The sequence below is a fragment of the Dendrobates tinctorius genome, unplaced genomic scaffold, assembly GCF_039654945.1.
Source record: "Dendrobates tinctorius isolate UK_male_01 unplaced genomic scaffold, ASM3965494v1 ptg000158l, whole genome shotgun sequence".
In the NCBI taxonomy this organism is placed as follows: Eukaryota; Metazoa; Chordata; class Amphibia; order Anura; family Dendrobatidae; genus Dendrobates; species Dendrobates tinctorius.
Genome location: NW_027361825.1, coordinates 37,048,575 through 37,120,663, shown reverse-complemented (window position 1 = coordinate 37,120,663; position 72,089 = coordinate 37,048,575). Strand labels below are relative to the sequence as shown.

The 72,089-nt window shown below is 45.0% G+C and overlaps 1 protein-coding gene across 1 annotated transcript; it reads left to right on the top strand.

Annotated features, from left to right (window-relative positions):
* Positions 1 to 22,445: 22,445 nt before the first annotated feature.
* On the top strand, positions 22,446 to 67,978 carry LOC141052111 (cdc42 effector protein 2-like). Its single transcript, XM_073549333.1, has 2 exons — positions 22,446 to 22,540; positions 63,931 to 67,978. Exon 2 carries the CDS (start codon positions 64,090 to 64,092, stop codon positions 64,786 to 64,788), a length of 699 nt encoding a protein of 232 aa, XP_073405434.1. The 5' UTR covers positions 22,446 to 22,540; positions 63,931 to 64,089; the 3' UTR covers positions 64,789 to 67,978.
* The last annotated feature ends 4,111 nt before the right edge of the window (positions 67,979 to 72,089 follow it).

The window sequence follows — 72,089 nt, the reverse complement described above, 5'->3', positions numbered from 1 at the left end:
ACCTTAGTTACCAGCACTCTGGTGCAGGGAGCTGGTAACCAAGGTACACATCGGGTTTCTAAGCGGCGAGCGGCACTTAGAAACCCTATGTGTACCTTGGATACCAGCTCCCTGCACCAGCGCGCTAGTAACTAAGGTACACATCGGGTTTCTACACTGTGTGCAGAATTATTAGGCAAATGAGTATTTTGATCACATCATCCTTTTTATATACAGTATGTTGTCCTACTGCAAGCTGTATAGGCTTGATAGCCAACTGCCAATTATGTAAATCAGGTTATTTGCATCTCTGTAATGAGGAGGGGTGTGGTCTAATGACATCAACTCCCTATATAAGGTGTGCTTAATTATTAGGCAACTTCCTTTGCTTTGGCAAAATGGGTCAGAAGAGAGATTTGACGGACTCTGAAAAGTCAAAAATTGTGAGATGTCTTGCAGAGGGATGCAGCAGTCTTGAAATTGCCAAACTTTTGAAGCGTGATCACCGAACAATCAAGCGTTTCATGGCAAATAGCCAACAGGGTTGCAAGAAGCGTGTTGATAAAAAAAGGCGCAAAATAACTGCCCATGAATTGAGGAAAATCAAGCATGAAGCTGCCAAGATGCCATTTGCCACCAGTTTTGCCATATGTCAGAGCTGCAACGTTACTGGAGTATCAAAAAGCACAAGGTGTGCCATACTCAGGGACATAGCCAAGGTAAAGAAGGCTGAAAAACGACCACCTTTGAATAAGAAACAAAAGATAAAACATCAAGACTGGGCCAAGAAATATCTTAAGACTGATTTTTCTAAGTTTTTATGGACTGATGAAGTAACTCTTGATGGGCCAGATGGATGGGCCCGAGGCTGGATCAGTAAAGGCCAGAGAGCTCCACTCCGACTCAGATGCCAGCAAGGTGGAGGTGGGGTACTGGTATGGGCTGGTATCATCAAAGATGAACTTGTGGGACCTTTTCGGGTTGAGGATGGAGTGAAGCTCAACTCCCAGACCTACTGGCAGTTTCTGGAAGACACCTTCTTCAAGCAGTGGTACAGGAAGAAGTTGGTATCGTTCAAGAAAAACATGATTTTCATGCAAGACAATGCTCCATCACATGCATCCAAATACTCCTCAGCGTGGCTGGCCAGTAAAGGTCTAAAAGAAGAAAAAATAATGACATGTCCCCCTTGTCCACCTGATCTGAACGCCATAGAGAACCTGTGGTCCCTCATAAAATGTGAGATCTACAGGGAGTGAAAAAAGTACACCTCTCCGAACCGTGTCTGGGAGGCTGTGGTGGCTGCTGCACACAATGTTGATCGTAAACAGATCAAGCAGCTGACAGAATCTATGGATGGAAGGCTTTTGAGTGTCATTGTAAAGAAAGGTGGCTATATTGTCACTGATTTTTTCTTTTTTGTTTTTCAATGTCAGAAATGTTTATTTCTAAATTTTGTGTTGCTCTATTGGTTTACCTGGTGAAAATAAACAAGTGAGATGGGTATATATTTGGTTTTTATTAAGTTGCCTAATAAATCTGCACAGTAATAGTTACCTGCCTAATAATTCTGCACACAGTGTAAGCGCCACGCGGCGCTTAGAAACCCGATGTTTACCTTGGTTACCAGCTCCAGCTCGCTGATCGCTGATCTCCCGCCTGCCACACGCAGCAATGCGTGCTGGCCAGCGGGAGACCAGCAATCAAAAAAATGCCCTGGCCATTCCTGGACGATCAGCGATACCTGGCAGAGGGGCCGGTCGCTGGTAAGTGTCACACACAGCGATCTCGCTGGTGAGATCACTGTTGCGTCACAAAACTTGTGACTCAGCAGCAATCTCGCTAGCGAGATCGCTGTGTGTGACGGGGGGCTTTAGAGTTGGAAGGGACCTTCAGGGTCATCGTGTCCAACCCCCTGCTCAATGCAGGATTCACTAAGCCATCTCAGACAGATGTCTGTCCAGCCTCTGTTTGAACACTTCCATTGAAAGAGAACTCATCACATCTTGTGGCAGCCTGTTCCAATGTCCACCCCTTGAATGTCTAAGCATGGAAACCTATTAATTTTCAATAGCAAATTGCACATTGGTTTGATGACCTTTGAACGTTTCTTCTGAAACGGTTTGGCTTCCAACCATAGGTCAACCCCTATTGTTCAAGGAATCGGTGAGGTTCCTAGGTAAAAGAAACACGCTAATCTTCTGAGATGATTAATTATTTAAAAGACGGAAAGCCCCTTTAAATCATGTATTTATACTGTGATCCTTTAAAAATTGGGAAACTTTAGAGCATGTGCTGGATTACATGAGGTGGATTATGTTCCGACGTTGGCACACTATGTCTTTTTTTTTTAATATGATTAGGAGGTCTGAGTACGGTATGTTCTTCATAGTGCCTCATTACCCAGCATAACATAATATCATCATTCTCCTGTATTTATTACTATGTGTAGTATAATTGAGCCAGGCTTTCTCCATGCGGAGTACTCATAAAAATCCATGGTCTTTCTGGAGTAAAAACAATAACATCACTGTGCTATCTCTTACTGGGAGTGTTGGGAATTTGCTGGGAGAAATATTGCTGTCCAGTGCAGCTGGGATCACCAAAAAAGGAGGCAGAGATAGGGGCAGCTGATAAGTAAATGATAGATAGAGTGCAGAGGGGAGCACTGGGGGTGGGATAATGAGGGGTGAACATTGGCAGAGAAAGAGATGACGGCAGAAGCGAAAGAGAGAAAAAAAATCACCTTGACTTTCTATTTTACTGAAATAATGGGATTTTTTTTACAGTACAAAATGTTCCTCTCATGGAAAAGAGTTTAATTTTGGCTTCCGACCTCTGACCCTGGGGATTATCCGGCTCTGCTTCTTAGATTAACTTCTTGTTTTCAAGACTGGATAGCTGAAGAATTTTTTTTATATAAAGACAGTTCTCATTTTCAGTATTATGTAAGTACCTATAGTTGCACTGAATAAAATGACACATGCCCTAAATTTGGGTCACTTAGGTTTTAATTCAGATTAACCTTTTTAATAAGATTCAAAATATCTAAAAAGGGAATGTCACGACTGTTGTCGGGTGTCCCAGAACCAGGGGCTCCTTCCCTGTGCCTAACGCTATGGGTACCCTAGCTTGCCCTGCTCCCCAGATTACTTTTGATAGTGAAGATGCAGGGGCCACGTACCTTGCTTTAGCTTCTGAATCCGCCCTCAGTCTGTACCCTTCCCCCACCCAGGTAAGAGGGGAGTAGTAGTGTACTGTAATACACCAACCAGACTAACAAGGTAATACGAACAGGGGTAACGAAAAATACGAAACATACAAATATTCACACACATATAAAAGAGGAATGCACAGAGGAGTGGAGAATGGGGTTAAACTAAAGTAGGAGAAGAAAAGGAATTATCACACACTCAAAACCTAGCAAGTAAAAGATAAATCCACCAAACACCTTCTCTAATAATAACCAACAACCTCCAGCCATGCAGCAAAAGCTATCTCTGACAATGAGTGCTAGCCAGGATCTAGCTTATATAGTAGATGGGAGTGGCTAACAGTGCACAGCTGAGAGCCCTAGCTCCAGGAGCTCTCAACAGAGCAAATTAGTTCCTGTACTGCCAAAAGAAATTTACATTGTTTAATATGAAGGTGAAGTGCATCTAATTTTGCAGGACTAGGAGAAATCAGACTCTGCAGTGTTCTGGCTCCTCTCTGTTATGGTAAACCAGTGACAGGCAAACTTTCATGTCGAAAATTGTATCTGCTCTGCATGCATTAAATTATAGAGCAGCAGGACAGCAGTAGCTAATCAGATTGATAAACATTTTTGATGAAAAGGTTTCAGTAAAACTTTTATTTTGTTAATTGAAGTTCCTGGTGTTTGTATGGTCATATATCCAGTGGGCGGTCCTAGTTAGTGATTCACAGGCTTCCCTGTATATCTATGCATGCAGAAACCGCCCACTGGACTCATCTACAAGCAACACCAGGCATTTCAATGAATAAGATACAAGTTAAACTCAATCTTTTCCAACAATCCTATATACTCGTATCATTCTTCTCAGGTTCTCCTCTGTACCAAGCTGTCCACTGAGCGGATTACAGGTACAATGTGACATGTTCCCTTTAACCTTCATGTCATAACCATGGTTCATTCACCCTGACCTGATACAGCCATGTTTCTGTTAGCCTGACCTTCTGCATCACACTGTAATTACCAAATATGTCACCAATAGTCTGACCTTCTATATTTGAGAGACCACATGACCACTGGGAAAAATAATCTTAGGATAGGTCATCAATACCCAATTGGTGGGGGGTGAGACACCTGGCATGGCTGCTGATCCTGGTGTTAGTTGAAGCCGAATGTACTTAGTAAAGTACAGCTCCTTCAACTTTATAGTAGTCGCAGCAGGGTGTTACAGATCCAGCCCTATTAATTTGAGTAGGGGCAGAAGTGCAGTACCAGCCACGACCACTATGCGGTTGATAGAGCTGTGCTGTGCAGTGCCACAATTGATCACGTCAGGCTGACACTGGGAACATCTGATCGGTGAGGGTGCCGAGTGTCGCACCAACACCGATCTTAGTATTGATGACCTATTCTAAGGATATGCCATAAATATTAAAGAACTGGACAACTCCTTTCATGAATATATGAATTCCACTATTGCTAGATTCATGCAAATAGAGGTACTCGGTTGACTTTTTTTTTTTGTCCAGTTAACTAAGTGCATCGGGCTTTTACATGTGTAGCAAAAGTGGAATTCATCTACGCATTTGCATAGTGTTGGGATATTTCCTTGTATATTGGCCATTATTAAATTATTGTGCACTTGCACATTAATTTAATATAACAAGAGTGCCAGTCCTTGTCCGATATTCCTCTAATAACTCAGAGTTCTTAATAATGTCTATGAAAACTGTTTCTCTAATTTGGAAAACCTCCTTAAGAGTCGCCTGGGAAATGGTCTCATTAATGCGATTGCCGTCTTGGATATTAATCTCACACAAGTCACTTATCCTCTTAGTCTTTAAATAGGCGTGTAAGTCTCGGGATTACTATGACAGGGAACGCATGCCCCTTTCTCTGATGTGTTGCCATTATCTCCTAGCCATGCTTTCATTAGATGTCAAATGCTCTCGAAGCCTAAGTGCAAGGCAACATCAACCTCAAAAGAGAGATGACCTCCAGTCCAACCTGCAGAGATGCATCTCCTAAATGTCATGCCACTGAATATTGTACCAATCAAAAAGGGGGTCGCTTATGGATGGGCATCCCTTTTCTTTGGAAGCTGAGGGACAAGTTGAGGGACTGACTGGCCACTAACGATGTAGGGGCCAATATACAGCTTGGGGAATAATGTATGGTCCATTATACAGCTTGTGGACTAATGCAGTGGCCATTATACAGCTTGGAGAATAATACCGGGGCCATTATACATTTACGTACTAATGTATGGGCCATTATACAGCTTGGGGACTAATGCACTGGCCAACAAACAGCTTGTGGACTAATGCGCTGACCATTTTACAGCTTGGGGACTAATGTAGGGGCCATTACACACCTTGGTGACTAATGCGCTGGCCATTATACACCTTGGGGACTAATGCACTGGCCATTATACACCTTGGGGACTAATGCACTGGCCATTATACACCTTGGGGACTAATGTGCTGGCCATTATACACCTTGCGGACTAATGTGCTGGCCATTATACACCTTGGGGACTAATGCACTGGCCATTATACACCTTGGGGACTAATGTGCTGGCCATTATACACCTTGCGGACTAATGTGCTGGCCATTATACACCTTGGGAACTAATGCGCTGGCCGTTATACAGTTTGAGAGCTAATGAGGGGGCCATTATGCAGTCTGAGACTTACTGTGAGGGTCATTATACTATGTTGTGAGGGAGCTGTGGGCCCATCATGCTGCATATATCGGAGCTGAGGGCCCATTACACCGTATATCGGAGATGTGGGCCCATCATAATGTGTATAGAGAAGCGGTACTTGGGGGGACTCAGAAGACATTATTATATGTTAAGTGGGCACTTAAGAAGCATAATTGTTATAGGGGCATTCAGATTACTGTGACCGACAATAATATACAAGGGGCATTATTAATTTCTAGAGGCAAAATATGGGCACTGTTTTCTAGGGCACTTGCACAGGGCATTAATATTTTCTAGGAGGCAATTTTACGATCTAGAGGGCACACAGGTGGCATTATTACAATGTAAGAGACACGGTGGAGGCATTATTATGTGGGGCATGTAATATCCACACGTTATGAAGAATTCAAGGTATTAAACTTTAGATATATTTTATTCTTCGTCCTCCAGCACACAGCATAACAGTTGCATTCCCATGCTACACAGAAGTGAAACTGAAACTTCCCTTCTCATCCCTCTTGTCTCCACCCCCCAAGTCCCATAAGTCTGGCTTGCTTAAAGAGACAGATCTAATTATTATACATTACAGGGCAGTAAGAGAAGCTCTGTTCTTGTGCCACAGAGCAGTTGCAGCAATAGGGACACAAGCAGCAGCAGCGGCTCAGTATTGGGGTATCATTAGGATAAGGAGTTTGTGCAGATTGGGAATAGATGGGGCTGGAAATGTGAGAAGTCAGATGTGTCTTTGTTGTAATCTCTGTAGACGAGTCCTGGCTGGAGAAGTTGTCATGTCCGTCTGGGCCAGATGGAAAAGACGGGAAAGTGAATGACTATAAAAAGAACGTCATTGGTAAGTCACCATCTATAACTGTGCTGTGATCTCTTAGATGTTCTGCAGGACTGGTATCTACCAATACTGTATATGGTCACTATATTGTGGTAATATCGATCTTGGTCTTTGTATAGAGATTTATTTCCACTAACAGCGCGGTCATCTGTTGAGGTTCCCCTATACCCACAGTTAGGGTATGCCACCATACTTGTAATCAGGGTTACTTGATTAGGGGCCCACTCAGATATTTCGCCCCCCCCGAACTGAACCCCTAGCTACGCCTCTGCTGTAATGTACGGTCAGTGTGGTTTCTCCTAGTGCAAGAGACTCTAGTTGTTCTTCACTCTGTCTAAAAGATACGGGGTTCAAATGTGGAACCCTCTTCTTTAAATCACAGTTTTGAATACGATAAAGGAACAATTCCTTAAACATAGATTAAATAAAGTCTTTATATGGCTCAAATCGTGGTTCTTGGTGAAGAACATGGAGTTTTGTTACTAATGAATGTACTTTCCATCAAAGCCATTGTCCCACTGAGTCTTGTAAAAATGATGAGTATGCACTAATGACTTCTCCAAGGTGGTCATAATTTGGCATATATAGTTGTTACATCTGTGAGGATCCCCAGTATTATAAGGGCGCAGATTTTACTGGAAACATAAAGTATGAGAGATGAATAATTTATAAACGAGTGTGGTATGATAACAGCCGTTATGGATTGATGACTATTTTCCATCAGCTATCCATGATGGGAATCGCTCAGAATATTTTTGCTTCCCACCCAAGCTTTTTGTAAAGTGTCAGAATTCCAGCAGTGTTTATAAGTCTGGCCACACACTGATCCAAAATCACAGTGTGTGGCCCTTTAAGAAGCTGCTCAATCCCAAAGTGATCAAATAAGACACGTTTCAAAAACTAAAAGGATGAAAACTAATAGGATAGCCCACAGTATAATACATCTTATAGATACATAAAAGACAATAAAGGCTGTGTGCACACAGTGGTAGAGCTCTCCATGGGAAGGTATAAGCTACAGGGAAAATAGTATGTGAACCCTCCACATGACACCTACAGTAACTTTTATGACCACTCATTCTACATCCATAGACATTAATATGGAGTCAGTCCCTGCTTTGAAGCTATAACGGCTCCCGCTCTTCTAGGACGTTGTTATACAAGATTTTGGAGGTGTCTGGGGGTAATTTTGCCCCTTCATCCAGAAGAGCATTTGTGAGGTCAGACCCTGATGTTGGGGAGAGGCCGGGCTCACAATCTCCATCAGGGCCGTTTTTAGGGGGGACGGGGGTGCGATCGCCCGGGGCGCCACCTAAGCCAGGGGGCGTCTGCGGCCCATGGCCGCCATCAGGGCATGACAGCCCTTACTGCTGTATGGGGCCCGATAAACAACAGTACAGAAGGGGACCCCGCTCCTGTGCTGCCAGTCATCGGGCCCCAAGTGCTGCATGTCATGGGGCGCCAGGCGGGCCCCAAGTGTGCGCTGCAGCCGGGCCTGCAGCGCACACATCAGCAGAGCCGCCACAGCGGCCGACATCCAAAGTTACAGAAGAGCTGAAAGACCTGTGGTGACGTCATCATTACCACAGTCCTTCACCATTGATCAGCCCGCCCCCTGATCACATGACGATGGCGTCACCACAGGTCCTTTCAGCTCAGCCTCACACAGCTGCAGCTCCAACATCAGCGCAGGAGCGAGGCCAGGTAAGAAAAAAGTTTTTATTTTATTTTATTATTGAAAGGGGCAATATGTTTCCCTGGCAGAATGGAGACTCGGGGGCAGGACTGGAGACACACAGGGGCAAATATGGAGAAATGGGGGCAGAATGCAAGACATGGGGGCAGAATGTAAGACATGATGGGGCAGAATGCAGACATGGGGGCAGAATGCAGACATGGGGGCAGAATGCAAGACATGGGGGCAGAATGCAGATATGATGGGGGCAGAATGTAAGACATGGGGCAGAATGCAAGACATGATGGGGCAGAATGCAGACATGATAGGGGCAGAATGCAGACATGATGGGGCAGAATGCAGACATGATGGGGGCAGAATGCAGACATGATGGGGGCAGAATGGAGACATGATGGGGCAGAATGCAGACATGGGGGCAGAATGCAGACATGGGGGCAGAATGCAAGACATGGGGGCAGAATGCAGATATGATGGGGGCAGAATGTAAGACATGATGTGGCAGAATGCAAGACATGATGGGGCAGAATGCAGACATGATGGGGGCAGAATGCAGACATGATGGGGCAGAATGCAGACATGATGGGGCAGAATGCAGACATGATGGGGGCAGAATGCAGACATGATGGGGGCAGAATGCAAGACATGATGGGGCAGAATGCAGACATGATGGGGGCAGAATGCAGACATGATGGGGGCAGAATGGAGACATGATGGGGCAGAATGCAGACATGATGGGGGCAGAATGCAGACATGATGGGGCAGAATGGAGACATGAGGGGGGCAGAATGCAAGACATGATGGGGGCAGAATGCAGACCTGATGGGGCAGAATGCAGATATGATGGGGGTAGAATGCAAGACATGATGGGTGCAGAATGCAGACATGATGGGGCAGAATGCAGACATGATAGGGGCAGAATGCAGACATGATGGGGCAGAATGCAGACATGATGGGGGCAGAATGGAGACATGATGGGGGCAGAATGGAGACATGATGGGGCAGAATGCAAGACATGGGGCAGAATGCAAGACATGATGGGGGCAGAATGCAGACCTGATGCGGCAGAATGCAGATATGATGGGGGCAGAATGCAAGACATGATAGGGGCAGAATGCAGATATGATGGGGGCAGAATGCAAGACATGATGGGGCAGAATGCAGACATGATGGGGCAGAATGCAAGACATGGGGGCAGAATGCAAGACATGATGGGGCAGAATGCAAGACATGGGGGCAGAATGCAAGACATGATGGGGGCAGAATGCAAGACATGGAGGCAGAATGCAGACATGATGGGGGCAGAATGCAAGACATGATGGGGGCAGAATGCAGACATGATGGGGGCAGAATGCAGACATGATGGGGGCAGAATGCAAGACATGATGGGGGCAGAATGCAAGACATGATGGGGGCATAATGCAGACATGGGGGCAGAATGCAAGACATGACGTCAAGGTTAGATTTCAGAAAGGCAGATTTTAAGGGATTCAGAAAGAGAATTGGAGGGATCCAATGGCTGGATATCCTTAAAGACAAAAATGTCCAGGAAGGATGGGAAATCTTGAAAAATGAAATTCTCAAAGCACAGTTGTTAACAATTCCGAAAAGAGGGAAGAATAGGAAGCATTTAAGGAAACCAGGATGGATGAACACAGAACTTAAGCACATGCTAAAAAGGAAGAAAAAAATGTTTATAAAATGGAAAGAAGGAGGCATATCTAAAGAAGAATATAATGCTGTCTGCAGAACCTGCAGGGCACAAATCAGATTATCTAAAGCTGAAAATGAATTGAGGCTTGCAAGAGATGTCAAAAGCAATAATAAAGGATTTTGGGGATATGTCAAAAGTAAAAGAAAAGTCAAAGATGCTATAGGATTTTTACAGGCCCTGTATTGTTCAACATCTTTATCAACGATTTAGATGAAGGAATTGAGGATAAACTGATTAAATTTGCTGATGACACAAAGCTAGGAGGGATAGCTAATACTAGAGAAGAGAGAGAGAGGATTCAAAAAGATTTAAATAAACTGGAGAAGTGGGCAGCAACTAACAGAATGGCTTTTAACAGGGAGAAATGCAAAGTACTACATCTGGGCAATAAAAATGAAAAAAGCATATATAGAATGGGAGGAATAGGGCTAAGTGACAGCACATGTGAAAAAGACTTGGGTATACTAATAGATCACAGACTGAATATGAGTCAACAGTGTGATGCAGCAGCAAAAAAGGCAAATGCAATTCTAGGATGTATTAACAGAAGCATACAGTCTAGATCACGTGAAGTAATTATTTCCCTCTATTCCTCTTTGGTCAGACCTCATCTGGAATATTGTATCCAATTTTGGGCACCACATTTTAAAAAAGACATCAACAAACTGGAGCAAGTTCAGAAAAGAGCGACCAGAATGGTGACCGGTCTGCAAACCCTGTCTTATGAGGAAAGGTTGCAGGATTTGGGAATGTTTAGTTTGCAAAAGAGAAGACTGAGAGGAGACTTAATAGCTGTCTACAAATATCTAAAGGGCTGTCACATTGTAGAAGGATCAACTTTATTCTCATTTGTACAAGGAAAGACTAGAAGCAATGGGATGAAGCTGAATGGGAGGAGACACAGATTAGATATTAGAAAAAACTTTTTGACAGTTAGAGTGATCAATGAGTGGAACAGGCTGCCACGAGAAGTGGTGAGTTCTCCTTCAATGGAAGTCTTCAAACAGAGGCTGGACAGACATCTAACTGGGATGATTTAGCGAATCCTGCTTTGAGCAGGGGGTTGGACCAGATGGCCCAGGAGGTCCCTTCCAACTCTACGATTCTATGATTCTATGATTCTATGATGGGGGCAGAATGCAAGACATGATGGGGCAGAATGCAAGACATGATGGGGGCAGAATGCAGACATGAAGGGGGCAGAATGCAGATATGATGGGGGCAGAATGCAAGACATAATGGGGGCAGAATGCAAGACATGATGGGGCAGAATGCTGGACATGATGGGGGCAGAATGCTGGACATGGTGGGGGGCAGATTGCAAGACATGATGGGGCAGAATGCTGACATGATGGGGCAGAATGCAAGACATGGGGGCAGAATGCAGACATGGGGGCAGAATGCAAGACATGGGGCAGAATGTAAGACATGATGGGGCAGAATGCAAGACATGATGGGGGCAGAATGCAGACATGATGGGGGCAGAATGCAGACATGATGGGGCAGAATGCAGACATGATGGGGGCAGAAAGCAGACATGATGGGGGCAGAATGCAAGACATGATGGGGCAGAATGCAGACCTGATGGGGCAGAATGCAGATATGATGGGGGCAGAATGCAAGACATGATGAGGGCAGAATGCAGACATGATGGGGGCAGAATGCAAGACATGATGGGGGCAGAATGCAGACCTGATGGAGCAGAATGCAGATATGATGGGGGCAGAATGCAAGACATGATGGGGGCACAATGCAGACATGATGGGGCAGAATGCAAGACATGGGGCAGAATGCAAGACATGATGGGGCAGAATGCAGACCTGATGCGGCAGAATGCAGATATGATGGGGGCAGAATGCAAGACGTGATGGGGGCAGAATCCAGATATGATGGGGGAAGAATGCAAGACATGATGGGGGCAGAATGCAAGACATGATGGGGCAGAATGCAAGACATAATGGGGGCAGAATGCAAGACATGATGGGGCAGAATGCAAGACATGATGGGGCAGATTGCTGGACATGATGGGGGCAGAATGCAAGACATGATGGGGCAGAATGCAAGACATGATGGGGGCAGAATGCAGACATGATGGGGCAGAATGCAGATATGATGGGGGCAGAATGCAAGACATAATGGGGGCAGAATGAAAGACATGATGTGGGCAGAATGCAAGACATGATGGGGCAGAATGCAGACATGGGGCAGAATGCAAGACATGATGGGGGCAGAATGCAAGACATGATGGGGCAGAATGCAAGACATAATGGGGGCAGAATGCAAGACATGATGGGGCAGAATGCAAGACATGATGGGGCAGATTGCTGGACATGATGGGGGCAGAATGCAAGACATGATGGGGCAGATTGCTGGGCATGATGCGGGCAGAATGCTGGACATGATGGGGGCAGAATGCTGGACATGATGGGGGCAGAATGCAGGACATGATGGGGCAGAATGCTGGACATGATGGGGCAGAATGCTGGACATGATGGGGGCAGAATGCTGGACATGGTGGGGGCAGATTGCAAGACATGATGGGGCAGAATGCAGACATGATGGGGCAGAATGCAAGACATGGGGGCAGAATGCAGACATGATGGGGGCAGAATGCAAGACATGGGGGCAGAATGCAGATATGATGGGGCAGAATGGAGACATGGGGGCAGAATGTGCCAGTAAGACAGGATGGGGCATAATGTGACAGTGAGACACAGTAGGGGGCAGAATGTGACAGTAATGACACAGGAGGGGGCAGAATGTGACAGTAAGACACAGGAGGGGGAAGAATGTGACAGTGAGACACAGGATTGGGCAGAATGTGACAGTAAGACACAGGAGGGGGCAGAATGTGACAGTGAGACGCAGGAGGGAAAAGAATGTGAGGCACGGGGGCAGAATGTGACAGTAAGACACAGGAAGGGGCAGAATGTGACAGTGAAACGCAGGAGGGGGCAGAATGTGAGGCACGGGGCAGAATGTGACAGTAAGACACAGGAAGGGGCAGAATGTTAAAGTAGGACACAGGAGAAGGCAGAATGTGACAGTGAGACACAGGAGGGGGCAGAATGCGAGACACGGGGGCAGAACGACCATGAGGGCAGAATGGACATGGGGGCATAATGTGAGTGAGACACAGGAGGGGGAAGAATGTGACAGTGATACACAGGAGGGGCAGAATGTGAGGCATGGGGGCAGAATGTGACAGTAAGACACAGGAGGGGGCAGAATGTGAAAGTGAGACACAGGACAGGGCAGAATGTGAGACACAGGGGGCAGGATGGGAGACACATGGTGCAGGATCATGGGGCAGGATGGATACGATGTAGACGGGGCAGGATCGGGAGATCATATGGGGGCAGAATGGATACTCATGAGGGCAGGATGAGAGAAAATATGGCTGAAGTCAGGAATGAGACACACATGGGTCAGGATGGGGGATATTATTACCATAGGGGCTAATTAAGGGATATTATTACTGCAGTGATGTATTTATTTTATTTTTTTGAGGACACTGTAGTGCTTAGCCTGCTGTCTTTGTGTGTAATATCGGGGGGTAATGCCTTCGAGGATTGGATTGATGCAAAGGTAAGACACGTTTATCTAAGTTTATCTAACGTATTCAGCATGTTAATGTTCGGGGGCGGGGGGGCGCTTTTTCGATGTTCGCCCTGTTGGCAAAATTCCCTAGAATCTGCCCTGATCTCCATTCTACTTCATTCCAAAGGTGTTGGACGGGGCTGAGGTCCAGGCTCTGTGGGGGGTCATGTTCTACCAACAAACTCCCCCAACGAAGTCATTAATGGCTTTGTGCACTGGGCACAGTCATGGGGAACAGAAAAGGGTCTTCCCCCAAACTGTTCACACAACTGGAAGCTACAATTGTCCTCGATGTCTTTTGCAGAAGCATTAACATTTTCCTTCCTTGGAACTAAGGAGCTGAGGTTGATCCCTGAAAAACAAGCCCATAGTATTATCCCTTCTCCACTATCTGTACAGCGGGCACAATGCAGTCAGGGGGTTACGTTCTCCTGGTATCCACAAAAAAAGAATCATCCATCAGAGAAGTGTGATCCGCCACTGCACATATCACGTCTCCTCCAGAGTCCTGTGATGGCGGCTTTACACCACTAACAAATGTATAATAATGAGGTAAGGAATGTAACCATGATCTAACCATACAAAAAGTTCCTCCCAATAAAAGATAACTTTTATTTCTTACAATTAAAACAACATATCACACTGGTTCCTGGAATATACAAATAAGGTTGGCCTGAATGAATTTGGTTATCAACTATTGTACCAAACTACAGGACTGAGTAGGTCACTATACAGGGCAAAGGAGGACCTGATACTCTCCCTAAGAAATACCCTGCCTGACCACAGAGGTTGGCACCTTAAATAAACCCTAGAGGACTCCAGGAAGCCCTGGCAGGCCTTCATAGCCAAAGCAGCGGATACTGTCTGTTCTCTTATAGATGGGTGCTTTGGATGAGAGCCACATTTGCCTCTGAGAGACCGACGCAAGCCACAGTCTATGCAAAAAATCATGCGAGACCCCTGCATGGCCCTCTGAAGGATATAATTCCCTGAGTGCCACTTATAAATTATAATGACCAGGGTGCCTCGTTATAAAGTAGTAATGGCCAGAGTGCCTCTATACAAAATAATACTGCCACAAGTGCCCCCTTATAAGTAATTATGTCGTAATAATGTACCAAATGCCTCATTATAAAATAATAATACCCAGAGTGCCCCCTTGTAAAGTAAAAATGCCCTAGTTACCCCTTAACGAGTAATACTGCCCGATTGTCACTTATCTTTAATCTTAATCTTTAATAATAATCTTTATTTTTATACAGCACTAACATATTCCGCAGCGCTTTACAGTTTGCACACATTTTCATCACTGTCCCTGATGGGGCTCACAATCTAAATTCCCTATCAGTATGTCTTTGGAGTGTGGGAGGAAACCGGAGTACCCGGAGGAAACCCACGCAAACACGGAGAGAACATACAAACTCCTTGCAGATGTTGTCCTTGGTGGGATTCGAACCCAGGACCCTAACCACTGAGTCCACCGTGCTGCCCACTTATCAAGCAATATCATCGTGAGTGCCCCTTTATAAAGCAATAATGCCCCAAGTGTCCCTTTATAAGTAATAATGCCCCGAGTGACGTCCCAAGTGACCTAAGTAATAATTCCCTGAGTGGCCCCCTATAAGTAATAAAGCCTCAAGTGACCCCTTATAAGTAATAATACCCTGAGTGTACCCTTAGAAGTAATAATGCCCTAAGTGACCCTTTATAAGTACTATTGCACCGAGTGACCCCCTTATAAGAAATAATGCCCCGAGTGACACCTTATAAGTAATAATGCACCAAGTGTTCCCTTATAATAATGTCTTGAGTGTTCCCTTATAAGTAATAATGTCTCGAGTTTTCCCTTCTAAGTAATAATGCCCCTTGTGCTCCCTTATAAGTAATAATACCCGAGTGACCCTTTATAAGTACTAATGCCCCAAATGACCCCTTATAAGTAATAATGCCCTGAGTGACCTCGTAACTAATAATGCCCTGAGTGTTCACTTATAAGTAATAATGCCCCAAGTGACCCCTTATAAGTAATATTGCCCTGAGTGACCACTTATAAGTAATAATGCCCCCAGTGACCTCTTATAACTAATAATGCCCTGAGTGTTCCCTTATAAGTAATAATGCCCCAAGTGACCCCATATACATAATAATGCCCCGAGTGACATCTTATAAGTAATAATGCCCCGAGTGACCCCTTATAAGTAATATTGTCCTGAGTGACCCCTTATAAGTAATAATGCCCCCAGTAACCCCTGAGAAGTAATAATGCCCCGAGTGACCTCTTTAAAAAGTAATAATGTCCCAAATGCCCCTTTATAAAGTACTAATACCCGATTGCCCCCTTGTGAAGTAAAAATGCGCAAGTCATAGAATCATAGAATGGTAGCGTTGGAAGGGACCTCCTGGGTCATCTGGTCCAACCCCCTGCTCAAAGCAGGATTCACTAAATTATCCTGGACAGATGTCTGTCCAGCCTCTGTTTGAAGACTTCCATGGAAGGAGAAATCACATCTCGCGGCAGCCGGCTCCACTCATTGATCACCCTCACTGTCAAAAAGTTTTTTCTAATATCTAATCTGTGTCTCCTCCCATTCAGTTTCATCTCATTGCTTCTAGTCTTTCCTTGTGCAAATGAGAATAAAGATGAGCCTTCTACAATGTGACAGCCCTTGTTATATTTGTAGACAGCTATAAGTCTCCTCTCAGTCTTCTTTTTTTCAAGCTAAACATTCCCAAATCCTATAACCGTTCCTCATAGGACTTGGTTTGCAGACCAGTAACCATTCTGGTCGCTCTTATCTGAACTTGCTCCAGTTTGTTGATGTCATTTTTAAAATGTGGAGCCCAAAACTGGACACAGTATTCCAGATGAGGTCTGACCAAAGAGGAGTAGAGGGGGATAATGACTTCGCATGATCTAGACTGTATGCTTCTGTTAATACATCCCAGAATTCCATTTGCCGTTTTGCTGCTGCATCACACTGTTAGCTCATGTTCAGTCTGTGATCTATTAGTATACCCAGGTCTTTTTCACATGTGCTGTTGCTTAGCCCTATTCCTCCCATTTTGTATATGCTTTTTTCATTTTCATTGCCCAGATGTAGTACTTTGCATTTTTCCCCTGTTATAAACCATTCTGTTAGTTGCTGCCCACTGCTCCAGTTTATTTATATCTTTTTGAATTCTCTCTCTTCTCTTATATTAGCTATCCCTCCTAACTTTGTGTCATCAGCAAACTTAATCAGTGTACCCTCAATTCCTTCATCGAAATCATTGATAAAGATGTTGAACAATACAGGGCCCAGGATAGAACCCTGTGGTACACCACTTGAGACATTCTTCCAACTGGACGTGCAGCCATTTACGACCACTCTTTGGGTCCGATCACTAAGCTAGTTATGAATCCACCTAACAGTTACCTTGTCCATTCCATACTTAGTCATTTTTTCAATAAGGATTGTGTGAGATACCTTGTTAAATGCTTTGCTGAAGTCAACATATACTATATCTACAGCTTTTCCCTGATCCACCCAGTCAGTGATTCTGTCATAGAAGGAAATTAAGTTAGTCTGACATTACTTATTAGTTACAAACCCATGCTGACTCTGGTTAATCACTTCATTCTTATCCAGGTACTTACATACATGTTGTTTAATAATTTGTTCAAAGATCTTTCCTGGTATAGAAGTCAAACTCACCGGCCTATAGTTCCGTGGGTCCACCTTCTTCCCCATTTTTAAGATAGGAACATCATTTGCTCTTCTCCAGTCTTCTGGGACTTCTCCTGTTCTCCAAGAATTTTCAAAGATTATGGAGAGTGGTTCAAAAATTTCTTCAAAAATCCTATAGCATCTTTGACTTTTCTTTTACTTTTGACATATCCCCAAAATCCTTTTTTATTGCTTTTGATGTCTTTTGCAAGCCTTAGTTCATTGTCAGCTTTAGATAATCTGATTCATGCCATGCAGGTTCTGCAGACAGCATTATATTCTTCTTTAGATATGCCTCCCTCTTTGCATTTGATAAACATTTCTTTCTTCCTTTTTAGCACGTGTTTAAGTTTTGTGTTCATCCATCCTGGTTTCCTTAAATGCTTCCTATTCTTCCTTCTTTTTTTAATTGTTTATGATTGTGCTTTAAGAATCTAATTTTTCAAGATTTCCCATCCTTCCTGGACATTTTTGTCTTTAAGGATATCCAGCCATTGGATCCCTCCAATTCTCTTTCTGAATCCCTTAAAATCTGCCTTTCTGAAATCTAACCTTGACGTCTGAGTCTTCACAGGTCTTCCTCCTCTAGTTATCCAAAATTCTAAAATAGCATGGTCGCTACCTCCTAGGGTCCCAGCCACTTTTACCTCCTCAACCATTTCCTCCCTGTTTATAAGGATTAAGGTGCTGTCACACTTAGCGATGCACCAGCGATCCTGACCAGCGATATGACGCGGTCAGGATCGCTGGTGCATCGCTAAGTGGTCGCTAGTGAGCTGCCACACAGGCAGATCTCACCAGTGACATAGCAGCGGTCGGGTGTTGCTACTTACCTGTCAGACGAGGCGATCCTGACGTCCTCCCGCCCGCGTCCACGCGTCGGCGCCACAGGAAGCCCAGCAGGAAGCTGACGACGAGAAACGGCCCAGGACATTCTCGCGCGATCAGCGATAACCAGCGGGGAGCCAGTCGGAGGTAAGTATCAGACATAGCGATATCGCTAGCAATATCGCTGCTACGTCACAAAAACCAGTGACGTAGCAGCGATATTGCTAGCGATATCGCTTAGTGTGACAGGCCCTTTAGATCCAAGGTAGCAGATCCCCTTGTTTACTCCCCTACCTTTTGGAAGATAAAGTTTCAGCAAGAGAGGATAAGAATTTCCTTGACCTGTTAGTTTTGCCTGAGAGAGATTCCCAACAAATGTCTGGATAGTTGAAGACTCCCATAATAATAATATAATAATAATAATTTTTATTTATATAGCGCCAACATATTCCGCAGCACTTTACAATTAAGCGGGGACATGTACAGACAATAAATTCAATACAAGTTAAGACAATTTAAACAGTGACATTAGGAGTGAGGTCCCTGCTCGCAAGCTTACAATCTACAAGGAACTGGGGGGAGGACACAGTAGGTGAGAAATGCTTGTTATTTCAGGTCTGGCAATTATAATAAATAGGGATTTTCATATAAAGCTGCATGATCCGGTCATCAGACCGTGTGTTTAAGTGCAATAGTCAAGTATCAAGTGCAGTTATCGTGTGCATGGAGGGTGTGGAGACAGATGACGAGTAGGGTGCAGATTCAGAATAATATTTGGAAGGAGGGAGCAGGGCAAAGTTAGTTTACTGAGTAGTTGATTTGGTAGGCTTGTTTGAAGAGATGGGTTTTCAAAGCGCGCTTGAATCGGTCGGGGCTAGGTATCAGTCTGATCGTCTGGGGAAGTGCATTCCATAGAGCTGGAGCAGCACGAGAGAAGTCTTGGAGACGGAGGTGCGAGGTTCGGATTACGGGGGATGTTAGTCTTAGGTCATTTGTAGAACGGAGGGCACGTGTAGGGCGATAGACAGAGATGAGAGAGGAGATATAAGGCGGTGCAGAACAGTGGAGAGCTTTGTGGGTGAGAGAGATGAGTTTATAATGGACCCTGTAGCGAATAGGTAGCCAGTGTAATGACTGGCACAAGATGGAGGCATCGGTGAAGCGGCTGGACAGAAATATGACCCTGGCTGCCGCATTCAAGATGGATTGGAGAGGAGAAAGTTTGGTAAGAGGGAGACCGATCAGAAGAGAGTTGCAGTAGTCCAGACGAGAATGAATAAGAGCGACAATAAGAGTCTTAACAGTTTCAAAGGAGAGAAAAGGTAAGATTCTGGAGATGTTTTTAAGATGCAGGTGACAAGAGCGAGCGAGTGATCGAATATAGGGAGTAAAGGAAAGTTCAGTGTTGAATATGACCCCAAGACAGTGGGCATGCTGCTTGGGAGTTATGGTTGAACCCTCCAGGGTTATTTCGATGTTAGGTAGAGTGAGGTTAGTAGAGGGGAGAAACACAAGAAGTTCAGTTTTGGAGAGATTTAGTTTCAGATAGAGGGAGGACATGATGTTAGAGACAGCAGACAGACAATCCTTGGTATTTTGAATTAGGGTAGGGGTGATGTCAGGGGAAGAAGTGTATAATTGGGTGTCATCAGCATAGAGATGATACCGGAACCCAAATCTGCTGATTGTTTGTCCAATAGGGGCAGTGTATAGAGAGAAGAGGAGGGGCCTAGGACTGAGTCCTGCGGGACCCCGATAGTAAGGGGACGAGGAGAGGAAGAGGAGCCGGCAAAAGATACAGTGAAGGAGCGGTCAGAGAGGTAGGAGGAGAACCAGGAGAGGGCTGTGTCCTTGAGGCCTATAGAGCGGAGCATAGTGAGGAGGAGCTGGTGATCCACAGTGTCAAATGCGGCAGAGAGATCCAGGAGAATCAGCAGGGAGCAATGACCTTTCGATTTAGCTGTTATTAGATCATTAGAGAATTTAGACCACTATGTCATATTTTTTGGAGAACTTGGCCATTTGATGCATAAAGAGTTCATCCATATCTTCAGCTTGCACAGGCGGCCTGTAGTAAATGCCTACAATGGTGTCCTTTCCATTGTTCTGTCCTTGTATTCTTACCCAAACAGTTTCCACAGAACTCCCAGTCTCTGAAGCTTCAATCACTGTGCAGATATACGCGTTTCTAACATACAATGCGACACCTCCTCCTCGTTTATCAAGTCTGTTTCTTGCAAATAAGTTGTATCCTTCTAGCCTTGTATTCCAATCATGTGTATTGTCCCACCAAATTTCAGAGATTCCAATGACATCATATTTCTTTTCCTGCGTTAGTAGTTCCAATTCTCCTTGTTTGTTGCCCATGCTTTGTGCATTAGTATAGAAACATTTTAGTTTGTGATTGTTTTCTCTTTCTCCAATATTTTTATTATTTAGATTTTTTGTCTTTGTTCTTCCTTTCAACTTCTAATAGCAGAATTCTCAATAGCATTTATCAGGTGTATGGCTTTCTCTGACCTTTTGCTTCCCTTCCCGCATTGTTCTAGTTTAAAGCTCTCCTGATGAGTGTAGCAAGGCGACTTCCAAATACATGTTTTCCAGTCTTCGTAAGGTGCACCCCATCTCTAGCAAGCAGTCCATCGTATAAGTAATTCACTCTGTGATCCAGAAATCCAAATCCTTGCTGACGGCACCATCGACGTAGCCAGTTGTTCACGTGCAGAATCTTATTCCACCTCCTTGTTCCATGGCCATCCACTGGGAGGATGGAAGAGAAGACCACCTGCGCTCCCAGGTCTTTCACTTTCTTACCCAAGTTTTCAAAGTCACCACTTATAAAGTGACCACTTATAAAGTTGTAATGGCAAGAGTGTTGCTTACAAAGTAATAATGGCCCTTAATTCCTCCCTTAACAAGTAATAAAGCCCAATTATGCCTTATCACATAGTATTCTGAGTACCCTTATGTACCTCTTCAGTATGTAATAGTGTCCTCTGGGGACATCGATACAGTCTGAGTGTCAGTAAAGTGAGCGTGCAGCTGCCATACACACATCAGGGCTCCACGAGCTTAGTAAGAATTCTTGTCCAAGAGAGATCAATTATTGCAGCCACCAATAAATAGTGTTGTAATCATCCAGAGATCTGTGTAAGATCCGGTGTGATCATTCAGAGATCTGTGTAAAATCCGGTGTAATCATTTGGAGATCTGTGTAAGATCCGGTGTGATCATCTGGAGATCTGTGCAAGATCCAGTGTAATCATCTGGAGATCTGTGTAAGATCTGGTGTAATTATCTGGAGATCTGTGTAAGATCTGGTGTAGTCATCCGGAGATCTGTGTAAGATCCGGTGTAATCATCCGGAGATCTGTGTAAGATCTGGTGTAATCATCCGGAGATCTGTGTAAGATCTGGTGTAATCATCCGGAGATCTGTGTAAGATCCGGTGTAATCATCCGGAGATCTGTGTAAGATCCGGTGTAATCATCCGGAGATCTGTGTAAGATCTGGTGTAATCATCTGGAGATCTGTGTAAGATCTGGTGTAATCATCGGGAGATCTGTGTAAGATCTGGTGTAATCATCTGGAGATCTGTGTAAGATCTGGTGTAATCATCCGGAGATCTGTGTAAGATCCGGTGTGATGATTCAGAGATCTGTGTGAGATCTGATGTAATCATCCGGAGATCTGTGTAAGATCCGGTGTGATGATTTGGAGATCTGTGTAAGATCTGATGTAATCATCCATAGATCTGTGTAAGATCCGATGTAATCATCCGGAGATCTGGGTAAGATCCGGTGTAATCATCCATAGATCTGTGTAAGATCTGGTGTAATCATCCGGAGATCTGAGTAATATCAAGTGTAATCATCCATTGATCTGTGTAAGATCCGGTGTAATCTAGAGATCTGTGTAAGATCCGGTGTGATCATCCGGAGATCTGTGTAAGATCCGGTGTAGCTCTTTCTTTTCTATATACTAGATATAAGGAGCTGCACTGTCGGATCCTGTCCCAATAATAACAATATACAGGATGTTGCTCCTGGCTGCTTTGACTATATTGCAGCGTCCGGACATTGAGGGGTTACTACGATGGGCTTGACGTCAGGGTCTTTAGGGATTCCATAGTCAGGGCAGGGGAAGGTGAATGTTTTCTGGCTCCTCCCTGGCTCTGTTCTCAGATCTGAGGCTGGAGCTCTGTGGATGACATTGTATGTGGCTTCTAGCAGTCCTCCATCCATGTGGCTGCCTGTCTAAGGAACTTCACAGGTAAGGCTGTACTCCCCATGAATGAAGAAGAAGCCATGACTAGTCCATTAGATGTATCCGCCCAATTATATGGCAAATTCTATGCTTATAATGCCATGGTAGGTTCCATAGTGCCCACCATTATTCCCCTGGCAGGGGTCAATGCCCACTCACTGGTCTTCTATGACTTCCTACAGACCAGCCTTTGTGTATGGTGTCAGACATCACTTATTTCTTTAGGATGCCGGAATGATACAATTTAAGGGGGCGGTGGCTGGAATGATACAATGTCTATCCAGGGGACTGCATCTATTAGACAGAACTGTGTGGTTCGGAGCAGGGTTGTACCCCTCCTTTGCATTGCTCATACTCTGAATGTTACATATAACAAATACATGTAGATGTAGCAGAGCCCAATTAGCTTCATTACGATAACGCCGCAGTCCTATAGAAAAAGAAAAATAACACTTTGTGAAAAGGCGTGACATGTTATAGGAAATGGTAAACTCTTCTACATCTTACATTATATTTTTAATTATTATGTGGTTATTATTGTTTTATCCCATAAGTGTTTTTATTTAGCATATCTTTGATTTATAGTGGTGTTGTAATGTTTCATAATACGTGTATTAGCATATAGAAGGACATATGGTAGGTACTGTATATATTGTATGTAACTGTTCTCCGCAGTCATCTTTCATATACAACGATGAGCTATTGTATCTGAATCAGGAAAGATGTATATCTTTGTACCGTGTTGTACCGCAACGTGTTACCATCTTTTCAGTTAGCCACTAAAAGGTATCAACCACTGAGGACTCTCAATTCTGAATATGTATCTGAATCAGTAACATTTATTGAAAACTTTTGAATATTATCTGCCATATTCTGCGGCCAAATTAAAGTTATAGCTATTTTCTCCCATATAAATCCTGTGTCTATACGCATCCTGATCTTCCTGCTACACAAACTGAATGCCAGAACTACAGTAAAGTCTATCACTTAGTATAGTGGACAGGTTCTCACCTCCTACTAAAAAGCCACAAAGCAGACAACCTGGGTGTAGCCCCTTCTCTGCACATGCCCCATAGCAGCTTCATGGTCTGCCTGTATGCCCCGAGTACTGCAGTAAGACCGCGTTCACACGTTCAGTATTTGGTCAGCATTTTACATCAGCAGGAGAGGGTGATAAATCCAGAAGTGATGTGAAAGTTAAAGGTGCCCAATGTTACAGTGTTTACATTGCTTTCTAAAAGGTTTTGAAACTTTGTAATATACTTTGTGCTTCAAATCTTCAACCTACTCAATATCTCTGCTTGCTGTCAGTGAATGGCATCATTACTGCTTACATTCAGATGCAGAACATCCATGCAGACGTAGTCAAGCCCAAACCTATAATGTACGCAGTCTAGACCATCTCCTGTGAGACATGAGCCAGGTCTATAGAACCTCAGGGCAGAAAGGGATGTGTGCTGTGCATGTATTACAAGGGTTTTAACACAAGTGATGTTTTTTAGCTATGTACAGGATAGATGATGACATTTCTCATTGTTAGATAGATAGATAAATAGATATGGCATAGATAAATAGATGGATAGATAGATAATAGATAAATAGATAGATAATAGATAGAAGATAGATAGATGATAGCTAGATAGATAATAGAAGATAGATAGATTTATAGAAAGATAGATAGATAGATAATAGATAGATGATAGATAGATAGATAGATAGATAGATAAAAAGATAGACAGATCTATAGATAGATAGATGATAGATAATAGATAGATAGATAATTGACAAATAGATAGATAATAGATATATAATAGATAGATAATAGATAGAGGATAGATAATAGATAGATAAATAATAGATAGATAATAGATAGATAGATAATAGATGATAAATAGATAGATAGATAATAGATAGATAAATAATAGATAGATAATAGGTAGGTAGATAGATAGATAAAATACACTGCCCATATTGTTGTTCTATAGATCATATGAGGCGTGTATTCATTATCTTAGATAATACATCCGGGGTCAGTGTAATTCCAGGGGTCAGAGGTACCAAGCGTCAGTGTATGAAGTAACTCCAATTACTGAGTATAAAGCCAATTATAGGGTGTATAGTAGTTGAAGAGCTCATGTGCTGACATGTGCACAACCCAGATAAAGATTGCCAGCGCCATCTTTAAGATTTGATACCAGGACTCCAATACTGGATATAACATTATTGATTGATCTGAAGAATCGTGCTAATAAGTTCCACCAGTATGAACCAGTTTGTTACACTGTATTTGACAGAAGGCTTCATATTTGTGAGTTAAAAAGTTTCCAATGTACATATGGGCCAATAAAATTTTTGCACTTTTTGCATAGAAAGTTGCCTGGGGTGCTGCCTAATTTGGGAATTTTTATATAGTCAATTTGATGGGTGGCAGAAGCGTCACTACTGCGGTCGCCATCGCAACCATGCCTGGCAAGTGAGAGGGCTGCCAATGCTGGCATATACTTCAGCTGGATGTGCGTCTTCAGATGCACATTCAGCTGAAGTGTACTGTGGTGCAGAGACCCATCGAGTCTGTGCACGGCAGTAAACGCTGCCTCCCAATCAGAGGTCAGCCACCGATGTTGGCGTGCACGTGACTGGGGGGGAATAGCAGCGAAATTACGTGCTCCCTTCACTTGCATGCTGAAGTCAGTTGCCGGCTTCAGAAGAGGACGCCGCACAGGAGAGTGGAAAATAGGTAATTATTTATTTTTTATTTGAGTACATGGTGGCCATACGACTACATGGATGACTATGTTGAGGAAACCGTGGTGTGAAAAGCCATAGGAAACCTCTCAGAAATAAATGCAGACCCAATGTATAGCTGTTGTAACATACCCTACTAAACACCATTGAGTAGTTAAATAATGAGCATGCATTATACCCCAATGTTAATTAGAACCCATATGGCATACAATTGTCTAGGATAAGCCGCTTCCAGAAACAAATACTGAAATCAAGATACTACAGTGATCCAAGTGGACATTTCATATTAACATGGTTTGGAAAGGGCATGAAAACATACCAGCTGAGTGGAATTCCCCGGACGTCCCTCTGCCCCAACGCACGTTTCGCACTGCTTCCCGACATATTGGGTCTGCATTTATTTCTGAGTGGTTTCCTATGGCTGAATAGTCCCTTTTTATCATTCCTGTACCTTTTCTTGTCATCTCGTTTCTAAAATGTTGTTAAAGAATATTTTTATATCCTATGCCTATTGAGTTTCGGGACTTTCCGGTGATCTTCGGGTGCACGGCGCTCTTACATCCGGGAGAGCTTCGGTCTTTTCCGTCAGACTTCGGCGACACATGTGCAGTTTGCCGTTCTGGACGCTGACATCTACCCCGGAACTGATTATCCGCCATGATATTTAAGGTGCGCCTCCCTGTATGGCGTTCACAGAACACACTGCAACACTCACCGGCGCTTGCCGATACGCCCCTTGGACTGTCACTTTGGTGGTATGTTAGGCTAGTTTTCACACTAGCGTTTATGAGCGCAGCGACGGCCTGCGCACGGCCGCTGCTAAGCCCCGCCTCCTGCTGCGCCCCCGCCGGTAGCTCCGCCCACCGGCGCATGACGCTGCATGCGCCCTGCGTCCCCTATCTTTATCACAGGGGGCGCAGGCCGTGCGCAGTATGCGTTTGGCAGCGCATGCGCCTTTTTGACGGTGCGCTGACGCAACCAAACTGCAGCAGGTTGCGTTTGGCGCAGGTCGGCGCACCGTCAAAAGGACGCATGCTGCGCACGGCCTGCGCCCCCTGTGATAAAGATAGGGGATGCAGGGCGCATGCAGCGTCATGCGCCGGTGGGCGGAGGGGCGCGGCAGGGGGCGGGGCTTAGCGGTGGCCATGCGCAGGCCGTCGCTGCGCTCATAAACGCTAGTGTGAAACTAGCCTTAGAGCGGGTTTTTATCCCTCTGTTTCACATGAGATATTTGCACTTTCTTTGGGATATTGATCTGTGTTCCTTTTTAATATAAGGTAATCCACAGGCCACTTATATGAAATGAATACATGAGGAATCCAAGTTGTGACATGTGTGGACCTTTATTTATACATGTAGTGGAACCTTTTCCACTAGATGGCGATATATTTTGTTCTGTATATGATGGATACACATATTTACTTTTTATTTTTTCTAATGGTGGGACTTGATGAATAATAATTTTTCTGATATGTGAATACGTATTGAGTATATGCATTTTTTGGAAGGCTGCATATATTGTAATGCATATGAGATTTGTATGTAACGCTATTTTTTGTTTTTTTGTGATTTTGGAAATTACTTTTTCTTATTTGTTGTCATTTGGATTTTCTGCTTCAGATAAAATCTTGAGAAAGGCTGAATAGCCGAAACATTGATGACTATTTATCTGTACCACATATTTTTGGTCCTATAATATATGTTCTTCTGGATGAATAAACATTGGATTCATGCAATACTGTGTGCAGAGGTTTTTCTATGATATATTGTATTTTTTCCTCTGAGCACCGGGTTAAAGCAGTGAGCACCCCGTTATCTATCATTATATGTTCCTGGTAACTGCCATTTCTTAACTACATTTCGAACTGAGGAAAGGGCAACTTGAAAACACTTTTCTATCTTCTTATAGCCTTCTCCTGCTTTGTGGGTCTCCACCATTTTCATTTTCAGAGTGCTAGGCAGCTGCTTAGAAGAACCCATGGCTGTTTTTTGGCACAAGGTTAGAGGAGGCTGTTTTTCTGTAATGCTGGGAAATTTACATCACCTGGCCTTTCCTTATGATTATGGTGAACAAGCCATAACCCTAACAGGCTAATAAAGCTCTGAAACCTTGGTCACAATCATCTGAACACACAAATCCCCAAGGGTGCCCAATCTTGCATAGACCCATTATGTAATATTTAAAATGAAAAAAAAAGCTGTGTATGTACATCTAGACACAAACTGAACTCCTCTGTCAGATACAATGTTCTCCGGAATCCCGTGCAAGCGAACCACCTGTTGCAAAAACAAGGGCACCAACTCAGAGGAAGATGGCAACTTAGGGAGTGGCACAAGATGGACCATCTTAGAGAATCTATCACAAATCACCCAAATAACAGTCATTCTCTGAGAGACAGGCATATCAGAGATAAAATCCATTGAAATATGGGTCCATGTCCTCATGGGCACCGGCAAAGGCATCAACAAGCCACTAGAGCGAGAACAAGGTTTAGACCGGGAGCAAGTCCCACAGGACTGCACAAAATTCCTGACATCATGAGACAAGGCGGGCCACCAAAAAGACCGACTCACCAGATCTCTAGTACCAAAAATACCTGGATGACCAGCCAATGCAGAGCAATGAACTTCAGACATCACTCTCTTCCTCCACTGGTCAGAAACATACAACTTTCCACTGGGACAACGCTCAGGTTTGTCCTCCTGAAACTCTTCCAGAGCACGTCTCAAATCGGGCGAGATGGCAGAATGTTAGCACCGCTCCCCGTTTCGCCGCTCCCGCTGCCATACTCACCGCTCCTGCTTCTGCCCCGACTCGCTCCTCTGACGCGTCCTGGACGCGTGCCTCCGCTCCCCTCGCTTTCCGGCGTCCGGCGTCCCGACGCTCTCCTCCACTTCCCTCGGCCGCGCGCACTGTGCCTCTGCGCACGCGCCGGAGGGATAAGCCGCATGCCTCTGCCGTCAGCCACCTGCCTGGCGTGACCTGACCCGGACCGGCCTCCCGACCTATCAGAGGCCACCACCAGGTATTTCAGGCCGCCCTCCCTTAGTGGAGGTGCCTGACTATTGAGTTACCTCTCGGTTGTCTAGGCCGCGCTCTCTGCTGCTAGTCCCTTGCAAGCTGCGCGCTGGTTAACCCCTGGTGTCTTGTGCCTCCTGCTAACCCCTGTGTCTTCCGCCTGTGTCCTCAGTGTTCCTCTGACTCTCCGGTCCGTGCCTCCTGCTAACCCCTGTGTCTCCTTCCCTTTTCAGTCCGCCTCTTCCTGGAGCCCCGCCATCCTCCTCCATCCTTCTCCTTCTTCCTCAGCCTCTGGACCCTGGTCATCCTGGTTCCTCTCCGGATCTTCCTCTGTTCCTCATCATCTGTTCACCCTCCTGAGCCGACCCCTGGTCCTGGCTGCCGTGGCGCTAGAACTTCCCGAGTCTGTTCCCTAATGGTCCCTGTATAGGGGTCGGTCCACTTGGTGGGCTCACTCGGGGAGGGCTTGGCGTCACGGCCCAGTGGGTCCACTCTCGTCTCCTGCGTCCGCAGCGTAACAGTATAGTCAGGCCATGGACCCCGCCGGGGCCGCTGCCCAAAAGGAGTTGGTTTTCCTCAGGGAGAACCAGACCCGTATTATGTCTTTTATGAAGACCATGGATTCCCGCTTGTCGGCCTTGCAGGCCGCTGACCTTGGTAACGCCTCCCAACTGGCCAGCCTCCAGCAGGAGCTGGTTCAACAACGGGACACCCAATCCCATATTCTGTCGTACATGGCTTCGGTCGACGATCGGCTGCTTTCCCTTCAGTCGGCTGCCGGACCCGATTCGTCCCGCAGTTCTGATCCCGGACCCTCTCCGCCTCCCAGGCTTGGTAGACCGCCTCGGTATGGCGGCGACCCCAAGTTGTGCAGAGGCTTCTTGAATCAGTGCAGGTTGCACTTCGAACTCCTGCCCCAACAGTACCCCACCGACCGGGCCAAAGTTGCCTTCATTGTCTCCCATTTGGAGGGAGAGGCACTCTCCTGGGTAAATCCCCTGTGGGAGCGGGACGATCCCGTAGTCTCCAGTCTCCAGACCGTCACTGACACTTTCCGTAGGGTCTTTGACGAGCCCGGACGGTTGGCTTCCGCCACGGAGTCTCTTTTTTGCCTCACCCAGGGCACTCTTACGGTCGGACAATACGCCATCCGGTTCCGTACCTTGGCCTCTGAGGTGGGGTGGAATAACGAGGCTTTGGTTGGGGCCTTCTGGCGTGGTCTCTCTGGCAAAATTAAAGATGAGCTGGCAGGGCGAGACACCCCAACCTCCTTGGAGGATTTAATTTCGTTGGCCACACGCATCGACCTTCGGTTCCAGGAACGCGCTAGGGAGACTGCTAGGGATAGGAGACCGCTTAGACCATCTGCTTCTTTTCACAGGCCGTCCAGCCCACGTCCCCCTGGGGCATCCTCCAGTCCAGCGCCTGAGCCAATGCAGGTGGATCGGGTCAAGTTGGCAGAACAGCGCCGTAAGGAGAGACTGATGGAGGGTCTGTGCCTGTATTGCGGCAGCGCGTCTCACTTCCTACGCTCCTGTCCTGAGAGACCAGGAAACTCCTCCACCTAGGGCAGCTAAGAGAGGGCGATCTAGGTGCGTCTCACTCCTCTCACCCCCTTACACTTTCGGTTCAGTTGGTTTTGGGTCAGAGACGTGGTTTGGAGGTGGCTTATGTGGACTCGGGCGCGGCAGGGAACTTCATTAGGTTGAAGGAGGTGAAGAAGTATCAGATTCCCGTGATCTCCCTGAAGACTCCACGTGTCATCGCCTCAGTAGATGGAAGACCCCTACGAGAATCTGTGTTCCTGGTAACGGAGGAGATGTGTCTGCAAATTGGGGCCTTGCACCAGGAGCGGATCGCTTTCTACGTCCTTCCCAACCTTTCCCATGCTGTGCTGCTAGGTCTTCCATGGCTTAGGACACATGAACCTGTCTTGGATTGGCGTTCCGGTGAGGTCCTCCGCTGGGGGCATCCCTGCCAAGAGAAGTGCCTGGGGTCTGTCCGCCCGGCCAAACCCCCACCAGCCTCCTCGGGTCCCGAGGCTCTACCAGCCGCATACTGGGCATTCTCTGATGTATTTGATAAGGAGGCAGAGGTTCTTCCCCTGCATCGCCCGTATGACTGCCCTATTGACCTGCGACCCGGGACCACTCCGCCCCGAGGGCGAATTTATCCCTTGTCCCCTGCAGAGACTACGGCCATGTCTGAGTATATTCGTGAGAATTTAGCTCGAGGGTTCATACGGAAATCTTCCTCCCCGGCTGGAGCCGGGTTTTTCTTTGTAAGAAAGAAAGACGGTTCTCTTCGTCCTTGTATTGATTTCCGGGGCCTGAACGACATTACTGTGAAGAACAAGTATCCGTTGCCTCTCATTCCTGAACTCTTTGACCGGTTGCGGGGAGCCCGCATCTTCTCGAAGTTGGATCTACGCGGGGCTTACAACCTCATCGGCATTCGCCCTGGTGACGAATGGAAGACCGCCTTTAACACCCGGGACGGGCATTACGAATACCTGGTTATGTCCTTCGGTCTCTGCAACGCTCCCGCGGTCTTTCAGGAGTTCGTCAATGATATCTTCCGAGACTTGTTATACTCCTGCGTGGTGGTGTATCTGGACGACATCCTTATTTTTTCCCCGGATCTGGCGTCCCATAGGAGGAGTGTTCGTCTGGTCCTACAATGTCTGCGGGAGAATCGCCTCTACGCGAAGCTTGAGAAGTGTCTCTTTGAGCAGTCTTCCTTGCCTTTCTTGGGCTACATTGTTTCAGATTCTGGGCTGGAGATGGATCCTGAGAAACTGTCGGCTATTCTTCGATGGCCCCGCCCAGTGGGGGTCAAGGCGATTCAAAGGTTCCTCGGCTTCGCCAACTATTACCGTCAATTTGTGCCACATTTTTCGTCCATCATCAAACCCATCTCCAGTCTCACTCGCAAGAGCGTCAACTCCTCGTCCTGGCCCCCGGAGGCTGAAGAGGCCTTTTCCTGCCTGAAGCAAGCCTTTGCGACTGCACCAGTCCTACACCGACCCGAGGCTAATAAGCCATTCATCCTGGAGGTAGACGCCTCTTCCACCGGAGCAGGTGCAGTGCTCTCACAGAGGTCCCCGTCCGGCCGACTGATTACCTGCGGGTTCTTTTCAAAGGCCTTCTCACCGGCTGAGTGTAACTACGCCATCGGGGATCGCGAGCTGTTGGCCATAAAGTTGGCACTGGAGGAGTGGCGTTACCTTCTTGAAGGGTCGGTCCATCCGTTTACCATCTTTACTGACCACAAAAACCTTGCATACCTCCAGTCAGCCCAGAGACTTAACCCTCGGCAGGCCAGATGGTCCCTCTTCTTTGGTCGGTTCGATTTTGAATTGCGTTTCCGTCCCGTGCCAAAGAACATCAAGGCGGACGCATTGTCCCGGTCTCTGCAGTCCCCTGATCTGATGGAGGAACCAACTCACATTATCGATCCCGCTAAGATCATCACTGTAGCCCCGGTGAGACTGATTACTCCTCCCCCCGGCAAGACCTACGTCCCTGACTCAGAGAGAAAAAGGTACCGCATTGGGGACATTCCTCTAAAATTTCCGGACATGTCGGAGTCAAGAAGACATTTGAGCTCATCGCTCATTTTTATTGGTGGCCCTCACTCGGCCAGGATGTGACAGACTTCACGGTCTCCTGTCCCTCTTGCGCCAAGGTCAAGATTCCTAGGCGACCACCCGCCGGCCTTCTGCTTCCTCTCCCGATTCCCTCGGTTCCATGGCAACATATAGGTTTGGATTTCATCACGGATCTGCCTAAATCTTCCGGATCTACGACTATCCTGGTAGCGGTCGACCACTTCTCCAAGATGGCCCATTTTGTTCCTCTACCTGCGCTGCCCTCCGCTCCAGAGTTGGCGAAGATTTTTATCCAGCACATCTTCCGCCTCCACGGCTTTCCACAGCATATTGTTTCCGATCGAGGTGTACAGTTCACCTCTCGATTTTGGAGGGCCTTGTGTAAACTTCTGGAGATAAGACTGGACTTTTCATCCGCGTACCATCCCCAGTCCAATGGTCAGGTTGAACGCGTTAATCAGGTACTAGCGTCCTACTTATGGCAGTTCTCTAACGCTCATCAAGATAACTGGGTCCATCTACTTCCCTGGGCAGAATTCTCCTACAATAACCATCCCAGCGAGTCATCAGCCAAGTCTCCATTTTTCGTGGTCTTTGGCATGCACCCTGGTTTCCCTCTACCTTTGTCCGGTTCCTCCGGTGTGCCTGCAGCCGATTCCCTGACCCAAGAGTTCTCTAGGATCTGGTCCGAAACTAAGGAGGCCCTCCGGAAGTCTGGGGAGCGCATGAAGAGGCACGCTGACAAAAGACGCTTGGATGCTCCAACCTACCTTCCAGGTCAACAAGTTTGGCTGTCGGCCAAGTACATTAGGCTAAAGCTCCCTTCTTACAAGCTGGGACCGCGCTACATTGGGCCTTTCAAGATTCTCAAACGTCTTAACAACGTATTTTACAAACTGGAGTTGCCTGCGTCGCTTCGGGTTCCCAACTCCTTCCACGTCTCTCTCCTTAAACCGGTTGTCCTGAATCGGTTTCACCCGGCCCCGAAACTTTCTCCTCTTCCTGTCACGTCTGATGACGTCTTTGAAGTAAAAGACATTCTGGCCTCGAAAAAAGTTAGGGGTAAAGTCTTTTTTTTGGTCGACTGGAAAGGTTTTGGTCCAGAGGAGAGATCTTGGGAGCCGCAGGAGAATATCAATGCCCCACGCATTCTTAAGAGGTTTTTAGCCAGACGCAGTGGAGGGGAGTGTAAGAGAGGGGGTACTGTTAGCACCGCTCCCCGTTTCGCCGCTCCCGCTGCCATACTCACCGCTCCTGCTTCTGCCCCGACTCGCTCCTCTGACACGTCCTGGACGCGCGCCTCCGCTCCCCTCGCTTTCCGGCGGCCGGCGTCCCGACGCTCTCCTCCACTTCCCTCGGCCGCGCGCACTGTGCCTCTGCGCACGCGCCGGAGGGATAAGCCGCACGCCTCTGCCGTCAGCCACCTGCCTGGCGTGACCTGACCCGGACCGGCCTCCCGACCTATCAGAGGCCACCACCAGGTATTTCAGGCCGCCCTCCCTTAGTGGAGGCGCCTGACTATTGAGTTACCTCTCGGTTGTCTAGGCCGCGCTCTCTGCTGCTAGTCCCTTGCAAGCTGCGCGCTGGTTAACCCCTGGTGTCTTGTGCCTCCTGCTAACCCCTGTGTCTTCTGCCTGTGTCCTCAGTGTTCCTCTGACTCTCCGGTCCGTGCCTCCTGCTAACCCCTGTGTCTCCTTCCCTTTTCAGTCCGCCTCTTCCTGGAGCCCCGCCATCCTCCTCCGTCCTTCTCCTTCTTCCTCAGCCTCTGGACCCTGGTCATCCTGGTTCCTCTCCGGATCTTCCTCTGTTCCTCATCATCTGTTCACCCTCCTGAGCCGACCCCTGGTCCTGGCTGCCGTGGCGCTAGAACTTCCCGAGTCTGTTCCCTAACGGTCCCTGTATAGGGGTCGGTCCACTTGGTGCGCTCGCTCGGGGAGGGCTCGGCGTCACGGCCCAGTGGGTCCACTCTCGTCTCCTGCGTCCGCAGCGTAACACAGAAATAACTACCCCCTCGCCTAAGATGGTAGCAGGCTTAGTCACAACAGGAGAATCAGCAAGGAAACTCCTAGAGAGGGCGTCTGCCTTGACATTCTTAGTGCCCGGAAGAAAAGAGACCACAAAATCAAAACGTGTGAAAAACAAGGCCCACCTAGCCTGTCTAGGATTCAAGTGCTTGGCCGACTCCAGGTAAATCAAATTCTTGTTGTCAGTAAGAACCACGACTTGGTGTTTGGCTCCCTCCAACCAATGTCTCCACTCCTCAAATGCCCATTTCATGGCCAACAGTTCCTGATTCCCCACATCATAGTTACGTTCGGATGGGGAGAACTTTCGGGAAAAGAAAGCACAAGGGTTCATTTTAGATGTCACAGGATCTTTTTGGGACAACACCGCTCCTGCGCCAATCTCAGAAGCGTCCACCTCCACCTGAAACGGGAGTGAGACATCAGGTTGCCGCAAAACCGGAGCATAAGTGAATCTTCGCTTCAGCTCCTGAAAGGAAGAAACAGCCTCCGGAGACCAATTCAGCACATCAGCACCCTTCGTAGTCAAATCCGTCAATGGCTTGGCAATACCAAAAAATTAGCTATAAATTTCCGATAAAAATTAGCAAAACCCAAAAACTTCTGGAGGGCCTTCAAAGAAGTGGGCTGAACCCATCATAAATGGCCTGTACCTTGGCCCGGTCCATTTCAATAGTTGACGGAGACAAAATAAATCCCAAAAATGAAATCCTCTGTACCCCAAAAAGGCATTTCGATCCCTTGACATACAGGGAATTCTCCCTCAAAATCCGGAACACAGTCCGAACATGTTCCACATGAGAGTCCCAATTCTTGGAGAAGATCAAAATATCATCCAGATAGATAATCAAAAATGTATCCACAAAGTCTCGGAATATATCATTCATGAAGCACTGGAAGACAGAAGGGGCATTAGTGAGCCCAAAAGGCATCACCAGGTACTCAAAATGTCCCTCCGGAGTATTTAACGCCGTCTTCCATTCATCCCCATGCTTAATGCGAATAAGATTATACGCCCCCCTGAGGTCAAGCTTGGTAAACCAGCAAGCACCTTTAACTCTGGAGAATAGATCAGAAATCAGGGGTAACGGATACTGATATTTAACAGTAATTTTGTTGAGGGCACGATAGTCAATACAAGGCCTTAATGAACCATCCTTTTTAGCCACGAAAAAAAAACCAGCACCTAAGGGTGAAGAGGATGGTCTAATATGACCCTTCTCCAATGCCTCCTTAATATAGGATCGCATAGCCTCGTGCTCGGGTACAGATAAATTGAAAAGCCGACCCTTGGGGAATTTACACCCCGGGTTCAGCTCAATTGCACAGTCATAACTCCTATGAGGAGGCAAAGACGCAGACTCATTCTCTCTAAATACATCATAAAAGTCACCCAAATAGTCAGGAACATCATGCGACTGGGGAGAGGTGGAGAAAACAGGAGCATCACTAAGGGCACACCGACAACCCCAACTCAACACAGACAAAGATTTCCAATCCAGAACTGGATTATGGATTTGCAACCAGGGAAACCCAAGAACAATGGTATCATGCAAATTATGCAACACCAAAAATCTGCAATTTTCTTGATGGTCTGGGGCGACCCGCATTACCACCTGGGTCCAAAACAGGTTTATTCTTCGCCAAAGGAGTAGCATCAATACCCCTCAAAGGGATAGGCGTCCGGAGAGGTGTCATAGGAAATCCACGTTTAGCAAAATCCAAGTCCATCAGGTTAAGAGCTGCTCCTGAATCCACAAAAGCCTTGGCGGAAAATGCGGACAGGGAGCAGATCAGAGTAATTGCCAGAAGAAACTTAGGTTGAACACCACCCACAGAAAACGTGTGTGCACAACGTTTCTCTCGTTTAGGGCAGACAGAAATAATATGCGAGGCATCTCCACAAAAAAAACACAGCTTATTACGCCTTCTGAACTCCTGACGTTGCGCCCTAGACAAAACTCTATCACATTGCATAGGTTCACACATTTGTTCAACAGGTGGCAACATCTCTCGTGTAGTTTTGCGTTCACGTAAACGCCGATCCACCTGAATGGCTAATGACATAGAATCGTCAAGAGGGAACAGGAAATCCCACCATAGTATCTTTTACAGTTTCTGACAAACCCTTCCGAAGGAGGGCTGCCAAGGCACCATCATTCCAGGTAGTAAGGACCGCCCACTTTCGGAATTTTTGACAGTACAACTCTGCCGAATCCCGACCCTGGCTTAATGCCAACAGGGTCTTTTCAGCCTGATCAATAGAATTAGGTTCATCATACAACAACCCCAAAGCTTGAAAAAATGCGTTCACATTATTCAGAATAGGATCATCAGGTTTCAAAGAAAACGCCCAATCCTGGGGATCGCCGCGCAGCAAAGAGATGACAATTTGAACCTGCTGCGCGGAGTTCCCCGACGAATTAGGCTTCAAGGCAAAAAATAATTTACAATTATTCTTGAAATTCCAGAATTTAGACCGATCCCCAAAAAACACATCAGGAGTGGGAATCTTTGGTTCAGCAGCATGTGAATGAGCAAGATAGGCGGAAATTCCCGCTTCATGTCCATTGAGAGAAAAATTCCCCCTACGGCCTCAGAGATATAGAGGAAAAAATATGCACACAAAAAATACAAAATTCTGACACTTTTTTTTTTTTTTTACAATTCTCTCCTGCTATTGAGTACCCTAGGATCTGTGGTATGGCTGGTGATTCTGTTATGATGAGTCACCGAAGGAGGAAAAAACAAAATACCAGCTAAGTCAAGAAAAACCAGAGAGGTTGGCAGCTATCGGATTGCAGACCCCTGAACCTATCCACAACAACTAGCAGTAGCCGTGGGGGGTTCCTACGGTGCCCTAGACCCCTCGATCACAGCCGTAGAACTACATAGCCTAAAGACAGAAAGGGGAAAAACTAAACTGCCCCAGAGCAGACCCCAAAGCAATAGGCAGCCCCCAACATATAATGACGGTGAAGCAAGATGAAAACACTAACACAGATAGAAAGATAGGTTGAGCAAATTATGGGGCCCAAGCTAACTACATAGGACAGGATAGGAAAGCTGCTGTCTGCCATCCGCAAAAACCCCATCAAAATGAGCCAACCGACTGATAGGAAAAACAGGCCCTGAAGTCGCTAGGCTTCAAAAGACTATATCAGCACTCAGGTATATTCTGAAGACAGAGCAAAAGATCAACAGATCAGAGACAAAAATGGAATTCAGCTCACCCCCGGCCGGGGATGGCAGAACTCCCAAAAAACAAGGCAAAACAAAAACAAAACTGAAGAGTACAAAGCAGAGCAGAAAAACTTAGCTTTGAGATGCAGGAATCAGACTGGACTCCAAGAATCCAGCAGGAAAATCACCAGCCAGGAAGAAGGGCGTCGGCAGCCTTATATCCAGTCCTCAATTCCAGCCACCCAGTCATCATCTAGCTGCCCAGGTGTTTGGTAATCAGCCTCACTACCTTCCTTCACCAGAGGAGGGAGTTCATCAGACCTCAATGGTGAAGGGAAAAATGAACTCACAACAATGACCTGTGACATGAAACTGTCTTACGCAGCCTCACCTTTGTAGTAGTTTCCTCACCCAGTTTCAAGCCTCCTACACAGCTATTTTTGTTTCAGTTAACAAATGAGTTTCAGTCAACATGTGAAAATGATGATCATTATCAACAGTTTGGTATAACTACTTACTTATATACCTGACTATAATCCTACAAAACCCCTGACTTTGTGCAAGTGTCACCTAGAAGAATTGATTCTGTTTTAAAGACAAAGGGCGGTCCCCAAATATTCATGTGATTTAGATTTCTCTCTTGTTCATTCACTTTGCATTTTTTAACTGATAAAAAATAAACTTAACACTTCTAGTTTAGAAATTGTGCTTTGTAACATAATTTATTTTATTTTTGTTAGCCATTAAAAGTTTGTATCTAAAATAATGAAGCAATAAAACTTCTCTCAGTTGGCTAACATGTTATCAAACCCTTTATGGTTTTGCATTTATTCTGGATTTATCTCTATTATGTAGCACGTTCCCCTGTAGGTATAGCTGAAGTGTCATGTTGTACCAGGTAACCCCAGACTGGAATGTGAGATAGATGTGGTGCTAATGGGGGTGTAACAAGGGGTGCATTGCTCAGCAATTACGTCACTTTTGGAAATTCTCTGATTTTCCTGATTTATTTCCTGACTCATTAGTAATGAGCGGTGGTCAGATTCAATGAGCTGTTAGTGATGTCACGTCTGGGCAGCCTGCTCTATCTGGATTTCCCCCAGCGTTACACAATGTAAATTACAGGGTTTTTCTCTTCCAGATGTCATCCATGGATTGCCCTACATAGCCCTCTCCACAGAATATTCTCCATTTTGCCTTGTTTTTACATGATCAGAGCATTTTTTTATACTTTTAGCCTACGGATAAAATTCAAGACCAAGTACTGCTCCGAACAGTCATTGTGATGTATTGAGATGTAAAATGGCGCCCACAGAAGTCTACAGGGGCCCCTAGTTTCTTCCATATGATTTCAAGTTTAGATGTGGCAGCCGATGTCGTATAATGTAGGTTAGGCGCAGCTTCTGCTGGGAAGACGCCGGCTTTCTATACTTCCCAGTATAGCGTAAAAGGCGCTGCAACAACGACAGCAAAACAGCCTCAGGAAAATAACCGCCGGCATGTTCCTAAAGCGCCTTCACCTGCGAAAACTCAGCATCTAAATGATGCCGTGTGCACATACCTTAATATTACATCACCCCTGCAATGGCTCCACCAAAATCAGTTCTTGGCAGAAGTGTCCATGATGGGACAAATGAGATAAATGAATTCTACTCTGCATTGGGGTCCCTTACTGCAAGTTCTGAGGAGCGACCATATATAAACAAATAGGTGTATGATGGTGGCATCGGGATTGTCAGGAGAAGGGGCTAAAATACAAAACTGTATGGAAGCCACTGAGGAGGGATAGATATTGGGGTTGAAAACTTCCTTTAAGGTGATGATGACCTGGAATTGATCCCTTTAGCAGAGACTCTATAACAGTTAGTAAAATGTAAAAATCTCATTCCATGTTCTTGTGAGAAGCCAACATAGAAATTAGAGACCATTTGGTGGATCTAACATTTTCAAAGTAATATATCAATACTCCAATGAGTATGATCTGCTGACAAGAAACTCTTAGGTTTCACTTGGTGGCCATGTTTGATATTGAGAACAAGTCATTTAGTTTTCTCTAAACATAGTCAAAGGATCGGGGTCAGAAAACCATTATACACAATGAAAAAAATTCAGAATATTTTACTATTACAGATTTATGCGGACTGTCTCCCTATATAAATACATACTGCTTATTCAACACATATGGTAATAATAACATGTATCCAAAAAATAGCAAAAATTCCTATTCTACAGAACCATGTACAAAAACATAAAACACATAAACACACACTTCCTGCCTCCTGGGACACCAGGACATACCATAGATTTCCAGCATGTGATTAAAGACCTGACTGGAGAAACTTTATTGTAAACACTTAGTCTTTCTGAATTCTCAATGTCTCATATGATGAACCCCTGGAAGAGCAAGGGTTAATAAGAGGAAGACTTTTAGTGAAATTGGACTGTGAGAAGTGGGTGAACTCTCCCCTCAGACCCCCTTGCAGCCCCATTACGGTCCCTTATGCAGGATGAGACTAAGAGACATTAACCCTTCTGCTGCTAGCCTATAAATTGCAGTCTCAGCACGGTAACAATGTATTGAGTAACAAAAAAAATTAAGGGATACATGACGTCATTGGCCAAGATCTCAATGTTTAGCTTATAAATCGCAACCACGTTGAGGGTAAATTAATATATGCAGGACCTCTTGTTGGGAGGGGGATACACTGTGCAATTGCCAAGTTCTCACATCCTCAAATGGGACCCCCAGAGAGACCCTCCACAGCTGCTGGTTCGCTAGACCAGTAAGTCTGTGACCATCTGCATTTGCAAAGTAGAAACTGTACTGTTAGGCTGGTTTCACACTTGCGTTTGGAGGCGCAGCGGACGCTCGCCGTGAAGCTCCGCCCTCTGCAGCGCCTCCTCCCGTCAGCTCTGCTTATGGGCGCATGCCGCTCCATGCAGCCTGCGTACCCTATCTTTAGTATTGGGTACACTGGCTGTGCGCAGGTATGCTTTTGCCGCCGCATGCGTCCTTTTGACGCTGTGGCAATCACACCAAAATGCAGCACGTTGCGTTTGGTGCAGGTCGCCGCAGCGGCAAATGGACGCATGCAGCGGCAAAAGCATACCTGCGCACAGCCAGTGTACCCAATACTAAAGATAGGATACGCAGGCCGCATGCAGCGGCATGCGCCCATAGGCGAAGCTGACCAGAGGAGGCGCGGCAGGGGGCGAAGCTTCACGGCGAGCGTCCGCTGCGCCTCCAAATGCAAATGTGAAACCAGCTTTAATGCGAATCCTGCATTATCAGTAAAGTTTCAGAGGTTAGAAAGGTAGATGGCCCTGATGGATCTTTGATGACATCATGGTCATGTGACCAAAAGCTCTTCGCCCTGTGTGAGTAATGGAAACACTGAAGAGCAGGAGAAACATTGATATATCCTCAACACTGTGTGTATGTTATGGTGTGTGTATGTATGTGTAGCATGGAGTGTGTGTATATGTAGCATGGAGTGTGTCTATATGTAGCATGGAGTGTGTAGCATTGAGCATCTGCATGTGTGTGTAGCATGGTGTATGGATGTGTAGCATGCAGTGTGTGTGTATAGCATGGAGCATGTGTGTTTGTGTGTAACATGAAGTGTGTCTGTATGTAGCATGGAGTGTGTATGTATCATGGTGTGTATGTTTAGCATGGAGTGTGTGCATGTGTGTAACATGGAGTGTGTGTGTGTTTGTAGCATTTAGAGTGTGTGTAGCATGGTGTGTGTGTGTAGCATGGTGTGCATGTGTGTAGCATGGAGGGTGTGTGTTTGTAGCATTGAGAGAGTGTGTAGCATGAAGTGTGTGTGTATCATGGTGTGTGTGTAGCATGGTGTGTGTGTACCATGGTGTGCATGTGTGTAGCATGGAGGGTGTGTGTTTGTAGCATTGAGAGTGTGTGTAGCATGAAGTGTGTGTGTATCATGGTGTGTGTGTAGCATAGTGTGTGTGTGTAGCATGGTCTGTGTGTTTAGCATGGAGTGTGTGCATGTGTGTAACATGGAGTGTGTGTGTGTTTGTAGCATTTAGAGTGTGTGTGTGTAGCATGGTGTGTGTGTGTGTGTGTGTGTAGCATGGAGGGTGTGTGTTTGTAGCATTTAGAGTGTGTGTAGCATGAAGTGTGTGTGTAGCATGGTGTGTGTGTGTGTGTACCATGGTGTGCATGTGTGTAACATGGAGTGTGTGTGTGTTTGTAGCATTTAGAGTGTGTGTGTGTAGCATGGTGTGTGTGTGTGTGTGTGTGTAGCATGGAGGGTGTGTGTTTGTAGCATTTAGAGTGTGTGTAGCATGAAGTGTGTGTGTAGCATGGTGTGTGTGTGTGTACCATGGTGTGCATGTGTGTAGCATGGAAGTTGTGTGTTTGTAGCATTTAGAGTGTGTGTAGCATGGTGTGTGTGTGTAGCATGGTGTGCATGTGTGTAGCATGGAGGGTGTGTGTTTGTAGCATTGAGAGAGTGTGTAGCATGAAGTGTGTGTGTATCATGGTGTGTGTGTAGCATGGTGTGTGTGTGTACCATGGTGTGCATGTGTGTAGCATGGAGGGTGTGTGTTTGTAGCATTGAGAGTGTGTGTAGCATGAAGTGTGTGTGTATCATGGTGTGTGTGTAGCATAGTGTGTGTGTGTAGCATGGTCTGTGTGTTTAGCATGGAGTGTGTGCATGTGTGTAACATGGAGTGTGTGTGTGTTTGTAGCATTTAGAGTGTGTGTGTGTAGCATGGTGTGTGTGTGTGTGTGTGTGTAGCATGGAGGGTGTGTGTTTGTAGCATTTAGAGTGTGTGTAGCATGAAGTGTGTGTGTAGCATGGTGTGTGTGTGTGTGTACCATGGTGTGCATGTGTGTAACATGGAGTGTGTGTGTGTGTTTGTAGCATTTAGAGTGTGTGTGTGTAGCATGGTGTGTGTGTGTGTGTGTAGCATGGAGGGTGTGTGTTTGTAGCATTTAGAGTGTGTGTAGCATGAAGTGTGTGTGTAGCATGGTGTGTGTGTGTACCGTGGTGTGCATGTGTGTAGCATGGAGGTTGTGTGTTTGTAGCATTTAGAGTGTGTGTAGCATGAAGTGTGTGTGTAGCATGGTGTGCATGTGTGTAGCATGGAGGGTGTGTGTTTGTAGCATTGAGAGTGTAGCATTTAGAGTGTATGTAGCATGGTGTGTGTGTACCATGGTGTGCATGTGTGTAGCATGGAGGGTGTGTGTTTGTAGCATTGAGAGTGTGTGTAGCATGAAGTGTGTGTGTATCATGGTGTGTGTGTAGCATAGTGTGTGTGTGTAGCATGGTCTGTGTGTTTAGCATGGAGTGTGTGCATGTGTGTAACATGGAGTGTGTGTGTGTTTGTAGCATTTAGAGTGTGTGTGTGTAGCATGGTGTGTGTGTGTGTGTGTGTAGCATGGAGTGTGTGTGTTTGTAGCATTTAGAGTGTGTGTAGCATGAAGTGTGTGTGTAGCATGGTGTGTGTGTGTGTACCATGGTGTGCATGTGTGTAGCATGGAGGTTGTGTGTTTGTAGCATTTAGAGTGTGTGTAGCATGAAGTGTGTGTGTAGCATGGTGTGCATGTGTGTAGCATGGAGGGTGTGTGTTTGTAGCATTGAGAGTGTAGCATTTAGAGTGTATGTAGCATGGTGTGTGTGTACCATGGTGTGCATGTGTGTACCATGGAGGGTGTGTGTAGCATGGTGTGTGTGTAGCATGGTGTGTGTGTGTGTGTGTGTACCATGGTGTGCATGTGTGTAGCATGGAGGGTGTGTGTTTGTAGCATTGAGAGTGTGTGTAGCATGAAGTGTGTGTGTATGTAGCATGAAGTGTGTGTGTATCATGGTGTGTGTGTAGCATGGTGTGTGTGTGTGTACCGTGGTGTGCATGTGTGTAGCATGGAGGGTGTGTGTTTGTAGCATTGAGAGTGTGTGTAGCATGAAGTGTGCTTGTGTGTGTGGCTGTGTAGCATGCAGTGTGTGTGTGTGTGTCACCAATATCAGCAGCACATCACCCTATTAACCAGACTTGAGCTATTGATCACAAGACACTGTATGAGGACAGAGCGATCTATTAGTGATCGTTTTACTCCCATCATTCTTTGTCAGCCTGTGTAACGAGGGTGGTAAACAAATGTCGAACAAGTTGAATATAAAAGATTGGTGATTATTTTATCATTTTAAAACCAACTCCCTTCTCTGTGAAGGTGCAATATGTTAGTATTTGAAGTTCATTTTCCTTAATGTTGTGCAACCAAAGGACAAATGTAGCCATCAGAGAATGAGTACTAATCCTATGCAATAATGACATATTAGAAAACTAGAATGTCTGAAAATGACGCATATTTATCATAGTGTCTGATCACCAGGACTCCCACTTAATCAAACAATTATCACCTATGCTTGGATGCTCGGTTGCTGATCTTTTGCTCGTACAAGACTGTTAAGGCTGAAGCTGATCAGTAACCACTGATTGGCTGCAGCGGTCATATCACATTCTTTATGTCAGGCGGGGTAAGCAGGGCTGAGAGTGGAACAACAGGGCTGGTCCAGGAGGTAAGTCTAGACTTTTTTTTGTACTTTATCTGCAGCCTATGGGCCATTGATAAGTGATTGTCCAATCGTGGACAACCCATTAAACATAATAGACGGAACCTTATGGGGTTCAACTTTATTAACCAAGTCACTATGTGTGGGGTAATTTGTGCTATCTGCAGCAAACTGGTCAATGTGTCTAACAACGCCTCTTTTGCAAATAGTGATCATCAATCAATGCCCCTTTCAGTCCAGTGTAATTGTGACCGCCATGAATGCGCCAGTCCATAAGGTCAGCAACAACCATATTGACTAATTATAGCTGCAAATGCATATAAATGGCAGACTGGAGGCATTCTCACATCATCAAGGAATCTGAGTAATGTAGAAATCAATGTACCACTTACCAGTGTGAATGTGCACATTGCCATGTCTTGTACTGTACACTATACAACTAATGAACACAGATCCAAGTTTCTTAGAAGATCTAATAAAAAAATGTAAAAATCAATGAAAACTATAATAAAGAGATCAGAAAGTTACAGGTCTCGAAGGCGAGAAGGGAAAATCCAAAACAAAGAGGGGCTCATTGGGACCCTGTTCACCATGGACCCACATACTGTAACCCTTGAGATGGCCCTGATATGACTGATGCCATCTGACATCTAACCCACCAGTAGTCATGAATGTTCCCCATTCCTGGTATTAGAATTCCTCTGCTGTGCACAATTGAGGTTCTCCACCCATGCATTTTTCAATATCATGGCAGTATAAGAACATGAATGGGGTTGATGTGGATGGTAGTTAGCCACAGATACCATACGTCACCTCCATATTATCTGCCGCATGCTTAGGAAGCTTGTGGCTCTCCAGCTGTCATTGACTTTTAAGTATCAGATGGCTGGTAGGGTGTGCTGGGATTTCTGCAAAATCTAAGGATCTTGTTAAATTCAGCTTGAAGATGAAGTAATTGAAATTCTCTTTTTGTAAAATAGAACTAATGATGATATTGGATGCGTATGATACAATAGATGATGGGGAGGTCAGCTATGTAGGACATCTTATATAATATTATAGGCTCCTGTTCTGCTCCCGGACGATCCCTGCAGAGTCAGCGAGAGTTGAGCACCAGGGATGGACTGACAGATGGTGGTCCGCGCCTTCATACTGACACATTCTTGGCTGAAGGATCTGGACAGGAGACAGGAGACTGAGATATGTAACCTAACCATCTTCCTGCAAGGAAATTCTGACACCACTCATTAGTAGGACATGATTTCACTGTTCTAGAAGATAGATAAATAATAGATTTTGAAAGTTTTCCCCACCTACAGAGAATGGAGAGGTCTGTCATTTTTTATCATAGATACTCTTCACCTGTGAGAGACAGAATCTTAAAATAAAAAAACAGAAAATCACATTGTATGATATTTACATAATTAATTTGCATTTTATTGCATGAATATTTGGTCCAGAAACCGTTGTTTTAATTACAGAGGTCAGATGTTTCCTGTAGTTCTTGACCAATTTAGCACACACTACATCAGGGATTTTGGCCCACCCCTCCATACAGATCTTCTCCAGATCTTTCAGGTTTTGGGGCTGTATCTGGGCAACATTGAGTTTCAGCTCCCTCCAAAGATTTTCTGTTGGGTTCAGTTCTGGAGACTGGCTAGGCCACTCCAAGACCTTGAAATGCTTCTTACGGAGCCACTTCTTAGTTGTCCTGGGCTGTGTGTTTTGGGTTATTGCCATGCTGGAAGACCCAGCCACAACCCATCTTCATTGTTCTTACTGAGGGAATGAGGTATTGGTCAAAATTTCACAATGCATGACCCCATCCATCTTCCCTTCAATACGGTGCAGTCATGCTGTCCCCTTTTCAGAAAAGCACCCTCAAAGTATGGTTTCCCCCACCATGCTTCATGGTTGGGACAGTGTTCTTGGGGTTGTACTCATCCTTCTTCTTCCTCCAAACACGGCGAGTGAAGTTGATACCAAAAAGTTCTATTTGGTCTCATCTGACTACATGACCTTCTCCCATGCCTCCTCTGGATCATCCAGATGCTCAATGATGCTTAACTTCAAACAGGCCTGGACATGTGCTGGCGTGAGCAGGGTTGTTACCTTGTGGACCTTTCAGGATTTTAATCCATAACTCCGTAGTGTGTTACTAACGGTAATGTATGAGACTGTGGTCCCAGTTCTCTTCAGGTCATTGACCATGTCCTCCCGTGTAGTTCTGGGCTGATTCCTGACCTTTCTGAGAATCATCCTTACCCCACAAGCCATCTTATGCTTCTTCCATTTTCTAATAATTATGGCAACAGTTGTTGCCTTCTCACCAAGCTGCTTGCCCATTGTCCTGTTGCCCATCCCAGCCTTGCGCAGGTCTACAATTTTGTCCCTGGTGTCCGTAGACAGCTCTTTGATCTAGGCCATGGTGGAGAGGTTGGATTTTGATTGTGTGTGGACAGGTGTCTTTTATACAGGTAATGAGTTCAATCAGGTGCAATTAATACAGGTAATGAGTGCACAGTAGGAGGGCTTCTTAAAGAAAAACTATCAGGTCTGAGAGAGCCAGAATTCTTGTTGGTTGGTAGGTGATCAAATATTTATTTCATGCAATAAAATACAATTTAATTATGTAACAATCATACAATGTGATTTTCTGATTTTTATTTTTAGATTCTGGCTCTTCACAGTTGAAGTGTACCTATGATAAAATTACATATCTCTCCATTAATTGTAGGTAGGAAAACTCGTAGAAATCGGCAGCATATCAAATACTTATTTTCCCTAATGTACCCTCTGTTCCCGGGTCTGAAACCTGCAAATCCCCGCAGCGCACAGTACGTGCTCTGGAGGGATTCATAAGTCTGCAGTCACACAGAGTGACTGCAGACTTATCGGTTTTCACCGGATAACCCCTGTAAGTCTGGCCACGTATGTATGTATCTCAGGCTACATGTATACAGCCCAACCGCGGCAGTTACACCAATTGGCTACGTGTAAATCGGTCAGTGGTCGTTAAATACCCTGTTTATCAGAACAACCGCACGATTGTTCTGCGCACATTGAATATCTTCATTATTCCCATTTATTCAGTTCGATGTGTTCTCAAGTATAACGATTTTTAAGCAAGCTTAAAATAAGTAATTAAATCCAACGAATGAGCGTTTTGCCAGTTCGTCAGATTGGCAGCCATTTTAGATGGGCTGAATATCGGGGAAAAAGTGTTTCTAGGAATGCTCGTTCCCAATAATTATCCAATGTAAATAAATGCATCCTTAGCTTTATATAATTATGGGGATTGCCCAAGATTAAAAAAAATCCAAAAACAGTGTCACCCTCATCAATATAAAGTGTCTAGAACTAGGATAGCACTATATGTTTGGAGGAAAAAAAGCCAATTCTTTTTTCCCTTTAAATTGCCTTTAAAGCTACAGTACATGCCGGCATTAATAGTTTACAAATGTTTTTCATAACTTACAAGATGACGGAATCGTTCATTATATATGAATTAGAGATGACATCGTGACATACGGGGTTTGGCAGTGATATATTATTGCCACATTGTTCACTTATTAAAATCTTTTTCCCCGGTAACATTTTCCATTCCTTCTGGTAACGCAATGGTGCAGACATACTTATATGAGTCCATTACACAGACTGACGTGATGTGTATAACCCCAGAGTCTGCTGATATCGCACTGTGGATAATCCCCCCTATATATACATCATCTGCTGCATTTCCCATCTCCGTGCCCCTATAACCGGGGTCCGGGCCGGGTCCCAGGTGTAATCTCCAGCTGTGACCACACTGAAGACTTGGAACCAGATAGAACCCTGATGTCCATACACCGCGGACTACAGTCAGCTGAGCCTGCCAATATCAGGAGGATCGGCCGGTGGTCAGATGACTGACTCTGCCCTGAGCGATGTTAGGGGGAGAGAAGGATCTAGCCTGTTGACTTTCAGCGGCCGATCCTTTTCTTCTACCTGGAGAGGAGTCTGGCAGCAGTTCCCTGATAGACAACACCGAAGCATTTCACCAAGCCAAGCTTACATGTGTATGGGAGAGTCGGGGACATAATGAGACATAATGAGGGTCTTTAAACAGGCTTGGCTAGAGGTGAAGTAAATGGGCCACCTAGCAGCAGCAACAACCTTTGCATATATTGCCACTGGTCTTGTCATCATGGTAGAGACAGCATATCAGTCCTGCCATTGCGCACATATATATATATATATATAGAAGCTATACTTTACATGTCCTCCACTTGGGAATTATATTGCGTTTTGTCTCTTCTGCCGATCTCCCTTCCACCTTGATCCATAGTATTCGTTGAGATGAAATCTACCTACAGGGCACATCCTAGCACAAGTCGCTTTGGTGCCCTATGGACCAATGCCCGGTAGACTGTGTGCTACTTCAAGAAATCAGTGACTTGTTTCCATACAATACTCTAGTTGGCCCTCGTACAATAAGGTTTGTCCAATCTAAATTGTAAACCTATATACTAGAGATTGCACCTACAGTATATACAGCAGCCCAACCAGAGAGTGCCCCCATATACATCAACCCAACCAGAGAGTGCCCCCATATACATCAACCCAACCAGAGAGTGCCCCCATATACAGCAACCCAACCAGAGAGTGCTGCCATATACAGCAACTCAACCAGAGAGTGTCCCCATATATAGCAACTCAACCAGAGAGTGTCCCCATATAGAGCAACTCAACCAGAGAGTGTCCCCATATATAGCGACCCAACCAGAGAGTGTCCCCATATACAGCAACCCAACCAGAGAGTGTCGCCATATATAGCAACCCTACCAGAGAGTGTCCCCATATACAGCAACCCAACCAGAGAGTGTCCCCATATACAGCAACCCAAAAAGAGAGTGTCCTCATATACAGCAACCGAACCAGAGTGTCCCCATATACAGCGACCCAACCAGAGAGTGTCCCCATATACAGCGACCCAACCAGAGAGTGTCCCCATATACAGCAACCCAACCAGAGAGTGTCCCCATATATAGCGACCCAACCAGAGAGTGTCCCCATATACAGCAACTCAACCAGAGAGTGTCCCCATATATAGCGACCCAACCAGAGAGTGTCCCCATATACAGCAACCCAACCAGAGAGTGTCGCCATATATAGCAACCCAACCAGAGAGTGTCCCCATATACAGCAACCCAACCAGAGAGTGTCGCCATATATAGCAACTCAACCAGAGAGTGTCCCCATATACAGCAACCCAACCAGAGAGTGTCCCCATATACAGCAACCCAAAAAGAGAGTGTCCTCATATACAGCAACCGAACCAGAGTGTCCCCATATACAGCGACCCAACCAGAGAGTGTCCCCATATACAGCGACCCAACCAGAGAGTGTCCCCATATACAGCAACCCAACCAGAGAGTGTCCCCATATATAGCGACCCAACCAGAGAGTGTCCCCATATACAGCAACTCAACCAGAGAGTGTCCCCATATATAGCGACCCAACCAGAGAGTGTCCCCATATACAGCAACCCAACCAGAGAGTGTCGCCATATATAGCAACCCAACCAGAGAGTGTCCCCGTATATAGCAACTCAACCAGAGAGTGTCCCCATATACAGCAACCCAACCAGAGAGTGTCCCCATATACAGCAACCCAAAAAGAGAGTGTCCTCATATACAGCAACCGAACCAGAGTGTCCCCATATACAGCGACCCAACCAGAGAGTGTCCCCATATACAGCGACCCAACCAGAGAGTGTCCCCATATACAGCAACCCAACCAGAGAGTGTCCCCATATACAGCGACCCAACCAGAGAGTGTCCCCATATACAGCGACCCAACCAGAGAGTGTCCCCATATACAGCGACCCAACCAGAGAGTGTCCCCATATACAGCAACCCAACCAGAGAGTGTCCCCATATACAGCAACCCAATCAGAGTGTCCCCATATATAACAACCCAACCAGAGAGTGTCCCCATATACAGCAACCCAACCAGAGAGTGTCCCCATATACAGTGACCCAACCAGAGAATGTCCCCATATACAGCAACCCAAACAGAGAGTTTCCCCATATACAGCAACCCAACCAGAGAGTGTCCCCATATACAGCAACCCAATCAGAGAGTGTCCCCATATACAGTGACCCAACCAGAGTGTCCCCATATACAGCAACCCAACCAGAGTGTCCACATATACAGCAACCCAACCAGAGAGTGTCCCCATATATAGCAACCCAACCAGATAGTTTCCCCATATACAGCAACAAAACAATGAGTGTCCCCATATACAGCAACCCAACAAGAGAATGTCCCCATATACAGTGACAATCAGAGAGTGTCCCCATATACAGTGACCCAACCAGAGAGTGTCCCCATATACAGTGACCCAACCAGAGTGTCCCCATATACAGTGACCCAACCAGAGTGTCCCCATATACAGTGACTCAACCAGAGTGTCCCCATATACTGCCACCCAACCAGAGAGTGTCCTCATATAAAGCAACCCAACCAGAGAGTGTCCACATAAACAGTGACCCAACCAGAGAGTGTCCCCACATACAGTGACCAACCAAAGAGTGTGCCCAAATACAGCAACCCAACGAGAGAATGTCCCCATATACAGTGACCCAACCAGAGATTGTCCAACGAGAGAATGTCCCCATGTACAGCAACCAACCAAAGAATGTCCCCATCTACAGTGACCCAACCAGAGAGTGCCCCCATATACAGTGACCCAGCTTCAACCAAACAGTACATCCAAATACAGTGACCGATCGAAAGTGTTAAAATATTCAGTACCTCAACAAGAGATTGTCCCCATATACAGTGCCTCAGCCAGTGTCCCCACATACAGTGCATCAACCAGAGAGTGCACACAGTTACAGGGCTTCAACCAAACAGTGCTGCCATAGACAGTGACCCAACCAGAGTGTTACAATATACAGTATTTCAACAGGAAAGTGTCCTTATATACAGTGCCTCAACCAGAGAGTGTCCCCACATACAGTGCCTCGACCAGAGTGTCCCCACACACAGTGCCTGGACCAGAGTGTCCCCACATACAGTGCCTGGACCAGAGTGTCCACTGTCCACACATACAGTGCCTGGACCAGAGTGTCCACACATACAGTGCCTGGACCAGAGTTTCCACACATACAGTGCCTCAACCAGAGTGTCCCCACATACAGTGCCTCGACCAGAGTGTCCCCACACACAGTGCCTGGACCAGAGTGTCCCCACATACAGTGCCTGGACCAGAGTGTCCACTGTCCACACATACAGTGCCTGGACCAGAGTGTCCACACATACAGTGCCTGGACCAGAGTTTCCACACATACAGTGCCTCAACCAGAGTGTCCCCACATACAGTGCCTCAACCAGAGAGTGTCCCCACATACAGTGCCTCGACCAGAGTGTCCCCACATACAGTGCCTCGACCAGAGTGTCCCCACATACAGTGCCTGGACCAGAGTTTCCCCACATACAGTGCCTCAAGCAGAGAGTGTCCCCACATACAGTGCCTCGACCAGAGTGTCCACACATACAGTGCCTGGACCAGAGTGTCCCCACATACAGTGCCTGGACCAGAGTGTCCCCACATACAGTGCCTCAAGCAGAGAGTGTCCACACATACAGTGCCTGGACCAGAGTGTCCCCACATACAGTGCCTAGACCAGAGTGTCCCCACATACAGTGCCTGGACCAGAGTGTCCCCACATACAGTGCCTCAACCAGAGAGTGTCCCCACATACAGTGCCTCCACCAGAGTGCCCCCACATACAGTGCCTCAACCAGAGAGTGTCCCCACATACAGTGCCTCCACCAGAGTGTCCCCACATACAGTGCCTCCACCAGTGTCCACGCATACAGTGCCTGGACCAGAGTGTCCCCACATACAGTGCCTGGACCAGTGTCCCCACATACAGTGCCTCGACCAGAGTGTCCCCACATAAAGTGCCTCAACCAGAGTGACCCCACATACACAGTGCCTCAACCAGAGTGTCCACACATAGAGTGCCTCGACCAGAGTGTCCCCACATACACAGTGCCTCAACCAGAGTGTCCACACATACAGTGCCTCGACCAGAGTGTCCCCACATACAGTGCCTCGACCAGAGTGTCCCCACATACACAGTGCCTCAACCAGAGTGACCCCACATACACAGTGCCTCAACCAGAGTGACCCCACATACACAGTGCCTCAACCAGAGTGTCCACACATACACAGTGCCTCAACCAGAGTGTCCACACATAAAGTGCCTCAACCAGAGTGTCCACACATACAGTGCCTGTACCAGAGTGTCCCCACATACAGTGCCTGTACCAGAGTGTCCCCACATACAGTGCCTGGACCAGTGTCCCCACACACAGTGCCTCAACCAGAGTGTCCACACATACAGTGCCTGTACCAGAGTGTCCCCACATACAGTGCCTGGACCAGTGTCCCCACACACAGTGCCTCAACCAGAGTGTCCACACATACAGTGCCTCAACCAGAGTGACCCCACATACACAGTGCCTCAACCAGAGTGTCCACACATACAGTGCCTCGACCAGAGTGTCCACACATACAGTGCCTGTACCAGAGTGTCCCCACATACAGTGCCTGTACCAGAGTGTCCCCACATACAGTGCCTGGACCAGTGTCCCCACACATACAGTGCCTCAACCAGAGTGACCCCACATACACAGTGCCTCAACCAGAGTGTCCACACATACAGTGCCTGTACCAGAGTGTCCCCACATACAGTGCCTGGACCAGTGTCCCCACACACAGTGCCTCAACCAGAGTGTCCACACATACAGTGCCTCGACCAGAGTGTCCCCACATACAGTGCCTGTACCAGAGTGTCCCCACATACAGTGGCTTAGCCAAAGAATGCCCCTATATATAGTGACACAGAGTGTTACAATACACAGTAAATTAACGATAAAGTATCCCCATATATAGTGCCCCCCCACACACAGTGCTACAGACAAGAAGAGAGTATGGATATATAGAGCCTCCTTATAGAGTGCTACAGATTTGTGCTATAAACATAGACTCAGCCAGACCGTGGCCCTATGTACAGTACCCCAAATAGTGGGTCCTTATACACAGGTCATCAACGAGAGAGTGTTCCCCCATATTCAGTGCCACAACCAGAAGGCGTCTCCTGAGATTGTTTTTTTTTTGGTCCAGTTATGTTTTCTGCTGACTCCATTTTGCTGTTTCCAGCCCCATAACAGGATTGTAGGGGAGGAGGGGGCTCCCAGAGTGGGTCCATGATTGAGGATGGTCTATAAAACACTGGGTTGCAGCAGATGGAGATGTTTTACCATCTGAACTTCATCTGTTTCCTATTCTCCAACCACTTCCCTCTAGAAAGGCTCAGCTGAGAACTGTCCTGAAATGGATCCTGTGCTCCCCATTACAGGAGGCCGCCAGCTGCGATGTGAGAGCTATCCCATGTAATCTATGAGGTCAGCTTCACCGCCATCTGTGCGCCAGAGAGGCGGTCACTGGGGAATGTGCGCGCACCATTGCTCTCATCTACTGCCCTACTACTCGGAGCTTTCCCGGGGACGCTTGTTCCCCCATAACCAGGCAGTGTTAACAGGCTGCCAATCACATGTTAATTCAATTATTTTTAAAGAGAAGTAATAAGAAAATAATCTATTAATTAAATCAGGTTTTTGTGTTACATGTACTTAAAAAAAAAGGAATTTTTTTATTTTCATATCGTGATATTTATTAATAAAATAGTAATCTTTTTAGACTCACACTTCCAGTCCTTTCAGGAAGAGTTTTCATCAAGGCTTTTTATCAACAGAGGCAATGATTTTTACACACGCTCATTAGATGCTTGAATACAATAGATAAGGTGTACGTCAGTCTGTTGCTGCTAATGTGCGTGGGCATTTCCTGAAACAACAGGAAGTTACAGTCTAAGGCCTCTTTCACACATCAGGTTTTCGGCGTCAGGCGCGATCCGGCGCTTTTGACAGAAACCGGATCCGGCGAAATGCAATGCCGGATCCGGTTTCCCCCCCATTGACTTGCATTTGCGCCGGATCGCGCCGGATCGCGCCGGATGGCCATGCGTTTCATCCGGTTTTCGCCGGATCCGGCAATGTGTCGCGATCCGGCGTCTGGAAAAAACGGCTACTGTAACGTTTTTTGTCTCCGGCGAAAAAGCCGGACACGCCGGATCCGGCGCGTCCGGCTTTTTTACACAATGAAAGCCTATGAGCGCCGCAATGCGCCGGATCCGGTTTTTTGGTCTGAGCATGCTCAGTAGCTCTGCCCACAAGACATATATAAAAGCAAGACAGTGGGACCCACAGCCACACCCAACATGCCACCCAAGAAAGCAACCAAGCGAAGCAGGAGAAGGCAGGAGACCACTGCAGCACCATCAGCACCACCACCACCCCAAATGGAGCAGCAAATAGAACATGCTGAGGAGGGGAGGCCAGCAGCAGATGAGAGACGGTAATTATCAAATCCCCCATTCCTCCAAACTAGGGCTATTGAATATCAAGATATTCATTGGCCCTTTGTTTCTCTTTATTCAACAGCCGCCCAATAGATGCAGCAGCAGCAGCAGCAGCAATGGCAGCAGCTGGAACACCACCCACAGGCATGGAGTGTGGCCACCAGGAAGACAGCACATCTTCTGGGAGCCCTCCCTCGCATCGTCAGCGTTTGACGGTAAGTTTTTATTTCTAAAATCCATCATCTCTGTAATATATGTCTATTCATTGCCTTTTATTTCAAAACAGGAATCACAAGATGAAGAGGAGCTCCCAGAAGAAGAAGGAAGGGGTGGACAGACACTTGGAGTGGGCTCACAATTGGTAAGTTTTTTGCATCAAACGCAGAAACACAACATCACACTACACACAACACATAGAAAACAATGTTCTGCAGACCACACACAGCAAACAAATGCCTACATCCAAAGACATAACATTTTTTGTTTTCTTCTCTAGTCTTCCCAATCTGGTGCTCGGCCAAGAGGTCCTCGCAGTGCCTCCCAGGGTCGTCGGCGACAGCAACGCGGCGGTCACCAGCGTGTAAGTATAAATATTTTTGCTTTGTTTTTTTGCACTTTTTATTTCATTTCTTATGTGGAGGCTAATTATGTTATTTTTGTCTTTTTCTTTAACAGCCTTCACAGCGTGCTCCCGACTCTGACGGTGAGGATGGAGGACTCGATGTGGACCACCTCATCGATCTCGTCAGAGAAAGGGAGCCGCTCTGGAATATGGCTGACCGCCGCCACGCTGACCTTATCGTTACCCGACGACTCTGGGAGGAAATCTGTTCACTCCTTGTGGGCCGCTGGGAGGACCTCGATGCTCGGGCCCAGATTAAAGAGCGTAAGTATATACAGTACTGGTTGCTTGATGTAAACCAGTGTTTCCCGAACTCCAGTCCTCGTGGTCCCCACGGATCATGTGTTCAGGATTTCTATTTACTATGGAAATCCTGAAAACATGACCCCTGGGGACCATGAGGACTGGAGTTTGGGAAACACTGATGTTGTATACTAACCACTCCTTTCTCGTTTCAGGGAACAGAATTGTGAATCGGTGGCGGTCTGTGAGGGATCGTTTCAAGAAGGAGTTCAATAAAGAGATGCGGGCCCCGAGTGGATCTGGAGGACGCAGGAGCAAGTACAAGTACGCAGAAGCCCTGTCGTTCCTCCGGGAAACAATGGTCACCAGAAGGTAAATATTACACACCACATGTGAAAAAAAATGTTAGATGTAAATTTTTTTTTCAGCCAGGGCCATACCATGTCAGTATTTTAATTGTTTTTTTTTCTCTTTATTCCACAGCACGGTGAGCAGCACTCGGGAGCCTGCACGATTGGACCCTTCTGAGGCGATCCCTGAGGAGACCGGCACCGAGGGACACTTCGACCGCCCCGGTACATCTGCACCTTCCCAGCCTTCCCACACATTCGACCCATCTGTCCCATCCACCAGCACAGGAGCATCGTGGCCGCCTACATTACATGAAGCTGCTGGTGAGGAGATCGCTTTCCCTTTACCCCACCCTTCTGCCCCTGCCACCTCTAGTACACCTGCGAGTACTGGGCGGCAGCGGCAGAGGGGTCAGGAAAAGACTTATGCGCCAGAGTTCTTGCATCTGAATGCATCTTTCCAGAACTGTCTAAAAGTCTTGTCAGAGCAAATCTCCGCAGGCTATCAGCAGATCAACTCCAGCATTCTGGAGGTGAAGACACTTCTGCAAACCATGCATTCAGAAGCAAGATCTTCGCCAAACCACACCTTTTTCAGGTCTGTTGTGGAGCGCATGGAAACGCTCTCTCCTGCCCAGCAGATGCATGTAATGCATTCATGCCACGCTGCTCTCCAGCAAGTTACCTCCCAACCTCCTCCTCCCACCACAGTAGTTCCTCCACCTGCACCCCCTCCAGCCACTTTCCATCCTCCCCCTCCTATTACATCTACACCCCCTCCAGCCACTTTCCATCCTCCCCCTCCTATTACATCTACACCCCCTCCAGCCACTTTCCATCCTCCCCCTCCTATTACATACCATCCACCTCCAGCCACTTTCCATCCTCCCCCTCCTATTACATACCATCCACCTCCCCAGCACCATCCACCACCCCAGCACCATCCACCTCCCCAGCACCATCCACCTCCCCAGCACCAGCAACCTCCCCAGCACCAGCAACCTCCCCAGCACCAGCAACCTCCCCAGTACCAGCAACCTCCACAGTACCTGCAAACTCCCCAGTACCAGCAACCTCCCCAGTACCAGACATCTCCCCACTTCCAGCAACCTGCCCCGTACCAGACATCTCCCCACTTCCAGCAACCTGCCCCGTACCAGACATCTCCCCACTTCCAGCAACCTGCCCCTTACCAAACTCCTTCCCCATACAACTTGCCATCAACATCATCTGCTCCTACAGTCCCTGCCCAACCCTCCACTCCACCACCCACCACCTCTTCTGCTTCCCACATGTCCACCCATTCTGTAGTTTTTTCCACACCTTCACCTCTAACTGTTCCTTCCCCACCACGATCCCAGTCCTCTCTCCACATTCCCAGTGTCGAAGTGTCCCGCAGCCCCTACAGCAGTATTTCCACCACACACTACACAGATTTATAATGTGTGTATTTAAATAAAAATGACCAGTTTATGGTTTCAGTTTTATAGTTTCAAAGTTTTATTAAACAAGTTTATTAAAATTTTAAAAAAGTTTACTAAAAAAAACATTTTTCAATAAAAGTTAAATTATTTTACACTGGTTGTCTGTCATTTCTTTCTGCAGCGAAAAAGGTTAAATACAGGGTATTTAAAAGGTGAAATGGTATTCAAAACTAGGTATATAACTGTGGGTAAATTTTAGCTTTTTGCTACAGTTGTGTTCCTGGTTGTGTTTGAAGCAAAGTATTTCAAATAAAAAGTTGTGTTTATTGTTGGTGATTTCCTACCAATGTACACAACTTTTGTTAAAAGGTGAAATACTTTGCATAAAACACAACCAGGTACACACCTGTGGCCTAAAGCTAAAAATAGAGACCATGACAAGATAGTCAACTTTGGTTGGCAAAGGTATATACTGTTGGTCCAGAAGGTACACAAGTTTGGTTAGGGCACAAATCTTTCACACTCTGTCATCCTGCCAGTGTACTCTGCCTTGAGGTGACATAAAGTATAGTGCAAAATTGTCCCTCATTACTGAAACCGTCACAGAACTTCTAGTGGTAATGTCATGGTAATCTTGCAAGGTGGTTTCTTCAGAGGTGTCCCCAATGGAAATGGGTTCCTTGCAGATAACAAAATTGTGGAGTACCACGCAAGCTTTGATCACCTCGTCCACAGTTTCTGTCTTGAGGTTGATCGCAGTCAATAGGACCCGCCATTTGGCTGTCAGAATACCAAAGGTACATTCAACCATTCTTCTTGCTCTTGTGAGGCGGTAATTAAAAATGCGTTTTGTTCTTGTCAATCCTCTGCTAGAGTACGGTTTCAAAAGGTGTTCTGACAGCTGGAAGGCTTCATCCCCTACACAGACAAATGGCATAGGTGGACCAGATGTTTGCGGCAGCGGTCTAGGTGGTGGGAACTGGAAGGTGTTTCCATACAGTTTACACCCCATGGCAGACAGTTTGAAAACTTGAGAGTCATTGGAGCGGCCATAGGCCCCAATATCAACCGCAATAAATTTGTATTCCGCGTCAGCGATGGCCATGAGGACAATTGAAAAATATTTCTTGTAATTGAAATATTCCGATCCCGATCCAGCTGGCTTTACAATGCGGATATGTTTCCCGTCCACAGCGCCCAAGCAGTTTGGAAACTGACATATCTGTTGAAACTTGTCAGCAATTTCAATCCACCTCTCTGTTGTGGGCTCTGGTAAAAACTCTTCAGCTAAGGAGTCCCACAGTGCACGGCATGTGTACTTCACAATTCCAGATATGGTGGAAATCCCGAGTCTGTACTGGAAATGCAGTGACGAAAGGGATTCTCCAGTTGCAAGAAATCTGTGGGGAATTAAAAAACAATAAATTAGTTTTAAATCACAGCATTACATACCAAAACTGAGCTATAACACTTGGAGATACAAATTACCACCAACAAGATTGCAGTGAAAGTGTGCTCTGATGCGAGCATATCCAATAAATGTGGCTTACCTTAAAGTCACCATCAGACGCGCTGCGGGTGAAACAGAGAAGCGGCAATAGGTGTCCACTTTTCTTATGAGGTGTGCAATGCGCTCCACCAAGTAATCAAAATTCTCCATTTTCATCCTAACATATCCAAAAAATTTATCCGGGTTTCGTCGAAGGTCCATGCATAGTGTAGAATAGACCCCACGCGTCATTCTCTTGGCTGTGATGGGGTGGATCCACAAACGTCGTCTACGATGCCTGATGCGCTGCTGTCTCGCTCTCTCCTTCTCCAGAACAATCACCCTCAAACGATTTGCCTCCGCTGTAAAATCCGCCAAATTCTTCAAAATATTTCCAATGACAACATCCATCTTCGCCAGTAACTTGCTCTTCTCTCCAACCTGCACTTTCTCCTCTACAACCTGTCAAAGAAGGGCTGTAGGAACATGCTATATATAGTTTTCCAGTAGCCAATCCCGTTCGGAAGGCCACAAGGGTCAATTTTAAAAACCGGATCCGGCGTAATCCGTCGAAAAACGGATAGAAAAACGGATGAACCGGATGAGACGGATCCGGTTTTGTCTGTCAAGAAAAAGACGGATCCGGCAGAAAACCGGATCCGTCACATCCGGTTTTACGAAACATTTGCCGGATCCGGCGTTCCGGCACGACGCCGGATCGCGCCTGACGCCGAAAACCTGATGTGTGAAAGTAGCCTAAATAAGCTATATAATAGTGGCAGGTGTAAAAAATTGCAAGGTTTCTCATTTTTATTTTTAAAGGGAATATGTTAGCAGTATTTTTTTGCTATGCAATTTGAAAGCATTATGATGTAGGGGCTGAGACCCTGATCAGAGCAATGTGTTGCTTAATAGGCTGTGTGCTGTTGTTTCAATAAAATCAGTGTTTTATCAGCAGGAGATTATCACTACAGGACTATGTATAACCTCACCTCTGATAGGCAGCTTTCTATCAATGTACAGTGTACACAGAAAGTGGCCAATCAGAAGTGTGGGCGGGGTTATGCAGGGCTCAGCATTCTGAGCACTGCTACCTCTATAGCAGAGAAAACAGTGATTGTATCTTGACTGATGCACCCAGTAAAATAAATTATACATTACTGGAATCAGGGTCTCTACCCCTATATCATTCTGCTCTCAGATGATGTAGCAAAAACCTGCTGACAGATTGTGATATGGAAAAAAAGTTGCCAAAAAATTAACACAAAAACCTTATTTTAATGATAGGTCATTTTCTGATAATAGCTTCCCTTTACACATACTTAAAAATCATATTTTTTGGCCGCACAGCTACATGATCTATCACTGATTGTTCTGTGTGTAGTAGAAGTGCAGTCAGCATGTCTGTACAGGCTACTAAACGGCAAACAAGTAGCCCATCGGCAGTCATTTAATGCCACGGGTCGGCTGGTGCAAACCTGCCCTTATAAATGTTTCTGGAAAAGTTAAGTGATGCTCAAAATATAGATCTGTCACAGTCTGCAAAAACATGGACATGTGACTAGCACCATAGGGTACTTCAGGTACAGAAGCAGTACATGACTCATGGACATCTGAATGAGACCTAACGGTGGGTTTACACTGCCCATCTGGCGGCATTATACGACCACCAATTGGTACCTACAGCAGTTGCTGATTTATCGGTCAGACAAGCAGACTGCATTTAATGTGAGTACAGAACCATCAGTAATAGATCACTCTGTGCACATAGACTGTCATTATTCTCGGCAGCACATGTCCTGATTACACAGGATAAAATGCTGCCGAGAACGATGATCTTTTAATCAAGCTTAAAAAGCATTCAGCCTGATGAAGGGGCGTTTTGTTGGTTTATCGGGTGATTGACAACCTGTTTACAGCGTTCCTACCAACACCATCCAGATAGTTGTGCAGTGTAAATGGCTGAGCTCACATCCGGGCCGGAGGCTCTTTGTAGATTCTTCATTACAGATTTCATCAATTTTGCTGTAAAGAATAGAGCTCACGGCGAGCGAGACAGCAGGACGACAGGCCCTGTTATATCTCAGCAAGGTCCGTCTGTATTAGCCGTGTGATGGATCTTACAGCTTGTTCTGTGTTCTGATTCTACAACGAAACAGGAAAATAGAAATGACAACACAGATGTGAACACAGCCCAAGAAACGGCTACATTACAGCGTGACGGACGCCGAACAAACCAAGGACTTCTGGGGCATTCATTTAATCGTATTTTAGATTTGCTAATTAAAGCTGGGTGTATGCTTAGTCCTAAACAAAGGGATGACATGAGAGAGAAAGGCCGGGGTCACACTGGCGAGGAATACGGGCGAGTGAGAGGCGCTAAAAGCACGCATTACACACGGACCAATGATTCTCTATGGGGTCCCTCGCACCAGCCGTATATTTCTCATCCGTATTCTACGGTCTGTGCCAATCGCAGCATGCTGCGATTGTCAGCGTACTACGCCCGTAGTACGCCAATGCAAGTCTATGGGTGCGCAAAAAATACGCAGTACACATGGACCACACATGTGACTTGCGAGAAATACGCACCCGGTGTCTTTTAGAAAAGCCGGCAATTCAGTGCGCTATACAGTAATCTCACACTGACAGGTTTAATAAAGAAAGAAAGAATAGATATATACACATAGAATACACATCTACAGTATATATATATATCTATGCATTCTATGTGTCTATATCTATTCTTTGGTTTGTGTTATAAAACCTGTCATAGGGCTCCATTATATGTCCATTTTGCAAGCCTGCGAGAAAATCTCGCCATACGGATGCCATACGGATTACATACAGATGCTGACATGCGCAAAATACGCGACCGCACCTTGCTTACGGATGACATACGGAGCACTGTTTAGGGGCCATTCATCCGTATTACGCATGTAAAATACTGACCGTATTTTGCGTCGGTTAGTGTGACCCCGGCCAAAGAAAGAAAGCGAGAAAGAAAGGGCTGAAGACAGAGAAAAAAAAGAAAGAGGTAAAGAGGGAGAAAGAAAGAGACAGCAATATACTGTAGAAAGAGATAAAAAATGAGATAAGGGAGAGAAGAATGAAAGAAAAAGATAAAGAAAGAAAGAGATAAGAAAAGAAAGCGATAAAGAGTGAGAAAGAACAAGATAAAGATAAAGAAATAAATAAAAAAAGAAACCAATAAAGAGGGAGAAAGAACAAATGAAAAAGATAAAGAAAGATTAAAAAAAATAAAGACGAAGAATGAAAGAAAGAGATAAAGAGGGAGAAAGATAGAAAGAAAGAAAGATAAAAAGGGAGAAAGAAAGAGATAAAGACGGAGAAAGAGATAAAGAGAAAGAAAGATAAATAGGGAAAAAATAAGAAATATATAAAATACGAAAGAGGTAACTATATTACATGATAGAGAAATAAATAGAAAATGAGATAGAGTTAAGTGCTTGTCTCATTAGATTTCATAGTACTGTTAAAATCTCGAAGGGTATGTGCACACGTAGTGAAATCTGCTGCGCTTCCGCACTGGTTTTGGCTCTGCGGAAAAGCAGCAGATTCTGCTGCGTTGTACAGTACCTTTATTTTCAATGGAAAAAAAAAAACGCAGTGCACATGCTGCGGTTTTTTCAGCACGGTTTTGCTGTGGTTTACAATCCGCAGCATGTCAATTGTTTGGTGCAGAAACGCTGCAATTTTACACCTCATCCATTATGAGGTGTAAAACCACAGGCAAAACCGCAGATAAACCGCAAAACTTTTGTCTTGCGGATTTACCTGCGGTTTTCTCTCCAAAATCCGCACACCCAAAAAACTACGTGTGCACATAGCCTTATGTTCTTACAAACAGAGGAATTAATTCTGTCATTTTCTGCTCATTGTCTTGGACACCGGCCACCGCTGCAGGGTATCAGAGATGGCCGGATTCGTAACAAGGAGAGCATGCCTTTTAGCTCTGCCACAAAGCTCGCATGTGCTGCTCAGCACTTGGCCAGATCGCTGGATCCCGCTGACTTCAGTGCTCTCGCCTGTGCCTCTCTTGCAGTATGGGAGAGCGCACAATTTGGGCAGTGTATTGTCGTCTGAGTCATCTTAGGTGGCCATCTTATATACCACCAGTGTTATATGACCAGATTTCTGCCTCTGTGCTATTAGAGCCTGAGCTATGTAATCACCGTGCAATCACTGCGTAAGCGAAAGTTGGCCCAGTAGGATGAAAGTGACTGTGACAGCAGATTGTGTCTGTTCTTTTACTAGGAGGGGCTTCCATCCTGTTTGCTCAAGGGGAAGGAAGCTTATCCCAAAGGCCCTCATTTCCACCGGAAATCTATTTATATAAATCCCATGTACAAATGATCATAGAAATAGATATTTATATCCGAATACCAATACTCCCTTGTACATTGGAGATTAATTTTATAGTCTCTTTATTTTAATTAAATGAAAGCTCATTAAGCGTAACAGAAGTGAATCCTAGTTAATCCTGTTAGATCCATATTATAAACCAGAACCATTATGAAACATTTTCTCTAAGACGTGTACATTAACGTTTCTGAGCCCCAGTGAAAACTCTGTAAAATGGCCCATCAACTATCAAAATGTGAACTTTGTAAGAGTGCCCATCAGCTATTAAAATATGAACTCTGTAAGAGTGCCCATCAACATCCTCATTGTGAACTCTGTAAGAGTGCCCATCAACTTTTTCTTTGTGAACTCTGTAAAAGGACCCATCAGCTATCACAGTGTGAACTCTGTAAGAGGGCCCATCAGCTATCAAAATGTGAACTCTCTATGATGGCCCATCTGCTATCAAAATATGAACTCTGTAAGAGTGCCCATCAACATCCTCATTGTGAACGCTGTAAGAGTGCCCATCAAATTTTCCATTGTGAACTCTGTAAAAGGACCCATCAGCTATCACAGTGTGAACTCTGTAAGAGGGCCCATCAGCTACCTTAATGTGAACTCTGTAAAAGGGCTATTAACTATCACAATGTGAACTAAGAGAGCCTAATCTGACTCCAAAACTAGGCTATGGGTGTAGGGCTCTTGAGACACCGGTTTCTTGGCTTTCTCTATGTACCATTACTCAAACGAAGAGATTTCATCAGATATCTTGACTCGCCTACAGGAGGCACATATGAAAGCTCCAGGTTTAGTTTGAAGCTGAATTAAAAAGGACAATTCAGAACCAGAGATGTAAGACATCACTTTTAAGATTGCTGACATACAGACAATGAGGAAGAAGGGAGGTGTTACTGACATCAGAGCTAGGGAGGCAAACAGGGAGAGAGGGAGGACAAACTTCTAAAAGGCAAAACTTATAGCCCTACACCCATAGCCTAGTTTTGGAGTCAGATTAGGCTCTCTTAGTTCACATTGTGATAGTTAATAGCCCTTTTACAGAGTTCACATTAAGGTAGCTGATGGGCCCTCTTACAGAGTTCACACTGTGATAGCTGATGGGTCATACAACTTTTAATACTAATGTCCTGTTAATGTGCCACTGAGGCTCTTAAGGCATGGGTATGACTGCAACCTGTGCATTTTCTTAAGGGCCCCCTATTAATTTGCCACCAGATTTTCAAATCTGTATGATCAACAATCATGATATTCCAACTTTAACATGATTTCTTTTTCTTTCAGATCCAACTAAAGATCGGCTAAAAAGTCCACAAAAAAGTCTTGAGGTATTTCTAAATTATGGAAAAATTCTCCTCCAAGTTAAAGTGAGGGTTCCTGTTACTGGTCCCATTCTTCAGAGGTGACTTTACATTGGAAGCTTTGACCTCCCAAGTGTACCAGATGCCAGCGAAAACCCCAATGTACTTGAAAACTTCGACTCCGAAAAGAGGCAAAAAGCCCAAACTTCGAGATGTATTATCCAGGGAAATGATCAGCCCTCCTTTGGGTGATTTCAGACACAGTGCTCATATTGGACTCGATGGAGAAGAAGACATGTTTGGGGAGTTGTCCTTCTTGCAAGGAAAGTATGACCTGCTTCCAAACTTGGGTCGAAAGTTGACCCTTCAAAACACTGAGAACAGGCTGGATCATGAGTTTCATGACGGTGATGGAAGTTTCCGCCCCTTAAAAAATGCAGTATCTCTGCCAGTTTTCACTGGAAAGCAAAGTAAAGAGAGAGCTCCTCCAAAACCCCCGAGGCTCCATCTGGAAGAAGTCCCAAGCCAACGCTCCATGTCCATCAGCTATGGCGAAGGATGTTTTCGTCGAGAAGAAGATATGTCATTCTCCTCCATCTCCAAAGAAGAAAACAGCAGGTCTTTGACAGTTTCTACAAGTTCCTCTGAAGGTTCCATTACTGGAAGTGGGACGTTCAGTCCTGGATGTGGGACTGATGGATCAGAAAGTAAAATGGACAGCTTGGACTCCCAGAACCAGGATAATCCTCCCTCTGAATCTCTCTTTGGGCTGGAGTTGGACCTTGGACCATCAATTCTGGATGATGTTCTGAGGATAATGGATGATTACAGAGCTTCTTGATCATTCGGAAATGTATATGGACATCTCTGGACACTATATTGGGCAGGAATTCTCTATAGATGGACAAACGACAATCCAGTCATCCAAAGGAACAGATAACATCTCTTCAATCTGAAAACTCTTTTATATCAGTGTTTTATATGGGTTTCTGTTACTTATAATTTACTTTACTGCTATAAAACCCATGAAATTCATATTATTTGTCTTACAAATTGTAATTTACGTGCGAACAAAATAATATATTCGGGATACATTTTTTTTTTTTTTGAAACCCTGATGGAACTTGTGGCATCTAAAACACTGTGAATAGGGGATTATTTTAGAAAGTGAAAAGTCTCTAAAAACTGTTACACCTCATCCCTCGTATCCAAAAATATGTATTTCTTCTGTAGATCTTGATGACTTTTGGTCTCCAGCCATGAAACTTTTGGAAGTTCTGCTTGTATGGTTGGACCGGTGGAGGTGTTTGAAGATCTCACAATAGAGCCTATGTTCCACCAAAAAAAATATCTTTCTATACTTTCTTTCCAAATTTTGACCGTAGACATAGGGTAGTTGTCTCGTCCAAGAGATCAACCCCAAACTGAGAATTTATGTCAAGACAACTGGCAGAAGTCAACCCGTTGGGCTATCAGTCACCATAATGGTCACTTAAGTAGGTGAAGTTCTCAGATGGTTCCAAGTATGAAACAAATAGGAGACCACTAGGTATAATGAAAGGTTTAAAGTATAAGAGAGGCATAGAAGAAAGTGAGATGGAGGAATAAGGCAGAAGATATGTGATAGCCCGATGGGTTTGGCCTTTAAACTTGCCACCAGATTAGGCCTGTTTCACACTTCCGTTTTTTCAAATCCGTCAAAATCCGTTGGTTTCCGTAAAAAAACGGATCCGCCATTTTTTTGCAGGATCCGTTTTTTTGTCCCATAGACTTCCATTAGTGGTTACCGCGGATCCGTCAAAAAAACGGATCCGTTTTTTTAAAAACGGATCCATTTGCATCAGTTTCCGTCAAAAAAACGGAAACGGATCCGTTTGGCGGACACAAAAACGGAAGTGTGAAACAGGCCTTAGGCTCAGCTTTATATACTGGTGAGAAGATTTGGGATCTGCGGCATCAAATAGAAACCTGATTGGACTTTACATTGCTTAATGGTTACCAGAAAAGGCTTTTCTTTATGTAATGGTCATCAAGTTATGTATTCGAGGCTAAAAATTATTTTTGCAAATGGGTTCCATTATGGCGAGGTCTACATGGCGACTTTGGTTGCCACCGGAGTTTGCTCGGTGCCGCGGCTACGTTGTGGCGCTAGAAAAGTGAATGGGGTCAAATTTTGACTACATGAAAGTTAAGTTGAACTTTAACTTGATCACAAATGAGTTAAGAGGAGCAGAAAAAGATAAATAAGAGTTAAAAACCAGCTCACTGATGGATCCTCTGTTAATTCATTCTGCAGACAGCAACGTGCGGGAAAACAGGGAGATTGTAAAAGCCATATTATTCATAGAAACAAAGAGCAATAAGTATTTTTAGCCCTAAATACATACATTTAAGTAAAAAAAAATATCCCCGAAGGTTTTTCTATGCTGGTCATCAGATTAGGCTCAACTTTGTTTAAAGGTCACTAGATTAGACTAAGCCTAACTTTAAATGTGTCTCCTTGCATTAACCCTATGCAGCCACATTGGCCTGCATGTGTTATGTATAATATATGGAAATAATCTACATAAAATAAACTTTGTAGAGTTATTGCATTACTTATTCTGTATTATACTCCAGAGCTTCTTTCACAGTTCTGCAGGCTTCAGAGCTGAAATCTTTCAGCTTTATTTTCTGGCTCAATGTTTGTATAGAGCATGGAATGGATAGTTGTTACCCAAAATTCACTATCCACAAAGAATAATATAAAATGGAGCAAATCAATGTATAGCAATACTAACATACTAGTTTTTAATAGATGAGTCATGTACCAGGTATGGAAGGCTGGCTGAAAAAAAAAGAGTTCCTAGAGAAACCATCAGTGAGCTCGTTCCGATGGGAGAGTTTTTAATGCTTTCAACCTTTTTTTCTGAACTCCTCTATGCCGAGGAACAACACTTCTAGCTGTTAAATGGGGCACCCAATGCATACACCCAATGCATACACTGACTCCACACTTGGTGCATGAGCCTTTGAAAAGCCAATTGCATCAGATCCAGCTAGATTCTGCAGTTTATTGCCTAGGTGGTGTTATTTGGACACCTTATAGCTATATTATTAGGGCACTATATGGCATTGTCATTTATTCTATTACTTGGGCAGTAGTTTGGGGGGCAATCAGAACATTTGGCATACATTACAGTGCGGAATATTAGGGATAACATCTCTCCTTGTGTTGAGTGACAAGCTAGGCCTGATATGTCAGAGTGAGGAGACTTATAGGCCATGTATGCTCCTCTGGCAAGTGAAATACACGAATTGCCTCTTCAGAGAGGAAGAGGACTAGAGCTCTAGCTCCACTTATAGGAAGTAACAGTCCTAAGAGTGCTGAATATTGGAACAGATTGCAGTGGGCAGTTGTGATCTCATCGTTTTAACCCCCTAATATGAACCCCCTCCCAATTCCCTCTGGATTGCTCACTATCTGGGTGAAGGAAGTAATTTGTCAGGCTATTGTTCTTTATGTAGGAGGAGACGAACTATTTTAAATGTTGGTAAGTTATATATGTATGTTATTTTTGATTTTTCTGGAAGAAAAGGAAGTGGATGACAATTGATGAATGCTTTGGGTAACTGACCCCTTATAGGCCAGCGCAATTCTGACTGAAAGTTATTTGTTATTTTTAGAGATAAGCACTTAAGTCCCATGACCTAAAAAACATTGATGATCTCCCCTGACAAGAACACTTACAAAATACATAGCTGACACTTGGGTACAGATCGTAAATAGTCATATGGATTCTGCTGCCCTCTGCTGGATAAACTGGGTATTTCTACACACAAACATATATTTAGTGTCTGTAGTTACACCAACTGAGTTCGGCATATTTAAACTATTTAATTTTGTCTCTATTATTTCGACTAAGAGAAAATTCTTATTTGTAAAAAAAACTTTTCTGTTCATGTAATATTTGTAAAGTATTCTTCTACACATGTATCAATCTTTTTCTAGAGAATAGTTTGTTGTTGAAATAAAAAATATTTGTACATGGCATACTCTGTATTTCCGTCCGGAATTGTGATATCTAACATGCATTCAATATATACATATAGAAATAATAATACTTTTATTCATGCTGGGAATTACCCGGATTGTGTGGGGTAGTGCATTCCAGAGAACTGACACAGCATCAGAGAAGTCATGAACACGGGAGTGAGTGGTTAAGATTATAGGGGATGCTAGTTTTAAGGCACCCTGTACAACTTTTGACTAAAGTTGGCCGAGCCTGCCAATATTAACGGGTCCAGCTGATAGTCTAGTGTGTATGGAGGCGCCGGACAACTGATTGTTAGAGGAATGTCGATGAGGCATGACCGATTTCGGATTGATCTCCCAGAGATAAGCCGCCAGCCCATGTGTCAGCTGGTGGCTTTCTCATTGAGAACATAGGAGCAACGGGAGAATGATTGCTCGTGTGTATGGGAGAGTCAACCTACATGACTTTCAGTCAAATGATCGTCCAAAATATCGCTTGGCCAATAGACATCTAATGTGTATGACCAGCCTTACATCATTAGCAGAATAGATAACACGGGTTGGTTGGTAGACAGAGGTTAAGGAGAGATCTACAGTGGTGCATCACTGTGGAGAGCTCTATGGAGAAGTATGACAAGTTTATATTTTATTCTATAGCAGATGAGTAACCAGTGCAATGACTGGCACAGGATGGAGACTCCGGTGTAGCAGCCGGACAGAGTATGAGCCTGGTTGCTGCATTGAGGATAGATTGGTAAGAGGGAGACCATAGAGAGCTGCAGTAGTCCAGACGAGAATGAATCAGACTGACAGTCAGAGTTTTTGAAGTTTCAATGGTGAGAAAGGGGCGGATTGTGGAGATATTTTTGATGAACCGGTCACATGAGCAGGTGAGTGATTGGATATAGGGAGTGAATGAAATATCTGAGCCTACTATAACCCCCAAGACAGCGGGCATGCTGCTTGGGAGTTATAGTGGAACCACCAACGGTAATAGTAATATAAGGTTCAGATAGGATTGTAGAATAACTATATGTTCATATATATTCATCCAGAAGAGCATTTAGCAAAAAATACACTTTTTTTTACTAGACCTTGTAATGCTGCATCAGCTTATTTTTTATATCTAATAAACAGGAACTTGAATCTCAGCGGTGCTGCTATCTACAGTTGAAACCAGAAGCTTTTTTTGGCAGCATCTGAGTTAATTAGAGACACATCTGTGAATGTATTTTAATGCACACCTGAAACACACTGCTTCTTTGTGTAGCATCATGGGAAAGTCTAAAGAAATCAGCCAAGATATCAGGAAGAGAATTGTGGACTTACACAAGTCTGGCTCATCCTTGGGTACAATTTCAAGATACCTGAAGTTGCCTTGTTCATCTGTACAAACAATTATATGCAAGTACAAACATGATAGTAATGTCTAGCCATCATACCGCTCAGGAAGGAGACTGGTTCTATGTCCCAGATATGAATGTGATTTATTTTGATCATTTTCTTCCTACAGTTGAAACCAGAAGTTTACATAAACAATATAAAAAGACACATCTGTATGTTTTTCTCAATATTTGGCATGAAATCAGAATAAACCTTTCCCGTTTTAGGTGAATTAGGATTACCATAATTATTAATATTTGCCAAATGCCAGAATACTGAAAGAGAATGTTTTAAGGCATTTTTATTACTTACTGCAAAGTCAAGCGTTTACATACATTTCATTAGTATACATAGAAAACATAACCTGTTGCTCCCTAATGCTTAGAATCATGCACAAAACTATTGTCTGGAACATATCCTTATTGAGCTGCTCATAGGTTTGCCCCTTCTTTACCGACTGCAAAATCAGCTGTCAGTATCCTTGCCTTGTATAATCAGTAACTTTGCTTGACTTTTTTTATTTTTGTTGTCTATCAGTAAGGACTGAATACCATTGCATGTGGTTTAAGTGTTTCTCATTTTGGTTACGTCAATAAGTAATTTTTACTGACACTAGTATTCACATTTAGGCTTTGGTCACACATTACGTTTTTTTCCACAGGCAAAATTTGCTCTCTTGTCATTAAGAAACTTGCTTAAAATGTAGGTTTTGCTTCGTTTTTGTTGCAGGTTTTGCTGCGTTTTCGTCAGGGTACATTTGTCTCTTGTGCATACTGATAAAGTTTAGTTCATAAAAAAATCTGATTCGACTTCATCAGGTTTTGACGTAAAAAACCCAGCAAAAAGGGATACCTGTGTTTTTTCAGTGTTTTTTGCACCACCGCTTTTGATGGGTGAAAAGCGATGAAAAAACTCTGAAAGAAGTGACATGCTGCATTTGGCAATAACCAAGGTATAGCACAAAATGCTGAGGACAAAAAAACCCCAAAAGTGTGTGCAAGAGATTTCTCAAATCTCATTAACTTTGCTGGTACTGTAAATGCAGCAGAAAATTTGCATTAAAAAAACATTGAAAAAAACACAACGTGTGAACATAGCCTAAAGGGGTTGATTAGATCTTAGATATTGATTAATATAGATTATCAATATCAGATGGGTAGGAGTTTGACATGTGGCACCCCCACCGATCAGTTGTTTGCAGGTGAACGGAATCGGAACAGTGCAGCTCTGTACGCCACGTAGTGGCAGTTCTCAGGTACTGCAGTTCAATTCCCTTTTAAGTGAATGTGATCAGAGCTGCAGTACCCGAGAATGGGCGAGAGTGCACAGTGATAAAAAGTTTGTCTCCTGAAACAAGTTGTCATCTATCCACAGGATAAGTATAACTTATTGATAGATAGGTGGATCCAACCACTGGTGGACCACCACCGATCGTCAGAACAGGGAAGTTTTATTTTCAATGGAGCACTTTTATCCCTGTTAGAACGAAGTGGCATATTCCCATCTCCAAGATCTTATCCCGAAATGTAGTAGGTGTAATAATACTAATATTAGAAAATCAATCCAATTAGAAATGTATAGTTTTTCTGATTGGCTATGTCTCTTTCCTCATGTGTAGTCATTACAGGACCTTAGGTATCCATGGTTACCACCACTAGCAACTAGCTGTCACTTTTATTATTATTATTATTACACCTACTAAATATTGGGATAGGATCTTGGAGATGGGAATGCTCCTTTAAGTCTAGATATCACCTTAACTAAGTATCTACTCAATAACTGCCTTAATTAGTAGGATTTCCACCTCGCCCCGTCATTCCATAAAGATGTTACATAACTATAAGTACAACGTAAATATGTTCATATCCTCCTTCCTTATCCTCCTACTCCCATTCTCCCAATGTATATTCATATTTGTATTTTTTCCTTCCTTCCTTATTTTTTCTTGCATAAAAATATATATCTAAAGATGAATCAAAATGTAAAATGTACTACAAAAAAAATGGCAAAAAAAACCTGAGTACACAGTATTTTAATCATTGCAATATGATGAATATCCAGTAGAGGGAAGTATTGCATTATTAAGATAATAGTGGTAAAGATGGGCACATAACCCTAGTAATTACTGAACCGAAAATGGAGTGTAGGGATCTGACATATTAGCTACTTACATTATCATAGGACAATCATAATACTGAGCTTAAAGAAAGGTGTCATGTCAAACAGTAGTACTTGGTCCCACAAGGACACATAACAATTTGCTCTGGAAATAGGATGTCTAAATAATGTCACCATACAATGTCTAGAAACCATATAAACCATCCAAATGATAGTGTCTAGGTAATACTAGTATCAGTGCATTATGCTTAACGCTCACTTATAGGGCACGAGAAACTACTTCTCAAATATTAAATCAAATCAGCGTAAGGTGCATAGATAATACCACCACATATTGACCAAACATCAAAAGCGTCTAACAATGCCGCGATACACTGCTGAAATAATACCATCATGCAGGCATGGTTTTACCACTGATGATTCTCACTATGTGTATAGTTATGTCAAGTTTATTATTTCAGTCAAATGTCGCCCATTCTGTATCTGGCCCTTTTATTGGATATTTGAAACATTTTCTTAAACATCATAGATGGGAAACAGTTAAACCGTCACTAGGTCACATGTCATAGTTTAATGGGCAAATTCCAGAAGAACCAGTGTTACCAGTAAGAATTGCTGTCATACCA

Excerpts from the sequence above, each read along its gene's own strand:
- LOC141052111 (XM_073549333.1), top strand. The coding sequence starts at position 64,090 with ATGCCAGCGAAAACCCCAATGTACTTGAAAACTTCGACTCCGAAAAGA.